The 72089-nt window shown below is 45.2% G+C and overlaps 1 protein-coding gene across 1 annotated transcript; it reads left to right on the top strand.

The window, feature by feature from the left end:
• Positions 1–46322: 46322 nt before the first annotated feature.
• Positions 46323–46988, top strand: LOC123439660 (nodulin-related protein 1-like). Its single transcript, XM_045116351.1, has one exon. It carries the CDS (start codon positions 46402–46404, stop codon positions 46873–46875), a length of 474 nt encoding a protein of 157 aa, XP_044972286.1. The 5' UTR covers positions 46323–46401; the 3' UTR covers positions 46876–46988.
• The last annotated feature ends 25101 nt before the right edge of the window (positions 46989–72089 follow it).

The raw sequence follows: 72089 nt of genomic DNA, 5'->3' as shown, positions 1-72089 counted from the left end.
ACCAACCACCCAACTCGAGCACAACGCAAAAGAGTATGGTTCTTAAGCCCCACGTGAAGCCACGCAACGGGCGGGGGAATCAGTACACCACTTTTGGGCTAGATTCCTCCTCAACAACAGGAAGAAGTCTGCGATGAGCAGGAGCTTATTCGTGCTTTCCAGCATGATGGCCGTGATGAGGGTATCCTGAATGCCCTGTGCCATCGTTGGATTCAAACCCTCACCGACTTGTCAAGCCTAGTACTCAAATACTGTGCCATGGAAAGCAGTTGGCAAATACAACAAATGTGCAATGGCCCTACAATTGTCGGACAAACCATACAACCCCGAACAAGACGTACACCCTTACTCACGGGGCTGGTCACCACCGGACACTCAACAAAGAGAACACGAACGAGGGCTAAGTCAGTCTTGGATGTACTAATAGACAAGCCATGCCCCATACATTCTGCCCCGCCTGAATCAAGCTCCACCCATAGCCTTAGAGCATGTTGGGTCGTCAGGCACGTACCGGCGGAGCACCGGTCAGTAATTCCACCAGATACATCCACAGAAATCTTAACGATCTACAAGACGTTCACCTCAAAAAATCAATGAAAGAGAGCCTTTCAGGAGCTCCATCAAATCCACCATGTAGCAGTGGAAAACCCATGGACGAACACACCTATCACCTTTTACCACGGCGACAAGCCGATGACTAGCACAGGTCGGGTACCTGCCTCCCTACTCCTGAACCCCATAGTCGACGACTTTAGACTCAACAAAGTACTGATGGACGGGGACAGCGGCCTCAACCTCATCTACAAGGAAACACTTGAAAAAATGTAGTTCAACCAATCTCGAATAGAGACAAGCACAACCAGCTTCCGGGGTATTGTCCCCGGCAAAGAGGACCGCTGCACCAGACGAGTAGCGCTCGACGTGGTATTCGGTACACCTGATTACTACAGATCTCAAGAGCTCCTCTTTCATGGCATCCCGTTCCATAGCGGTTACACCGCAACGTTCGGACGCGAAGCCTTCACATGATTCCAGGCCATACCATACTACAAGTACATGAAACTCAAAATTTGAGGGCCAAATAGAGTGATTACAGTAAACAGCGACCCCAAAAGAGCCCTTTGACCTGAAAACAAAATGGCTTCCCTAGCATGGAGGTTCTAGCGGAGACCCTACCACAGAAGAACTCATAGCACTACGCGCCCTGGTGGACAAAGACGACGTGATCCTCAGCAAGTGGCCCAAATCCACATCCTTCAAACCTGTCGATGAAATCGACAAGCTCCACGTACACCCAACGGACCCAGTAAAACAACATCTATCGGGGCACAACTGGAGTACGAAATCTACAAAGCACTACGGACCTTTTTGCGCAAAAATTGGGATATATTTGCCTCGCACCTCTCAGACATGCGAGGAATTCCTCTGGGGCTGGCAGAGCACAGCCTGAACATAATCACCGGTTTCAAACTTGTCAAACAGGCCTTGCGCCGATTTTCTGAACTTAAGCATCAAGCCAAGAGTGAGGAGCTTGCCAAGCTATTGGAAGTCGGGTTTATTAGGGACATTAAACACCCCGACTGGTTAGCAAACCTGGTCATGGTACCAAAGAAGGATAAATCTTGGCGGGTATGTGTCGATTTCAAAGACCTAAACAAAGCCTGCCCCAAGGATCCTTTTCCGCTGCCCCGAATAGACCAAATTATCGATGCTACACCCAAACAAGATTCCTTGTGTTTAATCGACGCCTACTCCGGTTACCATCACATGAAGATGAAGGAATCTGATCATGCGGCAACCTCTTTTATAACACCCTACGGGCCATTTTGCTGTAACACAATGCCATTCGGGTTAAAAAATGCGGGCGCCACTTACCAATGCATGATCCAGACATGCTTGGGGAAACAAATCGGCAAAATGGTAGAGGCATACATGGATGATGTAGTCGTTAAGGCTAGATACGTCAACCAGCTGGTGGACGGCCTCAAAGAAACCTTTGCCGACTTACGGGCATACGATATTCGGATTAATCCGGCTAAATGCGTCTTCGGAGTCCCACTCGGTAAGATCCTCGCATTTATCATGTCGAAAAGAGGAATTGAAGCCAATCCGACCAAAATATGAGCATTGTCATAGCTTGCGATGCCAACAGAGTTACAACACGTCGAAAAGTTCGCAGGGTGTGTGGCGGCCTTAAGACGATTTATATCTCGTCTCGGCGAGAAGGCCCTCCCGCTCTATAGGTAGCTGAAGAAAACCAAAGATTTCAAGTTGACTAACGAGGCCAGAACGGCTCTAGAGGACATCAAGGCGATATTAGCCAGCAACCCCATACTAGCAGTGCCCTTCACAGGGGAGCTGATGCTACTATACATCTCAGCCACCAATAAAGTTGTTAGCACGGTACTCGTCGTAGAACGAGAAGCTGAGGGCCAACAACTACGGATTCAAAGGTCGGCCTATTATGTATCCAAAGTGCTCACACCATGTAAAACGAGTACCCGCACTACCAAAAGATCGCCTACATAGTCTTTATGGCATCACGGAAGCTTCCACACTATTTCCAAGAATGTGCGGTCACTGAAACTTCAGAAGTTCCATTGAACGATATCATCAACAATAAGGATGCCACCAACCTAATAGCCAAATGGGCCATCGAGCTCTTGCCATTCGAGATCACTTACAAACTGATACGTCCCAAACGTATCTATAATTTCTGCTTGTTCCATGATCTTTTGGGTGACATTGTTATATGTTTTGCTACACTTTTATATCATTTTACACATATTTGGACTAACCTACTAACTCAGTGCACCCAGTGCCAGTTTCTGTCTACTGATGTCTATTTTGCAGGGGCTTTTACCCAATTTTCCGAAGCCCGAAAAAATCCAGAAATATATATATAAAATCAGAGAAATGGAAGTTTCCGGATCACCAAAGATGGGCCACAGGGGGCCAGGGGGTCTCTTGGGTGGGTCCCACCTCCTCCGGTGCCCTCCTTTGGCCTATATTTAGAGTCCCGAGAGGAAACCGTCGCAGACTTTCTGGAATCAAGAATTTGTCCATCGTTCCGCCGCCGCAGCGCTTCTGAGATCGGGAGCGTCAAGAGACCTCATCCCGGCACCCTGCCAGAGGGAGGATTGACCTCCGGGAGCTTCGCCACCGCCACGGACGCTTTCTGGACGTGTCGTGAGTAGTCCTCCTTGGACCATGAGTCCATGACCAATAGCTATGTGATGTCTTCTCTCCAATTTTGTGCTTCAATGGTTAGTCCTTGTGAGCTGCCCTACATGATCAAGGCATCTATGTAACTCTCTTGGAATTTCTATGCTCGGTTTGTTGGGATGTGATGGATTACGAGATTATGTTCAGATTGTTATGAGTTATATATTTGATTATCCTTTTATATTATGTTCCTTAGTGATTCATGCATGTTCTTCATTGCTATTTATCGCTTCGGCCAAGTAGTAGATTATAAGTCCAAGAGGGAGCGTTATGCATGATTGTGGGTTCATAACCCTCGATGTCTAGCTTGAGTGACAAAAACATGAGACTAGGGGACATGCTTGTTGCCACCAGGGAGAAAACAATGGTGCTTGTGACCGCAGTTGCAAGGATTGTTTACCTTACGCATAGTTCGTTAATGCAGTTGTCCGTTGCTTTGAGTTTACACTTCGGGTGGGGCTCGCAACTTAATACCGGAGAGATGTTCTGGATAGATATCTCAAGGTGGATGATTAGTAAGTAGATGTTGATGAATAAATGGTCTACTTGTCTTGGCGTACTACCCATTACTATTGAACTCTAACTATCAAGGAGCATAATTAGCATTGCGGTGCGGTCATAATTCTGCCAATTGCCCAACTGTGATTTGTTTACCCTAGCATAGTTGTTTATCGCCTTTTGGGAGAGACATCACCAGTGAACATCATGTGACTCCGGTCCATATCACCATCATTGTTTACACTTCCATCATTTACTGCTTTCATTTAATTTTCCGCTGCAATCACTATTACTTTCCCGCTTGTGTTTTGATCCTTTGCAAACTACAAGGCCGGAGAGATTGACAACCTCTCTGTACTAGTTGGGGGCAAAGTTATTTGTTGTGTGTGTAGGTACACGTCTTCTGCTAGCGCCATGGTGGAAGACACCTACTTGTTGAGCCTAGGAGTCCTCTTGGTTCGATAAACCTTACAGTCTCCGTGTAAGGGAAATCTTCTACTCACTACATGTCCACCTTCCACTTGGGGTAACCAACGAGGGGCGAGAAGTATATCCATCAACTCATCATCAAGCAAATTTCTGGCGCCGTTGCCGGGGACTCTAGTCTTCAAGATTGGGGAGTTGCACGCTATCTTTTACCTTTGCTTTTTAGTCTTATTAGTTTGCTTTCCAGTTTTTGCTTTCTAGGTTTTGCTTTAGTGTCTAATACCAAAAAACCACAAAAAATTAGTTGCTTTGTTCTTGCTTGTTGTTGCTACTATGGGTTCCACTGAGAACACTAAGTTGTGTGACTTCACTAGTTAGGCTTATGGAAAACTGCACTCTTAGTTCACTGCTTGGGGAAGGCCGCTTAACCACACCCGTGGTAGAGAAGTCTCCTCCACCTACTGAATGTATCCCATTCAAAATACCACTTGGGATAATTGAAATAATTAGGAATGATTGTTATGCATGAGATGGAACAGTCAATCCTAGTATTCATTTGTTGAAACTTACAGAACTTTGTGAGTTGTTTAAGATTTCAGGTTTGACAAGAGATGGAGTCATGAGGAAATTATTTGCCTTGTCGCTGAAAGGAAAAGCATTGGAATGGTATAGGCTACTAGATGATTCTCACCTACGGGATTGGGAAGAGATTCAATCTCTCTTTTACTCTTCATGAAGTCCATGTGGATCATGGTAACAATGCTTTATGTGATACTTATATTGTTGAGTTTATTCATGATCTCACTGAAAATTATTATGAGAAGGGAACATATGCTTATAGATATTTCAATAATATAAAATTCCCTCTCTTTATGTTGAAGGTTTTGAAGCTACACTTGTTTTGCCTTCCTATGCTTATTGCTTTGTGCTTCAATGAATTATTCTATTACAATGTTCCTATGCATAGGAAGCATGTTAGACTTAAATGTGTTTCATATTTGCTTCTTGATGCTCTCTTTTGTTCTACAACTCTTATTCCTACGAGAGCATTATTAAAATCTTTAGCCTGTCTTTATGGCTATAAAGAAAGAGCTCTAGGTAGACAACCCTTGTTATCTTTACTTTGAGTTTTTAATTTTAGTTTTATTGGTCTTGATGTGTATTACTACCGTAGAAACATCATTGTATCTTTATTTATAAGCTTTGTGCCAAGTTATAGCCTCCGATTGCAAGAAATTTCAAAAGTTGTGACGTACTTTCCAAAAATAGATTCTGTCTGCTTGACGGAAAAATTCGCCAAAACTCACCAGATCATCTTTCTGATCTGAATGTTTTTGACAGTATGCTATATATAATTGCCTCTCTTGCATATATTCTGAGTTTTTTTATTTGAGTTGCAGAAGCGCCCCGAAAAATTTATTTACTACCCGTTGTTCTGTTTTTCACAGATTCTGCCATGTTTTGCGTTTTCAATGTTTTGCAAATCCTAAGCTTAGTTTTTCTTGCAAAAACCTTTTGGTAATCATGATAAGCGGTAGATTTTCACGAAAATATTTATTTACAACAGGAATTGAATTATTTTATTGAGGGAACTAACCACTCTAATCAGCTTATGATGAGTTTCGTATGAAGGGAGTTTTCAAGTATGCGATGGGACAGATGATGAAAGAAGATACAGGGGTGTCAAGCGCTCAAGCTTGGGGATGACCCATGCACCCTAAGAAATATTCAAAGGATACTCAAGCGTCTAATCTTGGGGATGCCCCCATGCATCCCCTTCTCTATCAACAATCATCAGGTCGTCCATCTCCATGCTATATTTTTATCACTTCATATGTTATGTGCTATGCTTGGAGCGTCCCGTTATTTACTTTTTAGTTTATTTTAGTTTTGCTTGATGTTCATAACAAGTCGGAACCTAGGCTACCTTTTTTGGGAGAGAGACACGCTCAATTCCACTCTAGAACAGAACATAGGTTTTCATGCTTATCTTTTTTGTGTTTTCTTCATCTTTTAATAGCTACTGTCATGCTTAGCTCTTAGTTTTCATGCTTATATTTTTAAGAACTATTATTTAGGTTGCTTCTGGAACTCTCTTGCATTATCATGCTTATCTTGTTTAGAGCGTTGGCTCGTTGCACTAAGTTGTGTGTCTTGCATGAGTAGATAATTGAGATTGCTATTTAAGTATAGTAGTAACCTGCAATAGTTTTGAGGTATTGATTTGAGTAATGTTTGGAGTATTGGTGCCAAGAGCTTGAGCCTATTAGTGATAGGTGTCGTATTTTGGGAAATCTGTGTGTTCTTCAAAAACTAAAAATTAGTTGAGAACTCTAGATACTAAATTGATCGCTAACCTCTCGAGGGGTTGGAATATATAGAGTACCCTCACATTACCAGAGTCGAGGATGTGCAAGGATAACCAAACCCCCAAACACTCCTCCTCGGGGTACTTGTCTCATTGTGAATTTCTTAACTAGATAGAGAGTTATCGATAATAAGTGTATGAGTTCTTCGGACTAATGTGAGTATTCGATTGTTGGCACTTCCACCATCCATATTTTGCTAGCCTCTTCGGTACCGTGCATTGCCCTTTCTCACATTTAGAGTTGGTGCAAACTCCGCCAGTGCATCCAAACACATGACATGATACGCTCTGTAATACATAAGCCTCATTATATCTTTCCTCAAAACAGCCACCATACCTACCTATTAAGGCATTTTCGTAGCCTTTCCGAGATACATTGCCATGCAACATCCACCATATCATGACTTGATCTTCACGTCATAATGCTTTTGCTTGACCGTAGAGCCACATCCTAGTTGGGCCTTGCCCCTATTACTGCTACATGACGCATTGGTATCATTGCATATCCTGCTACACTGGCAGAGGCATACATTTGCATACATCATGATAGTTTTCACTTGTTTTTATGTTGAGTACTTCTTATAAAGTATGATGATTTTTATTTTATTCATGTAAAACATAGAGTGTTTCCCTTAAGAGAGGAAAAGATCCCAAAGTGGACAGAACAAAAGATCCCAAAGAGGACAAATGAGAGATAAAAGAAAGAGCCAATGAGGGCACACAAAAAAAGAGAAAAATAAAAATAAAAATAAATAAAAGAGAGAAGGGGGCAACCCTACTATTCCTTTTGAAAGATCCACACTCGTACTCCATTACTATATTGGTACAACATAGAGATTATCATTCATGCATAACTATGTGGGGACCCTTACACTATAGAACTTGGTTTGCATATTCCAATGATGAGCCTCCTAAAATGAGCTCTAGGTATTCATGAGCAAACAAGTTGGATGCACCCCCACTAGTTCCATTGCAGAGCTTACCTTAGCTCATATGTGCATCCGTTACATGGCAATCCCTACTCCTCACATCATATCTATCATTTGGCTTTCTCTCGCCTATGGTTGTCCTCATTGATGTGAGCCTTTCACACCTTTTTGTCTTCCTTTCCCATCATTATTCTATTTGCCATCCTAAGTGCCAACATATCTTGCTTACGCTCATCCATTGCATGAGTACTCAAAGTCGAAAGGGAGAGGATCATTTTGACTTGTGCCTGACTAGTGGTCTGGGGATGAGTCAAAATAAGATTCTGAAGGAGACTAAGTGTGAGGTTTAGTAGGTTGAGTTCTCAATTAAAAATATATATTTTATGATCTCAACCCATCTCCCACTTCTTGCACGCAAACACCATTTGGAGACATTCGAGTCACGGACAGCGAGAGCTCTTGCACCTTAATGTTCTTACTTTGTTAAATTCAATACTAGATATAGACTCTTTCATGTTATTGTCTTGATTTGAATTGCATATTTTACTTGCTTTACTTTCAAGTTCTTATATGTGTGTTAGCATGTCACCACAGAAATTATTGTGTTATCATTTATCTACTCGAGGACGAGCAGAAATTAAGCTTGGGGATATTGATATGTCCCAAATGTATCTATAATTTCTGCATGTTCCATGATCTTTTGGGTGACATTGTTATATGTTTTGCTACACTTTTGTATCATTTTACACATATTTGGACTAACCCACTAACTCAGTGCACCCAGTGCCAGTTTATGTCTGCTGATGTCTATTTTGCAGGGGGATTTTACCCAATTTTCCGAAGCCCGAAAAAATCTAGAAAAAATATAAAACAAATCAGCGAAACGGAAGCTTCCGGATCACCGAAGATGGACCAGAGGGGGGCCAGGGGCTTCCCATGCGGCCTGCTGGCACGGCCAGGCCCTAGGCCACACCAGAAAGTCGCCTCGGTGGGTCCCACCTCCTCTGGTGCCCTACTTTGTCCTATATTTAGATTCCCGAGAGGAAACCCTCGCAGACTTTCTGGAACCGCGAATTTCTCTATTGTTCCGCCGCCGTAGCGCTTCCGAGATCGGGAGCGTCATGAGAACTCTTCTCGGCACCCTGCCGGAGGGAGGATTGACCTCCGGGAGCTTCTCCACCGCCATGGACGCTTCCCGGACATGCCGTGAGTAGTCCTCCTTGGACCATGAGTCCATGAGCAGTAGCTATGTGATGTCTTCTCTCCAATCTTGTGCTTAAATTGTTAGTCCTTGTGAGCTGCCCTACATGATCAAGGAATCTATGTAATTCTCTTGCTATTGCTATACTCGGTTTGTTGGGATCCGATGGATTATTAGATTATGTTCAGATTGTTATGAGTTACATATTTGATTACCCTTTTATATTATGTTCCTTAGTTATTCATGTATGTTCTCTGTTCTATTTATTGCGTTGGCCCAGTAGTAGATTGTAACTCCAAGAGGGAGCGTTATGCATGATTGTGGGTTCATGCTCCTCGATGTCTAGCTGGAGTGAAAAAAACATGAGACTAGGGAACGTGCTTGTTGCCACCAGGGAGAAAACAACGGTGCTTGTGACCACAGTTGCAAGGATTGTTTACCTTACGCATAGTTCATTAATGCAATTGTCCGTTGCTTTGAGTTTACACTTGGGTGGGGCTCGCAGCTTAATACCGGAGATATGTTCTGGATAGATATCCCAAGGTGGATGATTAGTAAGTAGATGCTGATGAATAAACGATCTACTTGTCTTGGCGTACTACCCATTACTATTGAACCTCTAACTATCAAGGAGCATAATTAGCATTGCGGTGCGATCATAAATCTGTCAATTGCCCAACTGTGATTTGTTTACCCTAGCATAGTTGTTTATCGTCTTTTGGGAGAGATACATCACTAGTGAACATCATGTGACTCCGGTCCATATCACCATCATTGTTTACACTTCCATCATTTACCGGTTTCATTTACTTTTCCGCTGCAATCACTATTACTTTCCAGCTTGTGTTTTGATCCTTTGCAAACTACAAGGCCGGAGAGATTGAAGACCTGTGTGTACTTGTTGGGAGCAAAGTTATTTGTTGTGTGCAGGTCCACGTCTTCTGCTAGCGCCAGGGTGGAAGGCACCTACTTGTTGAGCCTAGGAGTCCTCTTGGTTCGATAAACCTTACAGTCTCCATGTAATAGAAATCTGCTGCCAACTACATCTGCACCTTCCACTTGGGGTAACCAACGAGGGGCGAGAAGTATATCCATCAACTCGTCATCACAAACCACGATGAGCCACCAAATCTTAGGTCTTGTACGACTTCGTGGATGAATGAGCCGAGGCCGAACTTCCCAGAGAGTATAGCACTTATGCTCATTGGACCATGTATTTTGTTGGGTCCAAAACTCTCGCCGGTCTGGGGGCTGCAGTGATTCTCACATCCCCTACCGGGGATAATGTTCGGTACATGCCAGAAATCATGTATGCCGACTCAAACAATGCAGGAGAAGACGAAGCGCTAATACACGGTCTTCGGATGGCGGCCTCAATGGGCATACAACCGCTCGAGGTACGAGGAGGATCTAATCTCGCCATCTCACAAATCAACGGTGAATTTGATGCAAGAAATCCAAAGATGGCGGCTTATAGAAACACCGTCCTCAAAATACTAGCACGATTTGACGGGCTAGAGTTCGACCACGTCAACAATAACCAAGCAACGGACGTTCTCTCCCACTTAGGCGCAAAGCGCGACCCCGTCCCGAGCAATATATTTTTAGAATGGTTTTTCAAGCCATCCGTAGTATGGCAGGACGAGATGGGCCGCACAGGAGCCGATGGCTAAGAACAGGTGGTACCCCCAACAACCGAGCAAGACGGTCAAGTGATTGGCAGAACTTCAATTGAAGAAACATCATCGGCCCATGAGGTCATGGCCATAATCGCACCATGGACCAAACCCTTCCTTGCTTATCAATTACACAAGGAACTCCCAGATGACCAGGCCTAGGCGCGACATATCATCCGCCGATCAAAGGCTTACAAGGTCCACAAGGGCAATCTATATAAAAAGAGCACCACAGGAGTACTCCAGCGGTGCATATCCGGGGAAGAGGGAAGGCAACTTTTGGCCGAGGTACAGGTCGGTAAGGGCGGTCACCAGGAAGCAGCCCAGACCCTTGTCAGCAAGGCTTTTCGAGCTTGTTTCTTTTGGCCGACAGCCTGAGTGGATGCCCAAGCGCTCGTTTAGTGTTGTACGGGGTGTCAACTCTTCGCAAATCAAAGCCACATGCCCCCAACAGCTCTTCGGACAATTATGATCACATGGCCCTTTGCGGTCTGGGGTCTGGATATGGTCGGCCCACTTAAAGGGGGTACTAAGAAAAAGAAATACCTCCTGGTTGTGGTGGACAAATTCACCAAATGGATTGAAGCAAAGTTGGCTAGCTCCGCCAAAGCTAAGCCAGTAATCAAATTCATCTCCTGTGTCGTACATCGTTATGGTGTTCCGCATAGCATAATAACACACAACGGATCCAATTTCACCGCCCAGGAGGTAAAAGATTGGTGTGCAACCTTGGGCATCAAGCTCGATTATGCCTCCGTATACCACCCGCAGACTAACGGACAAGTCGAAAGATACAATGAGCTCATTACGAGAGTTATTAAACCTCGGTTGGTCCGCTCCCTTCAAGAATCTGATTTCCAATGGGTTGAGGAGCTCGACTCCGTACTATCAGGCTTGCACACCACCCGAAATTGTTCTGCAGGGTACACCCCTTTTTTATGGTGTATGGGGCTGAAGCAGTCCTCCCCTGTGACATTATACACGATGCACCGCGGGTGCATATGTACAAGAAAAAAAAGCCGAGCTAGATCGGCAAGATGACTTAGATGCACTATAAGGTGACCGTGACATAGCCCTGGCCCGATCCGCTTTCTACAATAGCAAGCTAGGCTCTATCAGAGTAGGGAAGTTCGGGCAAATACACACAACATTGGAGAACTCGTCCTACACCTCCCCGAGAATCAGAAGCACAAACTTCACCCAAAGTGGGAGGGCCCTTTTATAATTGATGAAATTTTAACAAGAGGAGCTTATCACCTGTGCAATTCCGAGGACAGCCGCCTTGAGCCAAACTCGTGGAATGCAGGTCGTCTTTGGTGTTTTTACGGCTAGACCAACATCATCACCCTTTTTCCGCCTTTTCCTTTTTTTCAGTTTTCGCCCAAATTTTTTTTATCTTTCCTCTGTAGGGCTTGTTAGTTGTTGTTGGGGCATGTTCGGCTTAACCGAACATCCTCAAGCATTTAGCACCTGGGGGCTTCCTTAAAAAGTCACTCAATGTATTTTCCATACCTACTTGTTTATATATACACCTCGACTTAAAACATCGATTTCAGCCATTTTATGCATCAATTGGACCTAAGAGTTTAGCAATGCTGGGTTGCCTCGCTCTTGTGCTTACTCTCTATGTTCCCTATATGTTCAGCTAGAGGGTAAAGGAAGCACTGCTGCGATTGTAATGACCGGTTCGCCCATCCACTCGGCAATTTTACGTCATAAAAAGGATGTCCCCGTTGCACGGAGAAACGGCCACACCGACTACAAACTATGTAGTAACCCAGAAAAAGAAACCCATCAAGGAACTATTTTTTCCAGAAGATGTTTCTTACGTCTCGTCGTAATATAACATAATCCCCCCGTATAATCTTTTTCTGTTAGTACCACATGGCCGGATTGCCTCGTTATCAGAAATTAATTCCAAATTTCATAGATACCAAGTACGAACCACTGCCCAGTTATAATAGGGGGGTAGAAGCCGATGCCCGCTTAAGAACAGAATTTTCAAAACATGGAGGGAAGTGCCTTAACACACAAATATTACATTACATATGATCACATTCTTGGTGACTCGTCCAGTTGATCTATCATAACATCTAATGTGCATTCCTCCTGTGACATGCGTGCGGCGGGCATCACTTGATCATACACCAGGTGTAGAGACATTTCCTTCCCATATAGCCTCGTTGGTCCAACCCTGTCCATTTCCTCAGGATCTAGATGGGTAAAGAGGGTCTTCACCATAGCCCAGGTCTCCTGAGATCCTTCTCGGTAGGCCGAAGTTTTCCACAAATCAAAGTGCCTTCGGGATCCTTTAAAATGATCGGCAAGCTCGGCCATGCCTTGCGGAGGGTTTTGGTTCGGCCATAGAGCTCGTACCATACTCCACATAGCTTTTTGGGCCCACTCATGCACAATGGATAGTTCCTTCAACAGGTCCCCCAAAGGAATTGGCCTCGTGTAGATGACCCCCAGTTAAGATACCTAATCAAAAGAAGTGCACATTTTCATGGTCAACACAATAAAACCTTGATCAATTACACGTGAGAGCTTTACTTATAGAATAGACCGCCTTTTAATTTCTGATCCTCTTCTCGGGTTTGTGCCAACTGAGTTCAAAAACTCTCAACTTCCTCAGCTTGTTTTTTATTCTCTTCTTTGAGATCGTTGTTTTTCTCGCGGCATCACTTCAGTACACGATGACCGACTTCAAGTTGAGATTCGGCGTACCGCTCAGCCTCGCGAGATGCATCTAGATCCTTTTACATTTGGCCTATCGATTCGCCTGCTCTAGCAAATTCCTTGGCTATTACTTTAAAAAATACATTTTATGGAAATTTAGCATTTCACAAATAAATTCCGTTACCATGGGTTTCTCTGGTGAATTTCTTCACATCTTCCAGCTCAGCCTTACTAGGGTGTAAATCGATCTGGCTCGGTTGAAAATCTTTGGATAATCTTTTGTTCTCCTGCTTTAAGTCCTGCAGATTTAAAGGTTATTAAGTTCACCCATAATTCAGCCGTCCCGCCCAAATTAAGGCTCGTGGGCTACTGGGCTCGAACTTTTGTTCGGATATAATGATGTTGATGACCCACCTGCAGATGGAGAGACACTTGCCCGACCACTTCTTTAAGGCCAGCTCACGCGGCTCGAAGGTATGCATCGGCCGAGTTGAGAGCATTAAACTCTTGCTCAGAAAATACTATTGGAAATATGCCCGAGAGGAAATGCTAAAGAGTTATTATTATATTTCATGTTTAAAGATAATCGTTTATTATCCATGCTATAATTGCATTGAATGAAAACATAGATACATGTGTGGATACATAGACAAAACAATGTCCCTAGCGAGCCTCTAGTTGGCTAGCCAGTTGATCAATGATAGTCAAGGTTTTCTGACTATATGCAAGTGTTGTCACCTGATAACTAGATCACGTCATTAGGAGAATCATGTGATGGACTAGACCCCAACTATGAACGTAGCATATTGATCGTGTCATTTTATTGCTATTGTTTTATGTGTGTCAAGTATTTGTTCCTATGACCATGAGATCATATAACTCACTGGCACCGGAGGAATACCTTGTGTTCATCAAACGTCGCAACGTAACTAGGTGACTATAAAGGTGCTCTACAGGTATCTCCGAAGGTGTCCGTTGAGTTAGTATGGATCAAGACTGGGATTTGTCACTCCGTGTGACAGAGAGGTATCTCGGGGCCCACTCGGTAATACAACATTACACACAAGCCTTGCAAGCAATGTGACTAAGTGTAAGTCACGGGATCTTGTATGACGGAACAAGTAAAGAGACTTGCCGGTATCAAGATTGAAATAGGTATGCGGATATCGACGATCGAATCTCGGGCAAGTAACATACCGGAGGACAAAGGGAATGACATACGGGATTATATGAATCCTTGGCACTGAGGTACAACCGATAGGATCTTCGGAGAATATGTAGGATCCAATATGGGCATCCAGGTTCCGCTATTGGATATAGACCGAGGAGTGCCTCGGGTCATGTCTACATAGTTCTCGAACCCGCAGGGTCTACACACTTAAGGTTCGATGATGTTTAATTATAGTTGAGTTATATGTGTGGTTACCGAATCTTGTTCAGAGTCCCGGATGAGATCACGGACGTCACGAGGGTTTCCGGAATGGTCCGGAAACGGGTATTGATATATAGGATGGTTTCATTTGGTCACCGGAAAGTTTTGGGCAATTCCGGCAGTGTACCGGGAGTGACGAATGGGTTCCGGTTGTTTACCGGGAGGGGCCCACCCACCCGGGAGTGAGCCCAAGGCCCTAGGGTGGCGCCACAAGTCCTTAGAGGGCTGGTGGAGTCATCCCAAGAGGGCTATGGCGCCACATAAAGAAAATACCAAAAGAAAAGAAAAAGAAAAAGGAAAGAGGGAGGTGGGAAGGAAGAGGAAGCCTCCTCCTTCCCAAACCGAATTGGAGGAGGAATCCTCCTCCTCCTAGCGGCCGGTGCACCTTGAGGGACTTGTCCCTCAAGGCTAGCCCCTCCCCCTCCCTCCTATATATAGTGGTGGTTTAGGGCTTTTTGAGACACAACTTTGCCACGTGCAACTCTAGCCTATACCGCATAGTTTTACCTCTAGATAGGATTTCTGCGGAGCTCGGGCGGAGCCCTGCAGGAGTACATCATCACCACCACCGGAGCGCCGTCATGCTGCCGGGGAACTCATCTACTTCTCCGTCTTGCTTGCTGGATCAAGAAGGCCAAGATTATTGTCGAGCTGTACGTGTGCTGAATGCGGAGTTGTCGTCCATTCGGCGCTAGATCGGAACGGATCGTGGGACGGATCGCGGGATGGTTCGTGGGATGGTTCGAGGGATGTGAAGACGTTCCACTACATCAACCGCGTTTCTTAACGCTTCCCAGTGTGCGATCTACAAGGGTACATAGATCTAATCTCCACTCGTAGATGGACATCACCATGATAGGTCTTCGTGTGCGTAGGAAATTTTTTGTTTCCCATGCAACGCTCCCCAACAAATACAGGATGCCACAGTGACTCCTTCCGCTGCCAATGATTCATTGCACTCTCATATTTGGAGTAGCTTATCAATAGTCCGTCTGAACCCTTTGGGAGTGGACCCATGTTCGGGACTCCGTTGTCAGCCAACACTCTTGGGTTCGGTTGACTGCCCAATGCCATGTGGTCGTCCTCGGGCAAGGAAGGCTGTGCGCATCTCCTGATTCGATCGGCCAAGGTCCTTAAAACGTGCAGGACGAAAGTTGCTACGGTAAGGTTTAAAAATCGGTTTGTATACCTTTTTGCCGAAGGGGCAACTGGTGTGGTTTCTTTCGCTACCTATTGCTCAGGAATTCCGCCCTTGCTTGACAAACCCCTACCGGTTTAGTATGAATAGTGGTCCGGCATGCGCTCCGGCGACCCCTAGGCACGGCCCCTCGTCGGGCAACAGTTTTTCTCTTACTCCCTGAAGAGGGAAAGGACCTGGGTTTGTTGGCTATAAGGGCCACCTTCTTCTCTTCAACACTCTCTTGATAAAACACCTCGTCTTGAAAGATAATCGAAAGCTCTGGGTCTTCATGAAACCGGGAGTCATCTTTATGGGCAAAGTCCTCGAGTTGGGGTGTGGGATAGTTTACCATCTCGATCCAGTGGTTCCAGAGCTACGAAGGAGGTATAGGAGTTATAAATCAAACAATAATGGGCATGAATGCCCAAAACTTTGAACATGAACACAATTACCCATTCGACGGGGTTATATGCCGAATAGCCATCCTTCGGGGTGAGGCGGGTAAAATCTTCTTTTTCCCCCTTGAAGATATCGGTCAGAATGGCCCCTAAGGCCTTCTCGTCATCCGGTCCTTGCCTTCTGGATCGGGTTGAATCGCTCGTCCCACTGTAATGCCACAAAGGATGTGTGCGATGTTGGAGTGGTTGGACGCACTGGGTAATCACTGCGGCCATCACATCAATGATAGTTAGCCAGCTATGAGTAAGCACCCTGGCCTTGGAGGATAGGCGCTTCACTTCAGAGCTGTCCTCGTGGGAAGAGCTCTTTGGCCCCCAGCTGAATCGCTTCTTTAAAGGAATCACAAAGTATTCGGGAAGGCCTCTCCGAACTGGGTCAGATAGTGGAACATCCACAATATAAAACCATTCCGAGGGCCACTCGTCAAGCTCCTTCTTCGACATCCCAATCGGGTATCCTATGGCGGCTATGTGCCATACTTCGGCTCCACCTACTTCCCGAATTGTCATTCCTCTAGTTCGGAGAATGATGGAGAAGTACTTTCTCCATAGATCAAAGTGGGGCTCGCAACCCAAGAACATCTCGCATAAGGCCACGAAGCCTTAGATATGAAGGATGGAACTATGGGTGAGATTGTGGAGCTACAACCCGTAAAACTCCAATAACCCCCTTAGGAAAGGGTGAATATGGAATACCACCCCTCACAACAGGAAGGAAACGAAGCAAACCCGTTCTCCCCTTTGCGGGGAAGGGAAGTTTTCCGCGAAGGCTTTTCCATCAATGGAGGTCAGACCGGTGTGAGTGGGTGCGAGGTCTGATTGGGGAAGATACCCCTGAGTTTTGAGCTCGTGCGGGCGGATGAGAGAAACGGTGCAACTAGCCTAGTCCCCCGAAAGGGGGCCGAGGGGGCTTGAAGAGGAACATTCCATGACTCCGGAGATGTTAAGAGCTCTAGGGTTTCTTCGCGAGGCTGGGAGGCGATGGAGCCTCAAAACAGATCTCGATCTGTTTACAAAGGGTGTTAACCCCTCTTGTTATAGGGATTCATCATTTCTTGCTCGGAGGATACAGAGGAACATGCCTTGCATACTGAACACTTTGGGCGTGATCATCCGAAGACCCTACACATTAGCATGGAAGGCTACTTCAGGGGCTACTAAGAGAGTCCGGGATTAAGGGGTCCTCAGGTAGTTGGCTTACTATGAAGAGGTTAGCCTGATGGACCGTACAAGTTGGAGGTTGGGTGTCTCGTGCTTAAGGAGGAAAGCACCGAAGACCGGCATGACATCCAAGTAATGTAGATTAGGTCGATTGTATGTAACCCTAGGTCCCGGATACGTCTCCGTCATATCTACTTTTCTGAACTCTTTTGCCCTTGTTTTGGACTCTAATTTGCATGATTTGAATGGAACTAACCCGGACTAACGCTGTTTTCAGGAGAATTACCATGGTGTTGTTTTTTTGCAGAAATAAAAGTTCTCGGAGTGTTGTGAAAATTTACGGAGAATTTTTCTGGAATTAATGAAAAATACCTGCGCAAAGATCCACCGGAGGAGGTGAGCCAGTGGGCCACAAGCCCAGGGGGCGCGGCCACCCCCCCAGGCCGCACCAACCAGGCTTGTGGGGTCCACGAGGCTCCACCACCTCCAAACTCAGCTCTATTTATTCCGTTTCACCCGGAAAAAATCAGAGAGAAGGATTCATCGCATTTTACGATACGAAGGTGCCGCCACCTCCTGTTCTTCATCTGGAGGGCAGATCTGGGTTCCGTTCTGGGCTCCAGAGAGGGGAAATCGTCGCCATCGTCATCATCAACCTTCCTGCATCACCAATTCCATGATGCTCTTCACCGTTCGTGAGTAATCTCATTGTAGGCTTGCTGGACGGTGATGAGTTGGATGAGATCTATCATGTAATCGAGTTAGTTTTGACGGGGATTGATCCCTAGTATCCACTATGTTCTGAGATTGATGTTGCTACTACTTTGCCATGCTTAATGCTTGTCACTAGGGACCGAGTGCCATGATTTCAGATCTGAACCTATTACGTTGTCGCCAATATATGTGTGTTTTAGATCCTATCTTGCAAGTTGTAGTCACCTACTATGTGTTATGACCCGGCAACCCCGGAGTGACAATAGCCGGAACCACTCCCGGAGATGACCATAGTATGAGGAGTTCATGTATTCACCAAGTGTTAATGCGTTGGTCCGGTTCTTTATTAAAAGGAGAACCTTAATATCCTGTAGTTTTCATTAGGACCCCGCTGCCACGGGACGGATGGACAATAGATGTCATGCACGTTCTTTTCCCTAAGCATGTATGACTACATATGGAATACATACCTACATTAGATTGACAAATGGGAGCTAGTTACATATCTCTCCGGGTTATAGTTGTTACATGATGAATCACATCCGGCATAATCATCCATCACCGATCCAGTGCCTACGAGTCTTTTACTACTAGTCCTTTCTACGTTACATTGTCGCTACTACTGTTGCTGCTGCTGTTGTTACTCTGTTGCTACTGCTGTTACTCTACTGCTATTGGTTACTGGTGTTACTTGCTACTGTTGTCACTACTGTTGTTACTTGTTACTTTGCTGCTACCTGCTGCAAGACTTTTCTGGCGCCATTGATACAACAAGTCAGGAATAGCCTGCCGTCAACACACCTTTTTCTGGCACCGTTGCTAACGTACCACTTTGCTACTGATACTTTGCTTGCAGACACTAATCTTTCAGGTGTGGTTCAATTGACAACTCAACTGCTAATACTTGAGAATATTCTTTGGCTTCCCCTTGTGTCGAATCAATAAATTTGGGTTGAATACTCTACCCTCGAAAACTATTGCGATCCCCTACACTTGTGGGTTATCAAGACTATTTTCTGGCGCCGTTGCCGGGGAAGCACAACTATATTCTCTGACTCACTTGGAATTTACGTCTGCTGATCACTATGAGGAATCCGATAGATCCAAGAACTAAAGTCTTGCCCTCAACTACGAGGACAGGTAAGGAACTGCCATCTAGCTCTGCACTTGATTCATCTTCAGTTATGAGTAAGTTTGCAACATCACCTCCTGCTAGAAATCTTGATATGTCGCCTGTGCTTGATGATGCTACTTCTGCTTCCCATGATGCTTATGATGATGCTATGCTTGATACTATGCCTGATGATGCTATGCTTGATACTATGCCTGATGATGCTATGCTTGATACTATGCCTGATGATGCTATGCTTACTACTTTGCCTGATGATGCTATGCCTGATACTGCTTTGCCACTAGGTGCATTCCTTGATGCACAAATTGCTAGAGTTGCTTCTAGATGTGATGATATTTCTGAAACTGCTGATACTATTGAAGTAGAACCTGCTATTTTGCCTGCTAGAACTAGCTCTCCTAGACCTGATATGCCTGTTATGCCTGAGCGTTATGTTATGGAGGGAGAGATAGCTGAGGATTTTCTTGCGTGTAAGGATAGCTATGATGTTGAGAAATTACTGCGCAAGTGGAAATAAAAATGTCTAAACACGAGGATGAAATACGACCCGAAGTTTGCCACTTCACCTATCTTTGTGACCGATAAGGATTATGAATTCTCTGTTGATCCTAAGTTAAGCACCCATGCCCTTTCCTCCCAAACCATCCAAGAAAAAGGATGATGAGGATTTTGAGCGCTTTGTTGAAATGATTAGACCTGTCTTTCTACAAATGTGTTTGACGAATATGCTCACGATGTCTCTGTATGCGAAGTACATGAAATATATTGTGACTAATAAGAGGAGGATACCCGAGGTTGAGATTTCCACCATGCTCGCTAATTATACCTTCAAGGGTGGAACTCCCAAGAAACTAGGTGATCCCGGTGTGCCCACTATACCTTGCTCCATTAAAGGCAACTACGTTAGAACTGCGTTATGCGACCTTGGAGCCGCTGTTAGTGTTATGCCTCTCTCTCTTTATCGTAGACTTGAACTGGATAAGTTGACACCCACTGAAAATCTCTGTGCAAATGACCGACAAATCAACTGCTTTCCCTATCGCCATTTGCGAGGACGTGCCTGTTGTGGTTGCTAACGTCACTATCTTATCAGACTTTGTTATCTTGGATATTCCCGAGGACAATGCCATGGAAGTCATCCTTGGAAGACCCTTTTTAAACACCGCACGGGCTGTTATAGATTGCAACAAAGGCAATGTCATTTTCCATGTCAACGGTAATGAGCATACGGTGCACTTTCCGAAGAAACAATATCGAGTACATTGCATCAATGCTATCGAAAAAACTTCATCGATTCTTATTGGGAGCTTTGAATGCCCTATTCCTTGTGTCAAGATGAAGTATGATTCGCTTGTTGGGGAAATACACATCGCCATTGAGGTGACATAGTGACTATTCGAAAATTCTCCGTCTTCTTTTGCGATTCGAGAAGTTTTGTCGAGGGGATTTGATCAACCCCATTGACGGATTTCTTTCGATGACCATGAGATGGATGAATCAAGGAGTCACAAACCTCTGTTTTAAGCTTTCATCTTTGGTTGCTTAGAAGAAAGATGATAGATTTAGTTTAGTTTTCCCTGTTTTCTGTTTTAGCGTCCGGTAGAAAAGTACCGCGAAAATAAAAGTTCTCCGAACGTCGTGAAAATCAAGTATGATTTTTGCTGGATTTTTTGAAAAATACTGAGACGAAGAGCTTGTCTGGGGGCTGCACCAGTGGGCCACAAGCCCAGGGGGCGTGGGCACCCCCTTTCCGCGCCACCCAGGCTTGTGGGGTCCACAGGCACCCCCTCCACTCATTCTTGCTCTCATCTGGTTCTCCTACCTCCAGAAAAAATCGTTTCGCAACTCAAACCTGTGTTCTTGCTCCTCTTGCTGGGATTTCTGATTTCTTTGCTGAAAGCACCATTCTCCGAACTGTTTTGGGGAAATTACTCCTTGTTAAGTGACTCCTCCATTGGTCCAATTAGTCTTTGCTCTAGTGCCTCATACTTCGCGTATTTTTGCTGCCTTGATGACCATGTTCTTGAGCTTTGCATGCTAATTTTAGATGGTCCCAAGTAGTTTTGATGCGTAATATGGCCTCTAGGCACTTGTGGGGGTAGTTGCTACGAGTTTTGTTGAGCCTTGTTCACTTTTCCTTAGAGTCACTAAAAATTTCAGAAATTTTCAGAGATAGAAAAGGGAAAATATGAGGAGGTTCTGAAGAGGCTCTTCAAGCCGTGACCCCAAGGATGATGGGAGTGAGAAGAAGCCCAATTATCTGGTCCGTCGAGTCCTGGAAGTTCGAGCGTGCGAGTGGCCAAGCGACGTGTTCTTACGCGCCGCCGGAATTTATGAGGACTTTTATCACTCGGTGGAGAACGCAGGCCTTACCGCCTTCGTTGAAGATAAGTGTCTGCAATACCTCCTCCTCACTAATATCTTCGTACAAAGCTTTAACTTCTATCCAAGGAAGAATCCTCCTATGGTTGTGTTCAAACTTTATGATATCCCCCAGGGCATGTCACTCCAGGATTTTTGCAATGTTTGCAAATTACCTTACGTTGGGGATATTCGTGAATCTCGTGCACGGGACTTAGAATCTTTCATCGATACAATTGCCGTAGGAGAGGAGAGAGGAGTGTCTTGTGCTAGAGCTGCTAGCATTCATTTTCCCGTGCTTCGGTACTTCTCATTATTTGTGGGAAAATGTTTGATTGGCCGTGGGAAAGCTGGGTCACTTAGTTCCCCAGATCTTAAGGTCTTGCGCGAAGCACTTTATAATGATAAAACTTATAGCTTGGGCGCTATAGTAGCTCAATGGTTGAACACGAACCGTTATAAAGGCATTGTCTATGGAGGTATCTATGCTACTCGTCTTGCCGGACACTTTGAGATACCTATTAGACTGGACGAGGAAGAAGAGATTCTTCTTCCCAAAAAATATCTAGATTAAGATAGCATGGTTCGCCATGACTTTCTTTATAGAGATATAAATAGAAGGATGATTTATAACCTGGTATTTAGCCAGGGTACTCGTGAGACTATTACTTTGCCTGCTCCTTCTTTGTTCAATCTTCATGCAGGGAGGTACATTATTATGCCCTCGGACATCACCGCATATTGGGGCTTGGCCCAACCATAGGTGCCCATGCCCGAGCCACCAGTCGAGTACCAGATGCCAGTTTATCAGTGGGAGCCACAGGAGCTCACACAGCAGTGGCATCGTCAGTCCACTCTGGAGTACCCCGGAGCTGGTTATTTCCCTCCTTGGGAGTATACCAACTTAGGCCAAAAGTGTAAGCTTGGGGGAGTACGTGTTTCTCACCGACTTTACATTCTTGCTTATGCTTTCACTTTGTTCGTTGGTGTTCACACTTTGCCACTGTATCATCCATGCTAGTTTATTTTCTTTTTCTCATTTTCTTTTCGTGTGTTTGCCTAGTTTGAGAAAACCCAAAAAGATTTTCTTTTTCTTCTTTTGCTTGTTGGGAGCTTTCTCGTGTAAATAGTTTTCTTTTTCTTTGGGTCAAGGTAGAAGACCATGGTTACAATGTTTAGTGGCTCTTGCATGCATACCTGTTTTGCTTTCAAAGAGCCATATTACTTTGTCTTCTCCTTTGTGTTTTCCTACAGGTTCCAGCTTTAGTCCAATGCACGAGCACTCTTATTATTGTTTTTATCGTTCGATCGTACAAGTGAAAGGCAATAATGACGATATATGATGAAGTGACTGAGCCTGGAAAAGCTGGTATGAACTCGATCTATTTTGTTCTTGTAAATATGACTAGCTCATTGTTCCTAGTTCAACTTTGTTGTGAGAGAAACATGTTTGCAATGACAACTTAGAGATCATAGTTGCTGATGCCATGCTTACTTAGCTAGGAGCTTATAATGGTCTGTCTTGGTTGGCAACATGAATGTTGAGATGACTATGATGTAGTATGATAGGATGGTATCCTCCTTTGAATGATTCAAGCGGCTTGACTTGGCGCATGTTCACACATGTAGTTGAAACAAAATCAACATAGCCTCTATGATATTCATGTTCATGGTGATTTATGTCCTACTCATGCTTGCACTCAATGTTAGTTTATCTCAATGCATTTTGAGGACCGTTGTCGCTCTCTAGTTGGTCGCTTCCCAATCTTTTGCTTGCCTTCACTTGTACTAAGCGAGAATACTGCTTGTGCATCCATTTCCATAACCCCAAACTTGTTCCAGATGAGTCCACCATACCTACCTATGTGCGGTATCTACCTATCGTTCCAACTAAATTTGCATGTGCCACTCTCTAAATCTTCAAGAAATAATCTATTTTGCATGCCCTAACCGCTCATGTAGTGACAGGGGGCTATTAGTATCTTCCATGCTAGGCGTGTTATCCTCGATATGTGTTTATTCACTATCATTCATGAGAAAGGGGCCGGTAATTGGAATTCCCAGTTCCATGCTCAAATCGAAAAGATAATTGCAAACAAAACTCCCCCAGGATTGATGTTGGTATGGATGGTACCCGAGGATTCGGCTAGCCATGGAGTGTGATTGATTGGTGGTGGGGGAGTCAAAACTTTACTTTTTTGTTTGGGAACCGCCTATAGCATGTGTAGCGTGGAAGATGTTGAGAACTCTTAGTCATTGCGTCGACAATGAAAGCATGCCACCGAAAATTATTATCTCTGTTTTCAAAGCTTGAGCTCTGGCACCTTTGCAAATCAATGCTTCCCTCTGTGAAGGGCCTGTCTATTTATGTTCCTGTTGAGTCATCCTCCTCTTATAAAAGCTCCAATTAGAGAGCACCTCTGTCATTTTTATGCTTTTGTTTTAACTATGTTGGGTATGACTGTGACTGGATCTTCTTTGCCATGAATTACAATGTTTAGTCAGCCCTTGGTCTTTGAAGGTGCTCTGCATTTATGTTTTGCGGTCTCAGAAAGAGCTAGCGAGATACCATCTGTTTGCACTGATTCATGTTGTTTTGATTGAAGTGTTGACATTTGAGGCTTATTATTATTTTCTCGCTAGTTGATTATGCCATTGATATGAGTCTACCGTGAGACCTAGATGTCATTTTCTTATGTGGTTTGCTTGTGATCTTGCTGAAACTATGGATATGAGTTAGACATAGTTGCAGCAACAAGATCAAACAGAGTTCGTCGAAGTTTTTCTTTTGTCTCTTTCAGTTTGTCAACTGAATTGCTTGAGGACAAGCAAGGCTTTAAGCTTGGGGGAGTTGATACGTCTCCGTCGTATCTACTTTTCCGAACTGTTTTGCCCTTGTTTTGGACTCTAATTTGCATGATTTGAATGGAACTAACCCGGACTAACGTTGTTTTCAGGAGAATTGCCATGGTGTTGTTTTTGTGCAGAAATAAAAGTTCTCGGAATGTCCTGAAAATTTATGGAGATTTTTTCTGGAATTAATGAAAAATACCTGCGCAAAGATCCACCGGAGGAGGTGAGCCAGTGGGTCACAAGCCCAGGTGGCGCGGCCACCCCCCAGGCCGCACCAACTAGGCTTGTGGGGCCGACGAGGCTCCACCGCCTCCAAACTCAGCTCTATTTATTCCGTTTCAGCCGGAAAAAATTAGAGAGAAGGATTAATCGCGTTTTACGATACGGAGGCGCCGCCACCTACTATTCTTCATCTGGAGGGCAGATGTGGAGTTCGTTTTGGGCTCCGGAGAGGGGAAATCGTCTCCATTGTCATCATCAACCTCCCTCCATCGCCAATTCCAAGATGCTCTTCACCGTTCGTGAGTAATCTCATCGTAGGCTTGCTGGACGGTGATGAGTTGGATGCGATCTATGATGTAATCGAGTTAGTTTTGACGGGGATTGATCCCTAGTATCCACTATGTTCTAAGATTGATGTTGCTACTACTTTGCCATGCTTAATGCGTGTCACTAGGGCCCGAGTGCCATGATTTCAGATCTGAACCTATTATGTTGTCGCCAATATATGTGTGTTTTAGATCCTATCTTCCAAGTTGTAGTCACCTACTATGTGTTATGACCCGGCAACCCCGGAGTGACAATAGCCGGAACCACTCCCGGAGATCACCATAGTATGAGGAGTTCATGTATTCACCAAGTGTTAATGCATTAGTCCGGTTCTTTATTAAAAGGAGAACCTTAATATCCCGTAGTTTCCATTAGGACCCCGCTGCCACGGGAGAGATGGGCAATAGATGTCATGCAAGTTCTTTTCCCTAAGCACGTATGACTAAATACGGAATACATGCCTACATTAGATTCACGAACGGGAGCTAGTTACATATCTCTCCGTGTTATGGCTGTTACATGATGAATCACATCCGGCATAATCATCCATCAGCGATCCAATGCCTACAAGTCTTTTACTACTGGTCCTTGCTACGTTAGTTTGTCGCTACTACTGTTGCTGCTGCTGCTATTACTGTGTTGCTACTGCTGTTACTCTGGTACTACTCGTTACTGCTGTTACTTGCTACTGTTGTTACTTGTTACTTTGCTGCTACCTTCAGCAAGACTTTTCTGGCGCCATTGATACAACAAGTCAGGAATAGCCTGCCGTCAACAGACCTTTTTCTGGCACCGTTGCTATCATACCACTTTGCTACTGATACTTTGCTTGCAGACACTAATCTTTCAGGTGTGGTTGAATTGACAACTCAGCTGCTAATACTTGATAATATTCTTTCGCTTCCCCTTGTGTTGAATCAATAAATTTGGGTTGAATACCCTACCCTCGAAAACTGTTGTGATCCCTACACTTGTGGGTTATCAGTCCCCTAGTGATTATATAAACCGAGGGTCCTCATCCATGTAGACAGGTTGATTCACCTAGGGTTTAGTATACATGATCTCGAGGTAGACTCTGTAATCATCATCCACATCGATATAATCAAAAAGGACGTATGGTTTTACCTCCTCAAGAGGGCCCGTACCTGAGTAAACATTGTCTCCCCATCTGTCCTGCAACCCATCTATCTAAGATCCACAGTTCTGGAACCCCTACCCGAGATCTGCCAGTTTCGATGCCGACAGCTTGCCCCCTTCAAAAAGTCATCCACGACCTTGATGACCATGGGCAGGAATGGAACCAAGATGAGGTCGTTAGACCGTCATGCCATTGTGCCTAGACAACGCGTGGATTCATCACATGTTCATGTACATGGGGCTCAAAATGATGCTATAGTCGCTAAAAAGCAAGAAAATTTGTACATATGGTATAAAATGTCGCTAATCGACTTTTTTCCCATCTATAAAACTTTGTAATACAATGTTAACCTCAAATTAGTATTTTTAATCTGTTGAATTGAGTGTGAGACTATTAAATTGATGAAAAAGAAAACAAAATATCTAGAGCTAACAAATATGATGACTATGTTTTTACATATGGTCTCCGTAGGCTCCAAATGCATATGGAATATGATCCATATATATTGTGAAGGTTGCCCATATTACGATTGGTCTAGACTTGATCTTAGAGCATCTCCAACCGGATTGGGCAAATATGCCTTCACATGTCCACGGACAACATCTGCTTTCCCTCATTTGTCCTTGGCCTCAACCGCCCCCTCATTTCCCCTTCCCAAATCAATACAAATCCATGCAACGTCGATCACGCAGGAATGAAAATAGTACACACTAGTAGAAAATGCCCATTTGTCCCGGTTCCAGAGGCCCATTAGCCCCGGTTCTTGAACTAGGACTAAATGGTCAGGACTAAAGCCCAAAACCTTTAGTCCCGGTTCGCTTACGAACGGGGACCGAATGGTCTCCACGTGGCCGCTACGGCGAGCCCGAGCAGGAGGTTCTCTAGTCCCGGTTGTCCACACCAACCGGGACAACATGGTATCCACGCGTCAGCATCTGCCCGGGCTGCGGTTTTTGTTTTTTTATCGCGGGGGGGGGGGGAGGGGGGTTGGAGGGTTAATTTAGTGGTTTCATATTGTGTTAGCTAGCTAATAGAGAGAAGTGTCCTCTCTTTCTCCATGCTTGGTCGACGCTAACTACTATACATATAGAGAGAACATGACGCTAGCTAATAAGAAAATGAAGGAAATGATTTACAATACTTAACATCTTTTACAATGCCTAACATCATCTACCAAAGATACAATCACAAATATCCCACATGATATTCTCCGTCGCTAGGTATGACGTGGTCAAGAAGGAAACCCGCCAATTCCTCTTTAATTGCTCGTATGCCATCATCTGATAGGCGTTCATCCCGCTTCTTCCAGATCTAATTTAAAGAATGGATCAATACATGCATATATATGAATAAAACTCAACACAATTGAAGGTAATATATAAGATAAAATTGTGAATATTACTTACGTACTTCAAATTGTTCGTCAGAGATACCCCGCCCAGAGGTCGAGAGACGAATGAACTCGCATACGTAGTATGCACATTTTTCAGTCCCAACTACCTGGTACAAGCACTTTACGAGAATATATAGAGTTCAATCAAACTAATAAGCAAGCATGGTAATGATATATTGATGAAAATTTCAATCAATTAGAGATGCGCGGAACTAGCTAGCTAGTACTACTTACTGGGGTGCGTAAACTGCAACTCTTTACCGCGAACCTTATTCGTGAACTTCTTCCAAATCCTGCCAGGAAAATAAAATGAATACTTGATATCAGGAAATTAAGGAAATTTGCATGCCGGTATGGTCCCGGTATTGAGTGAACTTACTTCTTAAGCATTGCAGTCATGTCCGCATAATCCTCGGACAATTACTTTTGCCGCGTCAAGCTTAATGGATAACAGAATCCAGTGGTAACTGTGCACACATATATAACTCATCAATTACATTTACTAATTAACCTCGAGTAAGCGAAACCGAGTATACAGAGAAGACAACAACACTCACCTGAAGTTGTAAGGAAAGAGTATTTCCCTTTTGTTTCGATTTACAAGCAACGAATTTAACAACTTAACATCGGTCTCTTTGGTTTCATTTCGTACCGACAATACATTTACCGATTCTGGGCTAATGAACCCAACGTCGAAGATTCCTACTTTTCTTCATTCGGCGATCTTCAATCTGCATAATATATATAGTGAGGACAATTATAGATACATGCAATGAACGAGCTGATCTAGAGACTTAACTATAAAAGTAATACTTACAAACAGTAGCAAGTCAGGAGTTGTTTGTTGAGGGATAGGTCATTGTATAACTGAAATAACTCCTCAAATTCAACAAGCACCACTGTAGCTCCAATAAATTTTCTCCTTGAAGATGTTCATGTACCACTCATGCAATTCGTGCATCCTCGGTGTTAGAGGAGGATGACCAGGTTTGACAAGAGGCTTCCCGAGCACGAATTTATATAATTTTTCTTTTATTACCTCGTCCATCTTAAAAATTACTGAATCGCTCACGTAATCACCAGGATTGGTACCGGGCAGCAACCCCGAATCATTAGCGACGACGATATCGCTAGACACCTTGAGTGGGGGGCACGATTGCTTCTTCTGTTGGTCAAGCTGGGGAATTGTTTTCCCACTTCTTCATTTTGCTAACATTGCATCACTGCTAGCCGCCAGAGCGACGGTGGAGTCTGTCTTCCGCTTGAGAGAAGGAGGAGGAGGCGGCATCTTTCTTACTTGTATAACTTTCGGCGGAGCGGCGACGACGTCTGTCTTCTGCTGTTGCAGAGGAGGCGGACTGCTCCGACGCGCCTGAGGAGGAGCCGAAGGAGGAGGACTTCTCCGACGCGCTGGAGGAGGAGCCGAAGAAGGAGGTGGACTGCTCCGACGCGCTGGAGGAGGAGCCGAAGAAGGAGGCGGAGTGCTCCGACGCACCGGAGGAGGAGCCGAAGGAGGATGACTGCTCCGACGCGCTGGAGGAGGAGCCGAAGAAGGAGGCGGAGTGCTCCGACGCGCCATAGGAGGAGACAAAGAAGGAGGCGTACTGCTCCGACGTACCGGAGGAGGAGTCGAAGAAGGAGGCGGAGTGCCCTCACGCGCCGGAGGAGGAGCTGAAAAAGAAGGCGGAGTGCCCTCATGCGTCGGAGGAGCCGGAGTGCCCTGATCATTCGCTGGAGGAGGATGAGGAGTGCCCTGATCAGTCACCGGAGGAGTATGAGGAGTGCCCTGATCACTCGCTGGAGGAGGAGGAGGCGTCCAGTTTGGAAGATTGATGCACTCCTTCGGCCATAAACATGTACTCCTCAAAGCATGAACCAGCTTATTCTCATCTTCACATGTAGGGTGGTCAAGCTCGAGCTGCTCAAAATCCTTCTTTACTTCATCCACCATCACAAGAGCATAACCACGTGGAATCGGACGGCAGTGAAAAGTTCCGTTGGATTGAGGACGTGCAACAATGCCGATAGCAGCCTTGAAAGTGAGGTTCCGGCATTTTGTCAAAAGCTCGCAAGGTTGAGACTCCTTGATAGTATACACGGGGTAGCTAGGAGCCGTGAAGTCAGACGACCACGCTGCTTCTCCGCTGAGATGGCGGGATAAATTCTGGGGTAGTTTCGTGCCGCTGAGATGGTTGGTCGACAGCTCGCTGGCTTTGAAGTTCCTCTAGAATTTGTAGTCTTGCATTGATCTTCTGCATGTCTCTCAGCTCCGCTTTCCTCTTTCTCGCTCGGATTCTGTAACCGGCTGCGTCGGGAAACCCAACCTTCCACGGAATAGAGCCTGGTGTGCCTCGTGTTCGTCCAGGGTGCTCAACATTCTCTAGGGCCTCGGTCAGTTCGTCCTTCTCTCTTTTGAGAAAGAACGCCCCTTCCTACGCTGCGGTGATACACTGCTGAATCTTGTTGATGGGTGTTGCAAGTTGCTCGTCCGTCCAACGACACTCCCCTGTTTCAGGGTCCAAATTTCCCCCAACTCCGAAGAACCAATTCCTTGATCGGTCGGGCCAGTTCCATGTCTGTGGTTGGACCCCTTTAGCAATGAGGTCATTCTCAGCTTTGTCCCACAACGGACGACCTTTGAGGTAGCCACCCAACCCCGTGTGATGGTGATACTGCTTCTTTGCAGCATTGTTCTTGTTTCTCTCTGACATTTCCTTACTCTAATCCGATGACTTGTAGGCCACAAATGCGGGCCAGTGATCTCTAATCTTCTCAAATCGGCCGACGAATTCTGGAGTCTTCCCTTGGTCGACATACTTTGATTTCAACTCTTTCTTCCACCTCCTGAATAGTTCTTCCATCTTCTTAAGAGCACACGCCTTGACCAGTGGCTCTATAACTGGGTTATTCGGATCCTCCTCTGGTGGTAGGGTGAAATTTTTCCTTCAACGCGGTCCAAAGATAATCTTTCAGCCTATCAGTGACATAATGACCTTCAGGGAGGTTGTCGCCCTTAGGCTTATTCCATTGCTTGATGCTTATCGGGATGTTTTCCCTGACAATAGCTCCGCACTGAGTAGAAAATGCGTCCCTGGTCTGCTTGGGTTCAATCGGTTGGCCATCGTTCGACAGTTCTGTGATCGTGAACTTTTGATCCTTGCCCAACCTTCTCGTCGGGCCTCGTCTCGTTACCGAAGTTTGGCCCGATCCGGACTTTTCAATAGCTCCCTCCTCCGTTCGGTCACCGGAGCCGTCATCATGGTCTCCTTCCTCCAGGATTCGGTAGTAACCGAAGCCATCATGATAATGTCCTTCCTCCTCCATTGTTCGATCACCGAAGCCATCATGATAATGTCCTTCCTCCAGGATTCGGTAGTCACCGATGTCGCTGACCAAAAGTTCGACATTACTACCGTCGCCGTGGATTATATCCCCCAAAATTTCTTCTTTTTCCATGTCTCTTTGGAATATCCATTGTTTCTGGAAATATTACTAAGTGGGGGGGGAAGCCCTTTATACATAATCCCAAATATTAACATGAAAACTTAATTTGTAACTTAATCTAATCTAAATATTTTTATAATTTTTATAACTTTATTTGCTATTGAAACTGAATATAATCTAAATATTTTTATAACTTTTATAACTTGTGTCACATTGGGGAGTTAAAAAATGTACCCAACATATTCTAATATGACTGTAATACACACACAGGGATTCACAATTAGACTACGTCCTCTCACACACATAGATTCGCAAATAGGGAGATGGAGAGATCAATGGACGTGCTACCGGTGCGTCGACGGGCAACGATGGTGGGCTTCGGAACGACGACGGGCGACGACAACGACGGCGATGGGCACGGGGGCTACGGCAACGACGACGACGACGACGATGGGTGGAGACGGGTGACTACAATGACTGCAATGGGCTCGGGGGTGACGGCGACGGTGATGGGCTCGGGGACAACAGCGACGACGATGGGCTCGGGGGCGACGGCGACAACGACGGGCTCGGGAGCGACAGTGACAGTGATGGGCTCGGGGCGACGACGGGCTCGTGAGCGACGGCGACGGCGACGACGGGCTCGTGGAGGAGACGCGGGCCGGCGGCGACGGGCTCGGGTGCGACGGTGAGGAAGAGAGAACGGGGGGGATGGAAGTTGGTGGAAATTTCGACAACTCCCACAATATACGAACACCTTTGTTCCGGCTGGTGGCCCCAACCGGGACCAAAGCACACCTTTAGTCCCGGGTTGTTACACCAACCGGGACTAAAGGTCAATTTCGACAACTCCCGCACTATATGCAAAACCTTTGGTTTCGGTTTGTGGCACCAACCGGGACCAAAGCCACACTTCCGATGGCCCAAAAGGGCGGGAAGAAGAGTACTTTCGTACCGGTTGTTGGCTAGAACCGGGACAAAAGGTCCGTCGGCCCATTTGATATTTTTCATACATTTACTGATTTTTGTTTTGAGCTAAATGACTCTTAAATTTGAAAAGCACTACAAATGAACTCTGAAAATGTTGAAAGTTGGCATGGTATAATCATTTCACGCACATGGCATGTGCTAAAAAGTTGAGAGGGTTGCGGCAAAAACTAGATGCACATCGTGTTCAAAAGAGACAGTCTCCTTCGAAGTATTAGGGTTTAATACGAAAACTCATCTGTTACAAAGGGATTTCATTTTTTTGAACTTATTTGAACTCCAGACTTTTTGTGTGTTCAAATTCACCATTCAAAGACACAATATCCATTTTTAACTATTTCTAACTTCATTTGGTATTTTTCATGCATTTAGTGATTTGTTTTGAGCTAAATGACCATTAAATTGAAAAGCATTACAAATGAACTCTGAAAAGGTTGAAAGTTGGCATGGTATCATCATTTCACCCACATAGCATGTGCTGAAAAGTTGAGAGGGTTGCGGCAAAAACTGGATGCACTTTGTGTACAAAACGGACAATCTCTTTCAAAGTATCAGGGTTTCATACGAAAACTCATCTGTTACAAAGGGATTTCATTTTTTGAACTTATTTGAACTCCAGACTATTTGTGTGTTCAAAATTCACCATTCAAAGACACAATATCAATTTTTAACCATTTCTCACTTCATTTGGTATTTTTCATGCATTTAGTGATTTGTTTTGAGCTAAATGACCATTAAATTGAAAAGCACTACAAATGAACTCAGAAAAGGTTGAAAGTTGGCATGGTATCACCATTTCACCCACATAGCATGTGCTAAAAAGTTGAGTGGGTTGCGGCAAAAACTGGATGCACTTCTTGTACAAAACGAACAATCTCTTTTGAAGTATCAGGGTTTCATACGAAAACTCATGTGTTACAAAGGGATTTCATTTTTTTGAACTTATTTGAACTCCAGACTTTTTGTGTGTTCAAAATGCACCATTCAAAGACACATCATCAATTTTTAACTATTTCTCACTTCATTTGGTATTTTTCATGCATTTAGTGATTTTTAAGCTAAATGACCCTTAAATTGAAAAGCACTACAAATGAACTCTGAAAAGGTTGAAAGTTGGCATGGTATCATCATTTCACCCACATAACATGTGCTAAAAAGTTGAGAGGGTTGCGGCAAAAACTGGATGCACTTCGTGTACAAAACAGACAATCTCTTTCGAAGTATGAGGATTTCATAGGAAAACTCATCTGTTACAAAGGGCATTTCATTTCTTCACTTTTTCTTCTCTTGTGTTCCTTTCTTATTTCACCGTAAGCGTGGATAATCTTCATCGTTTAATAGGGTGCTTGGGTCAGCCTTGACTTTGAAGGGATGAATTTCATGAAACTTTTCATAATCTTCAGACATGTCTGTCTTGCCCTACAATCCCACGATGTCTCTTTTTCCTAAAAGAACTATGTGGTGCTTTGGCTCATCGTATGATGTATTCGCTTCCTTATATTTTCATATTCTCGGTTTGGTAGACATGTCCTTCCTATAGAAAACTGCGCCACATCATTGGCTAGGACGAATGGTTCCTCTCCGTGTGCAAGATTGTTCAGATCCACTGTTGTCATTCCATACTGTGGGTCTATCTGTACCTCGCCTCCTGACAGATTGACCCATTTGCAATGAAACAAAGGGACCTTCAAATCATGTCCATAGTCAAGTTCCCATATGTCCACTATGTAACCATAATATGTGTCCTTTCCCCTCTCGGTTGCTGCATCAAAGCGGACACCGCTGTTTTGGTTGGTGCTCTTTTGATCTTGGGTGATCGTGTAAAATGTATTCCCATTTATCTCGTACCCTTGGTAACTCAATACAGTCGAAGATGGTCCCCTGGCCAAGGAGTACAACTCATCAGAAACGGTGTTGTCACACATAAGACGTTTTTGCAACCAACTATTGAAAGTCCTGATGTGTTCAAATGTAATCCAGTTGTCACACTACTCCGGGTGTATGGAGCTCAGAATATTCTTGTGTTCATCGACATACGGGGTCACCAAGGTAGAATTCTGTAGAACTGTGTAGTGTGCTTGAGACCAAGAATGCCCGTCCGTACACATTATTGACTCCGCTCCTAGTGTGCCTTTTCCAGTCTGTCTCCCCTCATACCGCGATTGAGGGAGACCATTCTTCTTAAGGTCAGGAATGAAGTCAACACAAAGTCCAATGACATCCTCTGTTTGATGGCCCATGGAGATTCTTCCTTCTGGCTTAACGCGGCTACGAACATATTTCTTTAAGACTCCCATGAACCTCTCAAAGAGGAACATATTGTGTAAAAATACACGGCCCAGAACGACAATATCGTCGACTAGATGAACTAGGATGTGCGTCATGATATTGAAGAAGGATGGTGGGAACACCAGCTCGAAACTAACAAGACATTGCACCAAATCACTCCTTAACCTTGGCAGGATTCCTGGATCGATCACCTTCTAAGAGATTGCATTGAGGAATGCACATAGCTTCACAATGGCTAATCGAGCGTTTTCCGGTAGAAGTCCCCTCAATGCAACCCGAAGCAGTTGTGTCATAATCACGTGGCAGTCATGAGACTTTAGGTTCTGAAACTTTTTCTCTGCCATGTTTATTATTCCCTTTATATTCGACGAGAAGCCAGACGGGACCTTCATACTGAGCAGGCATTCAAAGAAGATTTCCTTCTCTTCTTTGGTAAGAGCGTAGCTGGCAGGACCTTCATACTGCTCTGGTTGCATGTCGTCTTTTTCATGCACACGTTGATGTTCCTCCCGTGCCTCCGATGTATCTTTTGTCTTACCATACACTCCCAAGAAGCCTAGCAGGTTCACGCAAAGATTCTTCGTCATGTGCATCACGTCGATTGCAGAGCGTACCTCTAGGTATTTCCAATAGGGTAGGTCCCAAAATATAGATTTCTTATTCCACATGGGTGCGTGTCCCGCATCGTCATTCGGAACAGATAGTCCGCCAAGACCCTTTCCAAAGGTTACTTGTAAATCATTGACCATATCAAGTATGTGATCACCAGTACGGAGGGCGGGCTTCTTCTGGTGATCTGCCTCACCTTTGAAATGCTTTCCTTTCTTTCGACATTGATGGTTGGTCGGAAGAAATCGATGATGCCCCATGTACACATTCTTCCTGCATTTGTCGAAATATATACTGTTGGTGTCATCTAAATAGTGTGTGCATGCGTTGTATCCCTTGTTTGTCTGTCCTGAAAGGTTACTGAGAGCAGGCCAAACGTTGATGGTTACAAACAGCAACGCATGTAGATCAAATTCCTCCTGTTCGTTCTCATCCCACACACGTACACCATTTCCATTCCATAGTTGTAAAAGTTCATCAACTAATGGCCTTAGGTACACATCAATGTATTTGTCGGGTTGCCTAGCGCCTTGGATGAGCACTGGCGTCATAATAAACTTCCGCTTCATGCACAACCAAGGAGGAAGGTTATACATACATAGAGTCACAGGCCATGTGCTATGCTTGCTGCTCTACTCCCCAAAAGGATTAACGCCATCTGCACTTAAACCAAACCATGCATTCCTTGGGTCACGTGTAAAGTTGCTTCACTTCCTCTCGATCTTTCTCCATTGCGACCCGTCAGCGGGTGCTCTCAACTTTCCGTCTTTCTTACGGTCTTTTATATGCCATTGCATCAACTCGGCCTGCTTTTTGTTTCTAAACATATGTTTCAACCGTGGTATTATAGGAGCATACCACATCACCTTGGCAGGAACCATCTTCCTGGTGCGCTGGCCCTCAACATCACCAGGGTCATCTCATCTGATCTTATACCGCAATGTGCCGCATACTGGGCATGCGTTCAAATCCTCGTATGCACCACGGTAGAGGATGTAGTCATTACGGCATGCATGTATCTTCTGCACCTCCAATCCTAGAGGGCATAGAACCTTCTTCGATTCATATGTACTGTCGGGCAATTTGTTATCCTTTGGAAGCTTCTTCTTCATTAACTTCATTAGCGAACTAAATGCCTTATGAGATACACCATTGTGTGCCTTCCATTGCAGCAATTCCAGTGTGGTACCGAGCTTTGTGTTGTCATCTTCGCAATTTGGATACAACCCTTGTTTGTGATCCTCTAACATGTGATCGAACTTCAACTTTTCCCTTTCACTTCCGCATTGTCTATGTGCATCAACAATGAACCGACGAAGATCATCATTGGGCACATCGTCTGGTTCATCTTGATCTTCAGCTTCCCCCATTGCAGCATCACCATATTCAGGGGGCCGGGTAGTTGTCATCATCCTCTTCTTCTACGTTGTCTTCCATCATAACCCCTCTTTCTCTGTGCTTTGTCCAAACATTATAGTGTGGCATAAAACCCTTCTAAAGCAGGTGAAGGATTTTATAGTCGGAGAATTCCTTTGTATTCCCACAGACAGTACATGGACAATGCATAAAACCATTCTGCTTGTTTGCCTTAGCCGCTTCGAGAAAATTATGCAGGCCATTAATATACTCGGAGGTGCGTCGGTCACCGTACATCCATTGAAGGTTCATCTGCGTGCGTTATATAACAAAGTGTATTAAAAACTACACAAATCTTGATGAAAATGGAGTTTGGACAAGGAGCTTCTAAAGGAGAAAGCTTAAGTATGGCTCGGGCATTTCATTGAACACCTCATGTGCATAGGAGGTGAGCTAGAGCACCACAAAGCTCTCCCATGGCCGGCCGAAAAAACAGAGCAGTGCACTTCTCTGCTCGCGAGGGTATATGTAGGCCAATCGTTGGTCCCAGTTATTGGCTGGAACAGAGACCAAAGGACAACCTAAGGTCTCGGTTCCAGCCACAAACTGGGACTACTAGTTGTGGGCCAGGAGCGAGGCACATTGGTCCCGGTTCGTGTCTGGAACCGGGACCGAAGGTGACAAACGAACCAAGACAAATGGCCCACAAGGCCCGGCCGGTGCCCTGGCCTCACGAACCGGGACCTATCACCACATAGGTCCCGGTCCATGAGTGAACCGGGATTAATGGGATTTCATCAAGTGGACCAAAGCCCTATTTTCTACTAGTGACATGAAACATTAGATGAGTATGCCATACATGGCATCGAACAACCAAATGGGATGGGAAGTTCATTACATTGCATCGGACAACCAAAAGACAGAGCTAGTTCAACACCGGATTCTACTACTACTTCATATATAGTCCTTCTTGTCCTTTTTAGTCTTCATCCAAAGTCAAAGTATCTCTACTTTGACCAAATTTATAGAAAAAGTATCAACCTTCATAATGCCAAATAAATATTCTTAGATCCAATGTGAAATGTAGTTTCATAGTATATATATTTGGTATTGTAGATATAGATAGTTTTGAATATAAATTTGTTCAAAGTTTGCAAACTTTGACTTAACAGAAATCTAATACGCGGAGTAAAAAGGACCAGAGAGAGTACATATACTATGAAATTATACTAGGAAAAGAGAATACCACCGCTTTGACTTGCCATGCCCCTTGTCATATCTAGGGCGGTGGTAGTACATGGTGAAGACCGCGCGAGGGTCATCGCCCGATGAGCGTTAGAGTAGGAGGAGCTGGTGATGCAGGAGGATGGGGAGGGGTAGGGGGCGGTGAGGAGTCAGGCGATGCAAGCCCGCTCTACGACGGGCTTTTGTTATCGTCTTCACTTTCCGAGCCACTTCCCACTCGATGCATCGATGCCCTCTCGCAATGCCTTCACATTTTTGCGGCAACGAGTGTTCGTCATTGTGGAGATCAATGACCAGCGCATTACTTCATGTAATACATGGTCATCGAAGTTGGGCAGGAGACCAACAATTGTAGCGGACTAGCTAGATCGAACCTTGTCACAAGCCTTCTGCCGAGCACGCCACACTGCCCGCGTCAAAGGCTCGGAGGACGCCACCGAGCATCAATTTGTTGGAGATATGCCATAGAGGCAATAATATTGTATTTTGCATTTCCATATTCATAGTTAAGACTTTATATTCTATGCCATAACTGCTAGGATCCTAGAATATGTGATTCAGTGGAAAACTCATATGCATGTGTGGAATAGTAAATGGTTAAATAGAGATTCACAGTGTTGCCTCTAATACTGGCTCAAGTGTAGTGGGTGATCTCATTTTTTGGATCTTAGGATATCATCATGTGCAATGATGATCTTAAAACAACATTGAGACTACGACATTAGAACAATGATCATATTGAATCGACCAAATACTTGTTTGTTATACTTTGAGATAATATCTTCTCAAATCAATTGGTATAACACAAAGTGTTAACATGTGTTTTATGTTCCTTATACCATGACAGTGTCGTAGTCACTTCTTATCATATGCCGAGCTTTGGGGTTGCTCAAACATCATTTGTACCTAGGTGATCATAACGACAACTTACACGTTCATCAGAAATTTTGACAGGGGACTAGATAGTTCGAGAGTGGGATTTTCTCCTCCAATGATGGAGAGTTATTATTAGGGCCCTCTCCGTGTGACAAAATCAATCATCATATGGCCAGACACAGGTGACTTAGTCACGTGGACGCCTAAACATGAAAACGAGAAAGAAGAACAAAAACAGCAACGAGGATAACAGTATAGTGAGTGTGTGATGACTCATGAGGATATGGATGCATCTCGGGTTTAAAAGTATCGCAAAGAAAATTTAATGTCACATGGTAATCAAAGGTTCACTCTAATATCATTCATGTGCTCATAGGGATCGATATGGACGTCCACGGTCCCGCTACCGGTCATTGAACAAAGGGGTTTCGTTCATGAGTTATCGAACCTACGGGGTCACAAGACTAAGGCTATCACAATCTTCTGAGTGTTAGTAGTACGGGGGAGATGAGAACATGTTTTTGAAATTGTTTCATTATTGTATGAAATAGTTTCGAGAGGACCCGGAAGCGTTTCGGGGTCACCATAAGGGCCCCGGAGAGTATCGGGTAATACCGGCGATTGCTGATAAATAATATATAGGTGGAAATGTTTTGTAGCATGTTAAATTATATATAAAATGGACTGAAAGTGTTAAGAATAATTTTATATTTTATTTAATAATAATGGGCCTTAAAAGACCAAGAGGTGGAAGGCAACTTGGGCCACAAGAGCCCAATGGGAAGGTGCCTCCCTTCCCTAAGGAAGGGGGCCGAATTGATGAGGGGGAGGAGTTGGACTCCTCTTCCCTTGTCCGGCCAAAAGGGAGGGACTCATTCCCCTTGTGGCGCCCTCCTTCTCTCCTCCAACCTATATATACTCGAGGTATTTGCACCTATTGTATACACAAGTTTTGGAGCCGCTTCTAGTTCATCTAGTTCTAGTTCTAGTTGGTCCTAGTTGACTAATCAGAGCTCGGTCTAGTTCCTCAAATCCTCATAATTAGAAGGCTAGTGTGATTCTAATCTTCTCCCTCTAATTCTCAAGTGACGATTAGCTTTGGATGACAAAGCGATGTCGGATCATGAAGATCGTACACTTGCAACCAAGTAGAGAGGTTGTGTTTTTGTCTTCGGTTCGAGGGATTGTTCATCTATGATTCAAGGAACTCCAAGCTTGGTCTTCATCATCACGTTCTTGTTTTGCTCCTACTCGGTGATGGTAACGGTCGTGATCCCAACCATTATTATATCTTCATAGTGTTCCTCGTTGCTTGCGTGGCGTTTTTTGTTTTCTACTATGTTTCCCAACACCAACAATGCCCAAGAATGCATGCTGGCGACAACACACCATATACACATGAGCAGCGTCGGGACACCAAGGACGGTGTGGAGTGCCTTAACTAACAACTCCATTCACCCTATCCGCAACTTGGGACGGTGCGAAGCTCAAAGAGTCTCCATAGTCAACCCACGAGCGGTGGAGGGCCAGCTACTCGTCGGACAATTAGAGCTAGAATCCTCCGCCACCACCATATCCCAATCAATGGGGCTTAATCGGATCTTGATCCACTACCGGAGCTGTATATGGTGGCTTGGGATGGTGAGGACTAGATGACAAGGAGGGAGTAGAGCAATCGAGAGTGAGGGCTAGGGTTTGGTCCGGGTAGGATAGAGTGGGGTTTATGTGGTGTCAGAGTGGGACCAATAGGGGTTGTTTTACGTGGTGTGTTACACAATCTCGGGTCCGCTAACACCAGCCTTTCCGACCCACATGCATCAACAGGACAAACAGGAGAGCAACACCGACTTATGACAGGCCTGGGGCCCTCTCCCCCCAAAAGACTAGCCTTTTAGGAGGGGACACCCTCACCCTTATAAGTCGTGTTATGTCTCCTCCCACAACCAATGTGGGACTAAACCCAACAATCTCCCCCTCACACATCGCTCACCCATGGGCCCGCTAATACCAGCGTCTCCAGCCCACCTACCATGACCGACCACCCGTGAGTCCACCGAGATTTATTCTGGGCACCTGGGCTCTGATACCACTTGTTACACAATCCCGGGTCCGCTAACACCAGCGTTTGCGACCCACATGCGTCAACGGGCCCAACTGGAGACGTTCTCTTCGTACAAGTCTGGTGATTTTGGTTTAGCCTATATGAGCGATGACACTGGTTATCGTGTTGTACATCGGTTGTGGGAGGAGAAGTTACACGACTTATAAGGGTGAGGGTGTCCCCTCCTAACAGGCTAGTCTTTTGGGGAGAGAGGGCCCAAGGCCTGTCATAAGTCGGTGTTGCTCTCCGGTTGGGCCTGTTGACGCATGTGGGTCGGAAACGCTGGTGTTAGCGGACCCGAGATTGCGTAACAAGTGGTATCATGAGCAAGGTTACGACGAGGTCGTTGTGCATTGATCTAGAGGATGAAGAACAATTGGAAGCAGTTGGATCGAAAGCTTTACGGCGGAAGAATTGCGAGGCTACGAAGTAGATCGGTCAAAATATCAGTCGATGATGTGGCAGCGACGTGTGGTCGTTCGTCGTACAAGCGACATCTCGATTGGCTGGGCTTTTGGCGTACATGCAAGTCGCGCGTGGTGTTGGGAGAGGCCCAGGTGCAGCGATATATCTCCTGTCAAATCGCGCGTGGCGTTGGCAGAGGCCCAGGTGCAGCGATATATCTCATGTCAAAAAGCTATCATACATAGCAGCATAATTAGATTTGTTTGGAAACAAAAATTAACAAGACCGAGTCCTGGAAGAACTCGTGTTGGACAGGAACCTGGAGGTGCGCTATTATATATAGCCGCAAGGGCCGGGCACCTGATGTGACGAAAATAACAGCAGATCAACCGGCAAAGAAAGTCCATTGATACGCATTAGTACATCGGAAAGCATCAGGCTTTGGCAAAGCAATTAACATCAAGCGTCCAGATTTGTGCTTTCGAGTAGATCACGTGGAAGGCCAATTTATTTTGGTGGATTGCTACTAGTGCACAGAGGCGAGACCATGTGGGTTTTGCTCGTGCACTTCAGCATCACGGGGATAACTCGGGTATTTTTTCACACAATCAGCCGTACAAAGAACCATGGCGCCAGTGGGTACCAGGTTTGAGGTGGAGAAGTTCGACGGGACTGGAAGCTTTGGGTTATGGCAGACAAGGGTGAAAGATTTGTTGGGAGAACAGGGATGCTTGAAGGCGTTGTTGCAGGAAGCCAAGCCAGCTAAGATGGAGGCTGAGGACTGGGAGGAGTTACAGTTGAGGACATCTGGAACTATACGGTTGTGTCTGTCGGACCAGGTTATTTATCATGTGATGGATGAGAATTTGCCGAAGAAGATCTGGGAGAAGCTGGAGAGTCAATTTATGTCCAAGACTGCTACGACCAAGGTGTATCTGAAGCAAAAGTTGTATGGGATGAATATGCGGGAGGGGTCAGATCTTGTGGAGTATATGAACGCCTTTAATCAAGTCGTGATAGATCTAGCACGCTTGGGTGCAACGATTGACGACGAGGATAGGGCAATTCTGCTTCTTTGTTCATTGTCATCATCCTATGACCATTTGATCACTACTTTGACGCATGGCAAGGAGACTGTCAAGAATGAGGATATTACTGCAGCCTTGCTATCTTATCATATGAGAAAGAAGAATGCAGTGGAAGTCTCTCATAGTGAAGGTTTGCTAGTCAAGGGTGAAGCGTAGCGAAAGGGATATGAGGCAGGGAAGAAAAAGAAAAAGAAAAATAAAATACAGTGTCACAAGTGTAAGCAGAGGGGACATATTAAAAAGGACTGTCTAGAGCTTAATGGTGGGTCAAGTGCTAATATGACAATTCATGGTGATGACTCAGACATCAGTAGTGATGCCCTTGTAGTATCAGACAAGCGGTCAACCAAAAGTGAAGCGTGGATGTTGGATTCAGCTTGCTCTTTTCATGCGACACCCAACAAGGAGTGGTTCTCTTCGTACAAGTCTGGTGATTTTGGTTTAGCCTATATGGGCGATGACACTGGTTATCGTGTTGCTGGAGTAGGTGACATTAAAATAAAGATGTTTGACGGAGTTGAGCGGATGCTTCGGGGAGTCAGGCATGTGCCGGGGTTAAGGAGGAATCTAATTTCGCTTGGAGTTCTTCATGATGGTGGTATGGTATTCCGTTGTGATCGGGATAATAAGACCATGGAAATCATGGAAGATAAGGTGACTGTGATGATTGGAGCGAGGAAAGCTTCACATCTTTACAAGTTGCAAGGAAGCACTATTGCAGGTGGAGTCACGGAGACTGGAATTGCAGGAGTAGCAACAGGATCCCACGGAGGCGGCGGGTCTGGGGAAGAATCATCGGGTAGCTCTCGGTAAGCTACAAAGAAGACAACACAAGTCCGGAGTACACGGAAGTTTGACGCATGGACACATTCAAAGGGGTGAAGAATATTCGCCAAGGTGGAGTTTGTTAGAGTTGTGTCGAATATTGTGTACGAGTTGGGTTACATATGGACTTGGTGTTGTAGTTTGGGTAGGATACATGTAGTGTTGTAGTCGGACATGTTGTACCCTTGGCCTCTTATATATGAGGAGGCACCCCACGTTGTAACCTATGACTACTAGATAGCGACAGGCTCGCAAGGGGGAGCCGGGGCTTGTGCCGACGCCCGGGTGGCCGGTGTTGCGGTATCTCGGGGAGGAGCGCCCGTAGTCATTGCCCCGGGGAGTAGGCGAGTTCGCCGAACCTCGTTAACAAATCTCGGTCTCGTTATTGTGCTGTGATTGTTTGTCCCTCGGTGGATCGACTACGTACCTCGGATTTATTCGTAACATGGTGGACGTGTCTGCGCATGTGTGAGCCGCCCAAATCAGCTACAGATATGAGCTGAATTTGAGGGGCGTTGAACGATCGTGAACATTTAGGCTCGATTTGAAGGGTTAACTTGGACGAGGTCGAGAAGTCTCAACTTGAGTAAAGGATTTATAAATGTTGGGTTATCCAGAGTGTCCACGTGGATAAATAAAGGGAATATATAGGGTCTAACGGAGATCATCTTTGAGACACGAAAGCATTTCAAAACATAGAACCAGACAACCAACATTCAAGCCAACTCCAACGCGCTGATGCATTTGATCTGCACATGTCCGTATATGCCGAAATGGACAGAAGCGACGTCTCAACATGTTGACGCATCCACAAATGTGGTCCGCTCAATGACCGTCTCGACAAATATCAGGATCAAATTTGCGGCCGATTTGCATCCACAAAGAGAACACATGTCATCTTTGTGTCCGTTCTAACTCGCATGTTGGACTACCAACCAATGCCCAATCATTGTGAATGCAAACCAACCATCTTAGGCCCGCTTGTCACCGACACGAAGAATCCAGTCCACGTTCTTTTAAATGGCCATGCGTGCTCCCTTTCTGGCCGACACAAACCCTAGCCTCTGTCGTCGCCATGGGCTTCGTCATCCACAAGCATGACCATGAGGCTCGATCTTCACGTAGCCCGGCCAATTTAACGCTGGCGTCGGGATGGGGGCGATGACCATGCTACCGACTCTACATTTCGGTGCATTGTGCTTAGTACCAATGGGAGTACTGTGTCCAATTGTCATGGCTGAACATCAACCTTCTACACAGTTGGCATCTCGACAGCCATTAGATTCCGGTGACGGTCGTGCTGCAGTCTGGGCATGTACGTGCAGTAGAGATCTGCAACCTCCATGCTCTTATCGTGCCGGAGCAACACCGCGACCCTGCATACATGCTCGACTCCCTGAATTGGGACATCTAATTCACGGTTGAGCACGCCATGAGCCGTCGTGGCGTCGTCTAGATCGACGATCGCCCCCATCGCCATCGTCGATGGAGAAGGAGGACGACAAAGAGGTGGCCTACCAAGCGGCACTGGAGGAGGCGATCCAGCGCGCCATCGAGGAGTCCAAGTGTGTGAAGGATGCTCGGTGACCTAGCCTCAAGGAGGCGTTGCAGCATTCGGTGGCCGGTGAGAACGTCTATCCACTACGACCTTCATCACCACCGCCATCGTCCGCACCCGCGCCCATGCTCGAGACGTATCAATGGGTGGGCGTTGTGCCCAGGTATATCTCTAGGTCGCCAGTTTGGCTATGCGTGATGGAGGATGGGGAGCGATAGTACCTTGCGCAGTGGGAGGGCCGCGCGGTGGTATCAAATTGGGCAGACTTGGAGCATCCGATGCAATCATTGTGCAAGGAGGAGGCCGAGCGGCGCGCGCAGGAGGAAAAGATGCAGTGTCACGCAACGCCGCCACCGCCACCGCGTCAGCAAACGACACTGGCAGCCTACCAGCATGCTTTCCCATGGGCGGCGTTGCTGAGTACGTCGACCTAACCATGGAGGGCAAGCATGACGACGATGATGCCTAGGGCTGCGGGCTGGGGCACCGAGCGCATGAGAGTGGTATTTTTAGTTTAAATATTTTTTGTTTTAATTAATTATTAAGTGGGCTTCGACCAGCATTCCAATATGCATGTTTTATTTTAAAAAATTTATGCCTATTGAGTTGTTTGTAAGTTGTGGCGTCGGCCAAATGCTTTGGCCACATTTGGGCGCCCCGATGGCCCAAGGCCACAATCGAACACATTTGTCCGCTCGAACGACTCAAACAAGCAAAAAACAAAAAATATGTGTCTATTTGCGCGTGGGTGGGGATGCACACGTCTCGCAATGCCTGGGCGACAGCCGGAGAAGTACAAAGACGATGCCGGAGGAGGAGGAGGATGAGGATGCACTGCAAGAGGGAGTTGGGGTCGAGTGAAAGAAAAGTGACCCGAGATGAGAATTCGAGTGGATCGGGGGTGTCGGAGTCCCACGTCATTGCGGTTCAGAATACCACAAAGCTCCCCAATTTTGTGATCGGTTTACAAAAAATTAGACAAACGAACGCATCCACGCACAAATGCATGTGTGTTGAATGGCAAACTACACGGTTCAAACGTATGTGGGCGTTTTGAGGGTCTACTTGAAGATGCCTCGAGTGTTCTTCCTTTATTTGTTCGGACCTACCGTTATAATTTTTCTGAATAGATGTTTCAAAAATCTGAAAATAAATTATTTGTGTTCACTAGACATTTGTCCACAACCCTATGCTTTGAGTTTGGATCTGTATTTCTGAAGAGCTGCGTACACATGTGTGGTGAACATTCGCGATTATTTTCTGAATATTTTAATTTGAATTTTTATAATTTGGAAGTAAGAGTGACACCTGATACACTTATACGACATTTTCCGTGGCGGGGGTACCCAGAATACGTGTCACCCGTTTCAGCCGTTAGCAAGCGTCGGTGCTGCCATTGCCGACAGTCGACATCTGGGGTTCCCTGTTCAGCAGGTAATTATCACATTCAGAGGAAGGACACGTATCTCCACGTTATTGGCTAGTGCTTTCTTTCATTTTTCTTTTTTGCATAAATCCACTTGCGATTGTGACCACAAGAGCTTTAGCTGATTCCATATCTGCCACTTTATCTTAAAGAGGTAACCCGCTGAGATTTGTGCGAACAAAGTTCATTTCGTGACTGCGGTTCTTCACGGTCAAGCACTAAAAAAAAGGGACAGATAGACATTAACACTGTCAGCCTGCTCTTAGTTCAAGTACCTTTACGAAGGATTGTTATAGAAATTTGGAGGATCAAAATCATAAGAAATTTTTCTGTGTTATTCGTCTGATTAGTAGAAGTAAGTTTCATAGGAATTCTCAGGCAGCACTTTACACTAAACGATTTTAAAATAATTTGTATCCACTCAAAGCTCTTAGTAATAACCATGGATTAGAAAGACTACGTTCATTCTTATCCTACACAAAAATGATTGTTATCCTACACAAAAAAACTGAACAAGGTTAGTCTGTCTAATACAAAAACTTCTATTTTTCTACAACACTCAAATAGAGATTGAAGTGTGCTACTATTTTACATTACAATTTTCTCTTCCCCTGTCTGTCTTATTATATCCGAAGATATTTTCTTCTCCACTACCAAACTCAACCACACAAGTAGCTTTCCCTCTTGTCGCCGATCCCATCCACACCTTCCTCCACCTATAAAATCGAACCCCTACCATCTATCCTCTTCACTCCCTCTGCTACTAGCCTCACCACTCTTAAGCGACAAAAGATTGTTGCTACCAGCACCTAAGCTTGAATGGAGGGTGAGAAGAACTCGTCCGGGGACCTGATGTCCAGCAGCAAGCTGGTCGCGGAGGCCGCCAGGACAGCCTACGAGAAGAAGAGCGTCGAGGGCATCGACAAGGAAAAGGTAGCCGCCGCCTCCGCCGATATCCTGGACTCCGCCGCCAAGTACGGCAAGCTAGAGGACAAGCCGGTGGGCCAGTACCTCGAGAAGGCCGAGGAGTACCTGAAACAGTACAGCTCCGGCGGTGCAGAGAAGACTGATGCACCTGCTGCCGCTGACGCACCGAAGCCGGATGCACCCAAGGAGCCAGCGCCTGCGCCTGCACCTGCACCCGCCGTGGAGGAAGAGAAATCGTCCGACGGGTTCGGTCTCGACGACGTCATGAAGGGGGCTGCATCGCTATCAGGGAAGAAGGGTGACGGGGAGGAGAAGGAGAGCGGCGGCGGCGGCTTCATGAAGATGGCTCAGGGGTTCATGAAGTAGAAGTCGGGTTTCTGCTTCTACTACATGCATGTAGCTCTTGCTAAGTTCGTGCGCTGCGTTCCTTTTTTGTATTTTATTACTGTATAAAATAATAACGTCGTGGTTGCGCTTAATTATATTATTAGCTGCTGATATTTGGTTCTGTAAAGTTTCTTAAGTTATGGATGTCTGTATGATGATCAATAATCCGGTTGTGCTAGCTAGAGGCATCCTGCTTGCAGGATCTCGGTTGTAATCTACTCCCTCCCTTTTTAAATATAAGTTTTTTTAGACGTTTCACTAAAAGACTATATACGGATGTATATAAACATATTTTAAAATATAAATTCATTCATTTTGCTTCGTATTTGGTTTTTTAATGGAATTTAAAAAAATATATATATTTAGAAATGGAGGGAGTATAAGTTGCGACATAAAGACCGGTGTTTCCATTATCAATTATTGCATCTGGCCCTATATCATGTTATTTTAGGGGTATGACCCTATATTATTTGGGCCATGCCTATGACTACCAAGGAACATGGAGGGTTTTTGCACTGTTTTGACCTTTTCAACAGTCTTTATCATAAACTGAAAGTATTTTACGATTTGACCCTTTTAAAAAACGTCACAGCCCGTGATGTTGCTGCTGCACGTAGAAACGTCGGTCTAGCTTGATGTTTCTATTCCACATTTAAACGTCGATCTAGCTCGGATGTCATTCACGCAAAAACGCCACGCTCACTGATGTTGTCCTTGCAGCAAACGCCATACATCGTTCCTTCTCCCGGACAGGTGGGCGTCGTGTGCTCGTGCATGCATGGTCACGGGTAGGGAGGGACTGGGCGCCGCAGTCGCACAGGGGAATGCGGCTCCCCGCCAAGCGGTGCCCGGTTGAGAAACTGCCTGCCGCCTCGGTAAGCATGCATGCCAGAGATGGTGACTCTGACAGCCGGGCCTGGCTAGCTAGCTAGTGTATTATGACAGTGGCAACATCTCGCTCGTTGGCAGCGATGGTTGACGGTCAAAAGCTAGCTAAGTAGCGAGCCATGCAGCGCTAGTCCAGTCCCGTCAGTCACCACAAAACAAAAAAACAAACACAAACACACAATCAGGCTGTAGTAAGTGTCAATCCATGGCGTCACCAAGGGCTGTTTGGCTTTCGGTCACACTTTGTCAAGTCAAAATTTAGCAGCCACAGTTTAATTAACATATGTTTGGTTTTTGCCACACTTTGGTTTGCCATACTTTATTAATGCTATGACCCATTGTCATGAGCAAGCAAGCGGAGTAGAGCACAGTTGTACAGCTATATGAAAAATAAAACGGGAGCAGGAGCGTGGAGAAAAAGTGGGCATGGCAACGCCGCTAGAACAGTAACAGGCCACGGAAACGACATGGTCCATGGCGTTTGCCGTCTGGGTAGCAACGTGAGAGCCTGGCGTTTTTATGTGAGCTGCAATGCGAGCTAGTTAGTCGTGTGAACGTGGAGCAGAAACGTCATAGTAGATTGGCGTTTCTACGTGTAGTAGCAACACCACGGGTTATAGCGTCTTTAAAATGTCAGATCGTGAAATAGTTTCGTACAGAGTTCATTTTGTGTTATAATTTCAGATTAACGTCAGAATAGTGAAAAAAATCCTAACATGGAGTACTAAAATTGATTAGGACTTTTTTTTGCAAACACCCAAAAGACTTGCGTGCCGATGTATTACAAGAAAGAAAATAGTACAGGGTATTCGGCGGGTGGCCGTGATTACAAGGGACGCCGATGCGACTCCATCGGCGGGCAATCAGAATAAAGCAACGATCAATACAATCTGTACATAAGTTCATGCACACATAAAAACCGGGGCGACGACACTATCTAACTCAAAGAAAAAAAGAAATGAGAAAAAAGCCAGCTAATGACGGTACAACCTTGGTCCTACATGAAAGCCAGACGCCGGCCGTAGCCAAAATAGCGTCCAACATACCATTCACACATGCGCAGTCGTGCTGCCTAGAAAGTGGGTGCCAATACTGCATAAAAGACAGGAATTTGAAGGAGTGAGACGTGTACCTCGAAAAAATCCGTTCTATCACCATCTTATTGCGAGTCGTCTAGAGGGTCCAAGCCATGGCGGCAAAGATCAACCAGAATAAACGGCGGTGGCGCCCAGTGTGATTGGCCCTGAATTGGAGGAACTCTGCAAGGTCTTCAGCCTCCGAGTCGGGTCCAAGAGCCTCGCGAATGAATTCCCATATGGCTCTTGCCGTCGTGCACGTGAAGATTTTGTGGGTTGCGTCTCTCGCACGCCAATAAGGGGCACGTGTCGTCACCTGGTCCGTGCCGCTTCCGCAACTCTGTCCCCGAGGGGATGCGGTTACGGAGTAGCTGCCACACAAAGATTTTGATCTTTAAGGGTAGAGGGGCCTTCCATAGCGGCTAGCCATGGAATAATGAGGAGCGACAGATGACCTGATAGGACGAACTAACCGAAAATTCCCGCGACAGGGAAAGACGCCAGACCACCGTATCTGGGCGATCCGGGAGTACATGTGCCAAGACGTCGAGCAGGCGGTGCCACTCGTCCGTTTCTATCGATCCGAATGAGGGCCTGGACATAATAGCCAAGTGCCCTTGGCGGAGGGCGCTAGATGCTAGAAGGGATGGGTTTACGCAGATGGGGAAAAGGATAGGAAACCACACCCTGAGTAGTTCATCCCTAACCCAGGGGACCAGCCGAAACTAGGTCCCTTCTCCGTTACCTTTATTAAAGGAGATTCCTAGATGAATCTCCTCTTTGATATTGTGGATAGCGCGCCCGAATTCAGATCCGCCGGTACGAGAGCACACAAGGAGCGGCTCACCCCTTAGGTACTTTGCGTGAAGGAGTTGGAGTCAGAGACCACCCTCGTTACGGAGGATCCTCGAAATCCACAGTAACACGAGGGAGGTATTCATACTGCGGGATGCCGGGATCCCCAACCCACCATGGTCCTTAGGAAGGAAAATATCTGCCCACTTGACCATGTGGTGCTTCTGATGACCGTCATTGGCCTGCCAGAAGAACCTGGCGAGCTCCTTATCGAACGAGCTATGGACGCTCTCCGGTAGGATATACATCCCCATCATAAACATGGGTAGGCTCGCCAAGTTGTTAGAAATGAGGAAAGCTTTACTCCCTTTGGAGGTAAAACGGCCTCGCCATGGCTCAGCCCGTGAAGCAAGCCGACCCACTAGGGGGGTCAACCCCTGACGCCAGGATCTTTGACTTCGCCAAAGGCATTCCTAAATAAGTTGTGGGGAACACCGATAGCTTGCAATTTAGGTTATTTGAAATACAGAGCTGATCCTCTAGGGAGTAGCCTAGGACGAAGATCTCGCTTTTATCAAAGTTGATCTTCAGACCCGACATCGCTTCGAAGCATAGGAGGAGAAATTTTAGATTCATAATATCGAGGTTGGACCCTTCAACCATGATCATGGTATCATCTCTGTACTAGAGGTGGGTGACCCCTCCACAAGGGATCAGGTGCCCCACCACCCTAGAAAGATCTCGAACATACGAGCTTTGTCTAGAATGCCCGCCAGGGCATCAACGATGAGGTTGAAGACGAGGGTGAGAGAGGCCCCCCCTGCTTCACTCGAGCCGAGGATGAGAAAAAAGGTCTCACCTTGCCATTAATGTTAATGGTCGTCTTGCTAGACCGGACCATCTGCATAATCCAGGAGCACCATTTGTCATCGAAGCATCGGCGGTTAAGCACCAACCTCAGGAAGGACCAATAGAGACGGTCATATGCCTTCTAGAAGTCCAACTTGAGGAACACACCCTTCTGGCCGCGTGAGTGCACCTCATGCACAATATCTTGGAGGACCAAGATCTCATCATGGATTCATCAGGCCTTCAAGCATGAAGTCTGAAGGGGATGATCAAGCCTCTCCGCCAAGGAGCCACGTGTGTCGCACATAGTTTAGAGAATATGCGCTCTAACAGTTTGATCACCGTGATAGGCCTAAACTGATGATATCCGCCGCCCCAACTATTTTGGGGATCAGGGTAATCACGCCATAATTGATCCGGGCCTTTTCAAAGGTCCCAATATAGAACTCATGGAAGATTGCATAATCACCGGCTTAATGTCGTCCCAGAATTTTAGAAGAAGACCACTCACAGCCCATCTGGACCAGGGGCCGAGCCTTCCTTCATAGAGGCGATAGCCCTGCCCACCTCCTCCTTCAAGAAAGGGAGGGTTAACTCCGTATTCTCGGCATCCGAAACTCAAACGGTAGGAGACCAGAAGTTGTCGGTGATCGAAACCCCACTACGGGGTCCCGCCAAAAATAACTCCTTGTAGAAAGAGTATATGTGGGACCGGATCTCGTCCTCATGCTCAAGAAGGTTTCAACCATCCCATAAACACGGGATAGCGTATCTCCGGCGTCGACCATTCACGATTGCCTGAAAGTATGCGGTATTGGCATCACCTTGTAGAAGCCATTTCTATCCTACATGGTATTGCCAGAAGAGCTTCTCTCCCTTGAATATCTCCATAAGCGAGGCCACAAGGGCATAACGCCGCATCCATTCATCGGCCAAGAGGCGAGAAGCATCGTCCAGCACATCAAGGGCTTTTATCTGGACTAGTAGTGCCTCCTTACGCGCTATAGTGTCCGCACCAAGGATAGGACCCCACCCCCTCATGAACTGGTGGGTACGATGCAAATAGTGGTGCCAAACGTCAGTAGCACATTACGCATGAGGAGGTGATGCCACGGCCTCTACCGAGCGGTTGCACACCAGCGCCAAGAATCGTGGTTGCATTAGCCAAGCGGGCTTAAAGTGGAACCACCTCGGCTTAGGGGGTGCGTCGTCCCCCGACGAGAGAAGAACAGCGACATGATCTGCCCCTATCCATGTGACTGCCCGAAGCGAGCAAAGCGGGAACATGACCTCCCACTGCATCGATACTAGGACCCTATCCACAACACTACGGATATGGTCCATCTGCTTATTAGTCCACGTGAACCTAGCCCCTATGTAGGCTAACTCCCATAGAGCCAGGTCGGCGATGCAGTCATTGAACATGCGCATCCGACCCCGATCCAATGTCATGGAACTTTTGTCGTCCGCCTGTTGAATAAGGTTGAAATCACGAGCCACCACGACCGGTGTAGTGTAGCGTTCAACCTCATTCTTGAGTTCGGCCAGGAAATCCACCGACCTACTATGGTCAGCCGGGACGTAGACAATGATCACCTCCCAACTGAGGTTCACTTGTCGGTCCACGATGGACATGCTAAGGAAGAACTCCTCTCGGTCCATGGCCTCAACCTAGAAGGTGTCCTCCTAGACCCTAATCAAGATGCCCCCCGAGAGGCGTGTAGAAGGAAGCTACTTCTAGGCAAACGAGCGGTGGGAGAGCCCATGCATTTCTGGATGGAGAAGTCTTGGAGAATGGTCTCTTGGAAGCCCACAATATCGATCCTTTCTTACCTAATGTATTCGATAAATTGTTGATTCTGGCCTAGGTGCCCGAAGCCCCGTATGTTCCAACATAGGAGCTTCATGATGGAACCATGGTCGGGGAACTAGAGTGCCACTTAGGCGGGGCCTAGATAGCCCGTCCAGCAACTGCAGAGCGGGGGAACTGTTTGGTCGGGTCCCCACGATGCCCCTTTCTAGCAGGTGCCTCTGCGTGTTGGAGTTACGGAAGGCCGACACTAGCAGCATGTGCGTGCACCCTTTGCTCGGTGGGGTGAAGGCGTGTGGGAGGCCGGCCCCGCGGTACCCTACCAACTCCAGGGCCTTCACGGACAGCCCGAGACAGGCCTAGGTCACACAGCCTGGCATCAACCTTGGGCTCTCTATGCCAAGAGTCTTCCGAGGGAGGGTTACCCAAAGGTCCACGAAGCTCAGGAGCAAAGGGAATGGTGTTGTCTTCAGCCCATGGCTCTACACGAGCACGGGCCTCAGCCAAGACACCATCCAACCTCTCCTTGACACAAATGGCCGAGATGTGTTCAAGCCGCGAACCCTTCTCACCATGGAACACAATGTCATAGTTGGAAGCCACATTGCCTAGATGACCAAGCGTAAGAGAGCCAAGGATCGCAAAGTGGGAGCAAGAACAAGATGAAGCAGGGTCCAGTGAGGGATTACTTGAGGGGAGGTCGTGAGCAGTCACCCACAAGGATGCATTTTCTGCGATGGTTGGGACCCAACCGTCCTTCAATGCCATGGAGCCGGAGATATGAGCACTTTGGCGTACGACGAATGCTGGCGTCGGCGGTCCACGGCCTGGCGCAAACCACGAGAGAGACGCGGTCGGTCGAAGTTGCGCTGACCCCCGACGGCGGTGGAGTGCTGGGGAACAAAGACGTGAACCCCGATGCTGAAGCAGGGGGGTCCGAGGCAAGCGGGTGTAGCATACTGCCCGAGGGGATCGCGGCGAAGATGGATGGCAGATGTCCATCCCCGGTCTCGTGGAACCCAGAGCGACCGGCGCGTCCGACAACCCCACACCCTCGGACGGGTCGGGTGGAACATGTGCTGGCACAACAAGGGGGGGTCATCGTCTCCTGAGTCAGCGGTGTTGTCCTTTGACTGACCCTCCTCTCCCCCCGGCCCCTCCTCCACCAACGACGGAGACGGGGGAGGCGGTCCGACGGCCATCCTAGCCTCTAGATCGTTCTGGTCCAGCTTGTAGGTGAGACAGACCCCTTTGGATCTCCCGAAGTAGAAGAGCATATAAAGGCCCTGGACCTCCTCCAAGGACAGGCACGGGATCTCAGCATGCGCACGGCCATGATACGTCTCGAACGTATCTATAATTTTTGATGGTTTCACGCTATTATCTTGTCTTCTTTGGTTGTTTTATGTACCTTTTATATCTTTTTTGGTACTAACTTATTAATTCAGTACCACGTGCCAGTTCCTGTTTTTTCTGTGTTTTTGACTCTTTTCAGATCTGATTTTGGAACGAAGTCCAAACGGAAGAAAAACTCCGAAATGATTTTTTCCCGAACGCAAGAAGATCAGGGGGCCTTTGGGCCAAGCCAGGTGGGCTCCAGGGAGTCCACAAGCCCTCACTCCGCCAACAAGGGGGGAGGCGGCGGTGGGCAGGCTTGTGGCCTCCCTGACCGCCCCCTGACCTAGATCCTTGGCCTATATATTCCCAAATATTCCGCAAAAAATCAGGGGAGCCTCGAAAATACTTTTCCACCGCCGCAAGCTTCCGTTTCTGCGAGATCTCATCTGGAGATCCTTCCCGGCACCCTGCCGGAGGGAACTTCCGAGTTGGAGGGCTTCTTCTTCATGATCATCGCCCCTCCAATGACTCGTGAGTAGTTCACTTCAGACCTACGGGTCCGTAGTTAGTAGCTAGATGGCTTCTTCTCTCTCTTGGATCTTCAATACAAAGTTCTCCATGATCTTCATGGAGATCTATCCGATGTAATCTTCTTTGGCGGTGTGTTTGTCGAGATCTGATGAATTGTGGATTTGTGATCAGATTATCTATGATATATATTTGAGTCTTTGCTGACTTATTATATGCATGATTTGATATCCTTGTAAGTCTCTCTGAGTCTTGGGTTTTGTTTGGCCAACTAGATCTATGATTCTTGCAATGGGAGAAGTGCTTGGTTTTGGGTTCTACCATGTGGTGACCTTTCCCAGTGACAGTAGGGGCAGCAAGGCACACATCAAGTAGTTGCCATCAAGGGTAAAAAGATGGGGTTTTTATCATTGGTTTGAGATTATCCCTCTACATCATGTGATCTTGCTTAAGGCGTTACTCTGTTCTTATGGACTTAATACATTAGATGCATGCTGGATAGCGGTCGACGTGTGGAGTAATAGTAGTAGATGCAGAAAGTATCGGTCTACTTGTTTTGGACGTGATGCCTATAGATATAATCATTGCATAGATATCGTCACGACTTTGCGCGGTTCTATCAATTGCTCGAAAGTAATTTGTTCACCCACCGTCTACCTGCTTTCATGAGAGAAGCCACTAGTAAACACTACGGCCCCCGGGTCTATTCACATCCATCGTTTACACCTCCGCTTTTACTTTGCTTTGTTACTTTGTTGCTTTCAGTTCTCACTTGGCAAACAATCTATAAGGGATTGACAACCCCTTCATAGCGTTGGGAGCAAGCTTTTGTGTTTGTGCAGGATCTTGTGATACTCCTCCACCGGATTGATACCTTGGTTCTCAAACTAAGGGAAATACTTACCGTCGCTGTGCTACATCACCCTTTCCGCTTCAAGGGAACACCAACGCAAGGCTCCAAGGCCACGGGGGAAATCCTTTGCATACTTGCGTAGGAAGTCCCTTAAGGCGTAGCCGCAGCTGAAGGATTCCTGGTGCCGTCGACACACCTGTTTCTGGTGCCATTGGAAGGACTTTTGTGCATTAGCATAGCTGACATCAGAAGCTTTTCTGGCGCCGTTGCCGGGGATCTTTTTGAAGCAGAACAAGCATTTCTGGCGCCGTTGCCGGGGAGGAGAAATCAAGATCTATCCAAGTAGGTCTCACAAACTCTTCACTTGCATTTACTTTTGTTGCCAGTTGCCTCTCGTTTTCCTCTCCCCCACTTCACATTTGCCGTTTTCATTTGCCTTTCTCCTTCGCCGTTTTCTTTTGCCTTTGCCGTTTTCCTTTGCCGGTTCTCTTGCTTGCTTGTGTGCTTGTTTGTTTGTTGAAGTCATCATGGCTGAAAACACCAAACTTTGCGACTTCTCGAGCACTAATAATAATGATTTTATTAGTACTCCAATTGCTCCCACCACTAGTGCGGAATCGTATGAAATCAACGCAACTTTGCTGAATCTTGTTATGAAAGAGCAATTCTCTGGCCTTCCTAGTGAAGATGTCGCATCCCATCTCAATACCTTCATTGAGCTTTGTGATATGCAAAAGAAAAGATATGTGGATAATGACGTGATTAAGTTGAAAATTTTTCCTTTCTCGTTGCGAGATCGCGCAAAAACTTGATTTTCTTCTTTGCCTAAAAATAGTATCGATTCTTGGGATAAGTGCAAAGATGCTTACATATCCAAGTATTTTCTGCCGGCAAAGATCATCTCCTGACGTAACGATATGATGAATTTCAAGCAACTTGATCATGAACATGTTGCACAATCTTGGGAGAGGATGAAGCTTATGATTAGAAATTGTCCCGCTCATGGCTTGAGTTTGTGGATGATTATACAAATCTTTTACGCTGGCTTGAATTTCGCTTCTCGCAATATCTTGGACTCCGCCTCAGGTGGAACGTTCATGGAAATCACGTTAGGAGACGCTGCAAAAGTCCTAGACAATATCATGACCAACTACTCTTAGTGGCACACTGAAAGGTCGCGTGCTAGCAAATGGTGCATGCTATAGAAGAAATTAACTCGCTTAGCGCTAAGATGGACGAGTTGATGAATTTGGTTGCTAGTAGAAACGCTACCATAGATCCTAATGACATGCCACTATCTTCTTTGATTGAGAGTAGCAACGCTAGTTTGGATGTGAATTTTGTTGGTAGGAACAATTTTGGCAACAACAATGCTTTTAGAGGAAACTATGTTCCTAGGCCTTTTCCTAGTAACTCCTCTAACAATTATGGAAATTCCTACGGCAACACTTATGGAAATCACAACAAATTACTCTCTGATTTAGAGAGTAATATCAAAGAATTCATTAACTCTCAAAAGATTTTCAATGCGTTCATAGAGGAAAAACTACTCAAAATAGAAGATTTGGCTAAGAGCGTTGATAAGATGTCTTGTGATATTGATGATTTGAAAGTTAGATGCGCTCCTCCCAAGGTCAACTTGGATGAAACTTTGAAAGCTATGCGTATCTCCATGAATGAGAGCAAAGAAAGAACCGCCCAAATTCGCGCTAGGCATGAATGGTTTAAAAGGGTGCGTTCTAGTGATGCAAATCACGAATATCTTAAATTGCTTGGTCTCCTCTTGCATATTTGTTTTCGCGTGTCAAATCTACTTATGGAGGGGCTGGATATGAGTCTACTTTGGTTCAAAAACGCCCCAATGATTCTGACTCCACCTATCTTGATGATAAACGTGCGGAGAGTGGAGTAGAAGAAGTCAAAATTTCGGGTAGTAATGAAACTCCCACTTTGGATTTCAAGGAATTCAATTATGATAATTGCTCCTTGGTTGAATGCATTTCTTTGATGCAATCCATTGCAAACTCTCCACATGCTTATAGCCAAAGTAAAGCCTTTACCGCGCATATCGTAGATGCTATGATGAAATCTCTTCAAGAGAAGCTCAAACTAGAAGTCTCTATACCTAGAAAATTTCATGATGAGTGGGAACCTACTATAAAAATCAAGATCAAAAACTATGAGTGCAATGCTTTGTGTGATTTGGGTGCTAGTGTTTCCGCGATTCCAAAGTCTTTATGTGATATTCTTGGTTTTCATGGGATTGAAGGGTGTTCTCTTAATTTGCATCTTGCGGATTCTACTCTCAAGAAACCCATGGGGAGGATCGGTGATGTTCTTATTGTTGCAAATAAGAACTATGCACCCGTGGATTTCATTGTACTTGACATAGATTGCAATCCTTCATGGCCCATTATTCTTGGTAGACCTTTCCTAAGGACTATTGGTGCTATCATCGATATGAAGGAAGAGAATATTAGATTTCAATTTACTTTAAATAAGGGCATGGAGAACTTTCCTAGAAAGAAAATAAGATTGCCTTATGAGTCTATGATGAGGGCTACCTATGGTTTGAGCACCAAAGATGACTATACGTGATTTCATCACCTTTCGCCTAGCTAAGGGCGTTAAACAAAAGAGCTAGTTGGGAGGCAACCCAACGAATCTATCCTTTTTCTTTCTGTTTTGTGTTTTTCACACTTTCATAATTCTGTTATGATTGTGTTTTTTGTGTTTCTTTTTGCGTTTGTGCCAAGCAAAACCGTTACTATTAGTCTTGGGGATGATCGTTTGGTCATGCTGGAAAAGACAGAAACTTTCTTCTCACGAAAAGAATTTTCATTTTGTTTCTGTAAGAGATTTTGAGTTGATTCTTTTTGCTGCTGATTTCTACGCAAATTCTTCAGACTGTCGTAATTGTTCAGAATTTTTGAAGTACCAGAGGTATACGAAATATACATATTGCTACAGACTGGTCTGCTGTTAACAGATTCTGTTTTTGTTGTGTTGGTTGGTTATTTTGATGAAACTATGGATAGTATCGGGGGGTATTAGCCATGGAATATTGAAAATACAGTAACCCAACATCATCACAAGTATAATTTAAGTTGCTACAATACCTAAGGAAGTGGTGGTTTTCTTTCTTGTACTAATGTTATCACGAGTTTCTGTTTAAGTTTCGTGTTGTGAAGTTTTCAAGTTTTGGGTGAAGTTCTTATGGACAAAGAGATAAAGAGTGGCAAGAGCTCAAGCTTGGGGATGCCCAAGGCACCCCAAGAGATTCAAGGATGCCGTAAAAGCCTAAGCTTGGGGATGCCCCGGGAAGGCATCCCCTCTCTCGTCTTCAATCCATCGGTAACGTTACTTGGGGCTATATTTTTATTCACCACATGTTATGTGTTTTTGCTTGGAGCGTCTTTTATCGTAGGAGTCTTTTATTTTTGTTGTGTCACAATAATCCTTTCTGCACACCTAGAGAGAGAGACATGCACTCACCGTGATTTTGTCGAGCTTCACTTATATCTTTTGGTAGACAATTCAGCTCACATGTGCTTCACTTATATCTTTTGAGCTAGATACTTTTGCTCTATGTGCTTCACTTATATCTTTTCGAGCATAGCAGTGCGTGGCATGGTAGTTGATCTATGCTTTGAAAGTAGTATCAAAAGGGGTAGTTATCCAAAGGGATACGGAAACTTCCACCTTCATGTGCATTGAATAGTTAGAGAAGTTTGATTCATCTCAATTAGTTTTGAGTTGTGGTTATGGTAATATTGAAGTCATGCTAGTAAGGTGTTGTGGATCTAGAAATACTTGTGTTGAATTTAGTGATTCCCGTAGCATGCACTTATGGTGAACCGCTATGTGATGAAATCTTAGCACGATTAGTATATTGATTGTCATCCTTTGCGTGGCGGTCGGGATCGCGCGATGGTTTATACCTACCAACCCTTCCCCTAGGAGTATGCGTTGAATGCTTTGTTTCAATTACTAATAAAACTTTTGCAACAAGTATATGAGTTCTTCATGACTAATGTTGAGTCCATGGTTTAGATGCACTTTCACCTTCCACCATCACTATCTTCTTAGTGCCGTGCAACTTTCGCCGGTGTACAAAACCCACCATTAGCCTCCCTCAAAACAGCCACCATACCAACCTATTATGGCTTTTTCAAAGTCATTCTGAGATATATTGCCATGCAACTACCGCCATGACATGTGCCACCATGTCTACATTGCCATTGCATGATCGTAAGATAGCTAGCATGATGTTTCCATTGATGTCTATGCCATGCTAGATCATTGCCACGGTACACTACCGAAGGCATTCCATATAGAGTCATAGTTGCTCTAAGTTTTGAGTTGAAAGTGTGATGATCATCATTACAGGAGCATTGTCCCATGTGAGGAAATAAAAGAGGCCAAAGAAGCCCACCAAAATAAAAAAAATAGGCCAAAGAGCCCACCAAAAAAATAAAAAGAAAATGAGAGAAAAGGAGAGAAGGGACAATGCTACCACTTTTTCCACACTTGTGCATATTAAGCACCATGATCTTCATGATTGAGAGTCTCTCGTTTTGTCACCACCATATAACTAGTGGGAAATTTTCATTATGTAACTTGGCTTGTATATTCCAATGATAGGCTTCCTCAAAATTGCCTTAGGTCTTCGTGAGCAAGCCAGTTGGATGCACACCCACTAGTTTCCTTTAAGAGCTTTCACATTTTCATAGCTCTAGTGCATCATTTGTATGGCAATCCCTACTCATTCACATTGATATCTATTGATGAGCATCTCCACAGCTCATTGATATGCCTAGTTAATGTGATTATCTTCTCCTTTTTTGTCTTGCAACCTCCACTACATTCCACACCATCTATAGTGCTATAACCATGGCTAACGCTCATGTATTGCGTGAGAGTTGAAAAGGTTTGAGAAAGTAAAGGTGTGAAACAATTACATTGCCAATACCGGGGTTGTGCATGATTTAAATTCGTTGTGCAATGATGATAGAGCATAGCCAGACTATATGCTTTTGTAGGGATAACTTTCTTTTGGCCTTGTTATTTTGAAAGTTCATGATTACCTTGCTAGTTTGCTTGAATTATTATTGTTTCCACGTCAATAGAAAAGTATTGTTTTGAATCTAATGGATCTGAACATTCGCGTCACATAAGAGGAATTACAAAGGACACCTCGCTAGGTAGCATGAAAGCATCAATAATTCATTCTTTATCACTTCCCTACTCGCGGACGAGCAGGAGTTAAGCTTGGGGATGCTTGATACGTCTCAAACGTATCTATAATTTTTGATGGTTTCACGCTGTTCTCTTGTCGTCTTTGGTTGTTTTATGTACCTTTTATATGTTTTTTGGGACTAACTTATTAATTCAGTGCCAAGTGCCAGTTCCTGTTTTTTCCGTGTTTTTGACTCTTTTCAGATCTGATTTTGGAACGGAGTCCAAACGGAAGAAAAACCCCGAAATGATTTTTTTCCCGAACGGAAGAAGATCACGGGGCCCTTGGGCCAAGCCAGGTGGGCTCCAGGGAGCCCACAAGCCCCCACTCCGCCACCAGGGGGAAGCGGCGGTGGGCAGGCTTGTGGCCTCCCTGACCGCCACCTGGCCTAGATCATGGGCCTATATATTCCCAAATATTCCGCAAAAAATGAGGGGAGCCTCGAAAATACTTTTCCGCTGCCGCAAGCTTCCGTTTCCGCGAGATCTCATCTGGAGACCCTTCCCGGCACCCTGTCGGAGGGGACTTTGGAGTTGGAGGGCTTCTTCATCATCATCATCGCCCCTCCAATGACTCATGAGTAGTTCACTTCTGACCTACGGGTCCGTAGTTAGTAGCTAGATTGCTTCTTCTCTCTCTTGTATCTTCAATACAAAGTTCTCCATGATCTTCATGGAGATCTATCTGATGTAATCTTCTTTGGCGGTGTGTTTGTCAAGATCCGATGAATTGTGGATTTGTGATCAGATTATCTATGATATATATATTTGAGTCTTTGCTGATTTCTTATATGCATGATTTAATATCCTTGTAAGTCTCTCCGAGTCTTGGGTTTTGTTTGGCCAACTAGATCTATGATTCTTGCAATGGGATAAGTGCTTGGTTTTGGGTTCTACCATGTGCTGACCTTTCCCAGTGATAGTAGGGGCAGCAAGGCACACATCAAGTAGTTGCCATCAAGGGTAAAAAGATGGGGGTTTTATCATTGGTTTGAGATTATCCCTCTACATCATGTCATCTTGCTTAAGGCGTTACTCTGTTCTTATGGACTTAATACACTAGATGCATGCTGGATAGCGGTTGACATGTGGAGTAATAGTAGTAGATGCAGAAAGTATCGGTCTACTTGTTTCGGACGTGATGCCTATAGATATAATCATTGCATAGATATCGTCACGACTTTGCGCGGTTCTATCAATTGCTCGACAGTAATTTGTTCACCCACCGTCTACCTGCTTTCATGAGAGAAGCCACTAGTAAACACTACGGCCCCCGGGTCTATTCACACCCATCGTTTACACCTCCCCTTTTACTTCTCTTTGTTACTTTGTTGCTTTTAGTTCTCACTTGGCAAACAATCTATAAGGGATTGACAACCCCTTCATAGCGTTGGGAGCAAGCTTTTGTGTTTGTGCAGGATCTTGTGATACTCCTCCACCGGATTGATACCTTGGTTCTCAAATTGAGGGAAATACTTACCGTCGCTGTGCTACATCACCCTTTCCGCTTCAAGGGAACACCAACGCAAGGCTCCAAGGCCACGAGGGATATCCTTTGCATACTTTCCTAGGAAGTCCCTTAAGGCGTAGCTGCAGGTGAAGGATTCCTGGTGCTGTTGACACACCTGTTTCTGGCGCCATTGGAAGGACTTTTGTGCATTAGCATAGCTGACATCAGGCCGTCACCCACCAGGGAGTCCACATCAACTGTCAGAAGCTTACCAACCGGTTCAAAGAGCGTATTGAGGATGTGATCACGCTTGCCCCCCTCAGGGAGTTCGAAGATGTAGATTCAGACCTGCTCGAGGGGAGAAACTGAGTTAGGGCTCGCCTCCAATTTCTTAATTGAAATCAGGAACATGTTGACACATCACTTGATGATGTTGCAGTTGCACACGTTGAGCATCTCAACAAAGGGGAAGGGTATGGAGAAGACCAAAGGGGTCGTCTCCACACCACCCACAAGAAAGAGCTCCTTCCATATTCACCAATGTATGCAGAAAGCTCCTCCTTAATGACCTCAACGATGAAGAGTACAATAGGAGGTGGTTCCTTCCCATGGAAAAAGGAAACCATGGCGAGGTGCGGCCTAAGCGGCGGGTCCTCGATGGTGGCGTCCACATAGTAGAACCCACCATCCCCGATAGCCAATAGCCGAGGTATGCCAGCGTGCACAGAAGTGCCCGGTGCATCCACATTTGAAGCATGTAGTCTCCTCACGGGACCGGTGGCGACCCACCCTGTGCCCAGGATCCACCAGTTCCGCGAGTGATGGATCCTTGCGAGCGACAGAGTCTACTAGTTCCCCGGAAGCAACAGAATCACCAAGCCCGTTCGTCTGCTTCTTCTTCTTATTCTCCTTCTTAGGAACCAATGGTGTCATGTGTCATGAAGCCTCTGCCACCCGATGTGTATAAGAGCCTTGTGGAGACCTCGATGGGCATTATCACCAATCATGGGAGTCCCCATGCTCATGACGCCACACACGATGATCCCCACCAAAGGAGCCACACCTGGGGTAACCGCGTGCCTGGTCCTGCTGGTGTGCAGCCATAGCCGGTGGTCGTCGCTGCAGCTCGCCCCGGAGCATGTCCTCCCAATGGAGGTCGGCATTGTAGCCCGATCCGCCTCCTCCCGATGGTGCGCGCCGATGGAGCCAAGCAGTGACAAGCGGGGGTCACACGGGGGGGGGGGGGAACTAGCCTCTCCACGTTCGTCCCGGTCGGCACGCGCTGTAGAAGAGGAGCCACGAGGGTGGGTGAAACGTCTCCAACGTATCTATAATTTTTGATGGTTTCATGCTATTATCTTGTCAAACTTTGGATGCTTTGTATGCCTTTTATATATTTTTTGGGACTAACTTATTAACTCAGTGCCAAGTGCCAGTTCCTGTTTTTTCCGTGTTTTTGGCCCTTTTCAGAGGAGGATTTTAAACGGACTCCAAACGGAACGAAACTTCCAGAAAGATGTTTTCCGAAACAGAAGACGATCGGGGGACTTGAGAACTAAGGCAGGGGGCCACCAGGGACCCCACAAGCCCCCTAGCCGCGGCTAGTGGGGACCCGCGCCTCCCAGGCTTGTGGGCTCCCTGGGCCACCTTGATACGTCCCAAACGTATCTATAATTTTTGATGGTTTCAAGCTGTTATCTTGTCAACTCTGGATGTTTTATGTACCTTTATATCTTTTTTAGGACTAACTTATTAATTCCGTGCCAAGTGCCAGTTCTAGTTTTTTCTGTGTTTTTGACTCTTTTCAGATCTGATTTTGGAACGGAGTCCAAACGGAATTAAATCCCCGAAATAAATTTTTCCAGAACGGAAGAAGATCAGGGTACTTAAGGGCCAAGGCAGGAGAGCCACAGGGGGCCCACAAGCCCTGTAGCCGCCACCAGGGGGCGGCAGCTACCATGCTTGTGGCCTCCCTGGAGCCCCCCTGACCTAGCTCCTTCGCCTATATATTCCCTAAAATCTAGAAAAAATAAGGGAATCCACGAAAACACTTTTCCGCCGCCGCAAGCTTCCGTTTTCGCGAGATCTCATCTGGAGACCCTTCCCGGTGCCCTGTCGGAGGGGACTTTGGAGTTGGAGGGCTTCTACATCAACATCATCGCCCCTCCAATGACTCGTGAGTAGTTCACTTCAGACCTACGGGTCAGTAGTTAGTAGCTAGATGACTTCTTTTCTCTCTTGGATCTTCAATACAAAGTTCTCCATGATCTTCATGGAGATCTATCCGATGTAATCCTCTTTGGCGGTGTGTTTGTCGAGATCCGATGAATTGTGGATTTGTGATCAGATTATCTAGGATATATATTTGAGTCTTTGCTGATTTCTTATATGCATGATTTGATATCCTTGTAAGTCTCTCCGAGTCTTGGGTTTTGTTTGGCTAACTAGATCTATGATTCTTGCAATGGGAGAAGTGCTTGGTTTTGGGTTCATACCGTGTGGTGACCTTTCCGAGTGACAGAAGGGGCAGCAAGGCATGCATCGTGTTGTTGCCATCAAGGGTAACAAGATGGGATTTTATCATAGATATGAGATTGTCCATCTACATCATGTCATCTTTCTTAAGGCGTTACTCTGTTCTCATGAACTTAATACACTAGCTAGATGCATGATGGATAGCGGTCGACGTGTGGCGTAATAGTAGTAGATGCAGAAAGTATCGGTCTACTTGTTTTGGACGTGATGCCTATAGATAATGTCACGACTTTGCGTGGTTCTATCAGTTGCTCGACAGTAATTAGTTCACCCACCGTCTACTTGCTTTCATGAGAGAAGCCACTAGTGAACACTACGGCCCCCGGGTCTATTCACACCTATCGTTTCCACTTTTGCTTTTACGTTGCTTTGTTTCTTTTTGCTTTCACTTCTCTCTTGCCAAACAATCTATAAGGGATTGACAACCCCTTCATAGCGCTGGGTGCAAGCTCTTTGTGTTTGTGCAGGTACTTGTGACAATCCTTCACTGGATCGATACCTTGGTTCTCAAAACTGACGGAAATACTTACCGCCGCTATGCTACATCACCCTTTCCGCTTCTAGGGAACACCAACGCAAGGCTCCAAGGCCACGGGGGAATCCTTTGCATATTTGCCAAGGAAGTCCCTAATGGCGTAGCCGTAGCAGAAGGATTCCTCGTGTCGTTGCTGAGGAGTATCAAGACCAGAACAGTCTCTCGTCAGCACGCTTGTTTCTGGCACCGTTGGAAGGTCTTTTGGTGCAGTAGCAGAAGTATTTCTGGCGCTGTTGACGGGGAGGAGGATCGCTTGCTGAGGAGAGATCAAGTCAAGATCTATCCAAGTAGGTGTCACAAACTCATCTCTTGCATTTACCTTTTTTTCCAGTTGCCTCTCGTTTTCCTCTCCCCCACTTCACATTTGCCGTTTTCATTTGCCTTTCTCCTTTGCCGTTTTATTTTGCCTTTTCCATTTGCCTTTTTTGTTCTCCCTTTTCTTTCGTTTGCCTTTCCTTTGCTTGGGTGCTATGTGCCCTCAATATGCTTGCATCTTCGCTTGCTGAAAATCTAGTGATATGGATCCTCATCCACTTGCTAATCTCTTTAAGAGGTCCAATTATGTTGATACAATTGCTAGTGAGTTGAGTGCACTTGACTATCTTTATGGAGTTTTGCTTGAGATGCGTGAATCTGAAAATCGTGATGAAGAAATTCATGAAGTGATTCACGAGGGCTCCTTGGATGAAAATCATGATTGCAATGGTTTCACTACAAATTCTATTAGTGACAATCATGCTAAAAATATGCAAAACCCTAAGCTTGGGGATGCTAGTTTTTCTATGACCTCTACTTATTGCAATAATCATGATTGGGGTGATGATCTTGAAAATTTGTTTAAACCTCATGATGAATATGATATTTGCAATAATATTGAAAGTGGGTTTGGAGAAGTCATGACTTTAGTTGATGATAATCCCACTATTTTTGAAGAGCGTCAACATGGCATAAATGTGGATCATGAAAGGAATATCCTATGGGATAGCTATATTGTTGAATTTGAATATGATCCCACGTGTAATTGCTATGAGAGAGGAAAATATTTTGGTAGAAACTTTCATGTTACCAAATTACCTCTCGTTATGTTGAGATTGGTATTGTCTCTTTCTTCTTCCTTGCATTTGGTAACTATTGGTTGTCTTGCCAATTTGTTTCCCTATAAAATGCCTATGCATAGGAAGTATGCTAGACTTAGATGTGATTTTCACATGCTTTAGGATGCTCTCGTTGTGCTTCAATTCTTGTCTTTTGTGAGAGAATCATTGAATGCCTAGCTAAGGGCGTTAAACAATAGCGCTTGTTGGGAGGCAACCCAACGAATCTATCCTTTTTCTTTCTGTTTTATGTTTTCCACACTTTCATAATTCTGTTATGATTGTGTTTTTTGTGTTTCCTTTTGCGTTTGTGCCAAGTAAAACCGTTATTTTTAGTCTTGGGGATGATCATTTGGTCATGCTGGAAAAGACAGAAACTTTCTGCTCACGAAAAGAATTTTCATTTTTTTTCTGTAAGAGATTTTCAGTTGATTATTTTTGCTGCTGATTTCTACGCAAATCCTTCAGACTATCGTAATTTTTCAGAATTTGTGAAGTACAGAAGTGTACCAAGTATACAGATTGCTACAGACTGGTCTGCTGTTAACAGATTCTATTTTTGTTGAGTTGGTTGCTTATTTTGATGAAACTATGGATAGTATCGGGGGGTATTAGCCATGTAAGATTGAAAATACAGTAACCCAACATCAACATAAGTAGAATTTAAGTTATCTACAGTACCTAAGGAAGTGGTGGTTTGCTTTCTTATACTAATGTACCACGAGTTTCTGTTTAAGTTTCGTGTTGTGAAGTTTCCAAGTTTTGGGTGAAGTTCTTATGGACAAAAAGATAAAGAGTGGAAAGAGCTCAAGCTTGGGGATGCCCAAGGCACCCCAAGATGATTCAAGGATGCCGTAAAAGCCTAAGCTTGGGGATGCCCCAGAAAGTCATCCCCTCTTTCGTCTTCAATCCATCGGTAATGTTACTTGGGGCTATATTTTTATTCACCACATGCTATGTGTTTTGCTTGGAGCGTCTTGTATCGTAGGAGTCTTTTATTTTTGTTGTGTCACAATCATCCTTGCTGCACACCTATAGAGAGATACATGCACTCACCGTGATTTTGTGGAGCTTCACTTATATCCTTTGGTAGACAATTCACCTCACATGTGCTTCACTTATATCTTTTGAGCTAGTTGATTTTGCTCTATGTGCTTCACTTATATATTTTAGAGAACGGCGGTGCGTGGCTTGGTAGTTGATCTATGCTTTGAAAGTAGTCTCAAAAGGGGTACTTATCGAAAGGGATATGAAAACTTCCACCTTCATGTGCATTGAATAGTTAGAGAAGTTTGATTCATCTCAATTAGTTTTGAGTTGTGGTTGTGGTAATATTGAAGTTATGCTAGTAAGGTGTTGTGGATCTAGAAATACTTGTGTTGAAGTTAGTGATTCCCGTAGCATGCACGTATGGTGAACCGCTATGTGATGAAGTCTGAGCAATGATTAGTCTATTGATTGTCATCCTTTGTGTGGCGGCCGGGATCGCGCGATGGTTTATACCTACCAACCCTTCCCCTAGGAGTATGAGTTGAATGCTTTGATTCGATTACTACTAAAAATTTTGCAACAAGTATATGAGTTCTTCATGACTAATGTTGAGTCCATGGTTTAGATGCACTTTCACATTCCACCATCACTATCTTCTTTGTGTCGTGCAACTTTCGCCGGTGCACAAAACCCACCATTAGCCTCCCTCAAAACAGCCACCATACCTACCTACTAGGGCTTTTTCAAAGTCATTCCGAGATATATTGCCATGCAACTACCACCATGACATGTTCCACCACGTCTACATTGCCATTGCATGATCGTAAGATAGCTAGCATGATGTTTCCATTAATGTCTATGACATGCTAGATCATTGTCACGGTACACTACCAAAGGCATTCCATATAGAGTCATCGTTGTTCTAAGTTTTGAGTTCTAAGTGTGATGATCATCACTGATGGAGCATTGTCCCATGTGAGGAAATAAAAGAGGCTAGCGAAGCCCATATACAAAAAGAGGCCAAAGATGCCCACAAAAAAAGAAGGCCAAAGACCCCACCAAAAAAAAATGAGAGAAAAAGAGAGAAGGGACAATGCTACTATGCTTCCACAGTTGTGCTTATTAAGCACCATGATCTTCATGATTGAGAGTCTCTCGTTTTGTCACCACCATATAGCTAGTGGGAAATTTTCATTATATAACTTGGCTTGTATATTCCAATGATAGGCTTCCTCAAATTTGCCTTAGGTATTCGTGAGCAAGAAAGTTGGATGCACACCCACTAGTTTTCTTTAAAAGCTTTCACCTACTCTTAGCTCTAGTGCATCATGTGTATGGCAATCCCTACTCATTCACATTGATATCTATTGATGAGCATCTCCACAGCTCATTGATATGCCTGGTTAATTGGACCATCTTCTCCTTGTTTGTCTTGCAACCTCCACCACACTCCACACCACTTATAGTGCTAAAACCATGACTCACGCTCATGTATTGCGTGAGAGTTGAAAAGGTTTGAGAAAGTAAAGGTGTGAAAACAATTACTTGGCCAATACCGGGGTTGTGCATGATTTAAATTCGTTGTGCAATGATGATAGAGCATAGCCAGACTATATGCTTTTGTAGGGATAACTTTTTCTTTTGGCCTTGTTATTTTGAAAATTCATGATTACCTTGCTAGTTTGCTTGAAGTATTATTGTTTCCACGTCAATAGAAAACTATTGTTTTGAATCTAATGGATCTGAACATTCATGTCACATAAGAGGAGTTACAAAGGAAATCTATGCTAGGTAGCATGAAAGCATCAAAAATTCATTCTTTATCACTTCCCTACTCGAGGACGAGCAGGAGTTAAGCTTGGGGATGCTTGATATGTCTCAAACGTATCTATAATTTTTGATGGTTTCATGTTGTTATCTTGTCAACTTTGGATGTTTTATGTACCTTTTATATCTTTTTTGGGACTAACTTATTAATTCATTGCCAAGTGCCAGTTCCTGTTTTTTCTATGTTTTTGACTCTTTTCAGATCTGATTTTGGAACGGAGTCCGAACGGAATAAAATCCCCAAAATAAAATTTTCCAGAATAGAAGAAGATCAGGAGACTTGAGGGCCAAGGCAGGAGAGCCACAGGGGGCCCACAAGCCCTGTAGCCGCCACCAGGGGGGGCAACTACCAGGCTTGTGGCCTCCGTGGCGCCCCCTCACCTAGCTCCTTTACCTATATATTCCCTAAGATACAGAAAAACAGGGGAATCCACGAAAACACTTTTCCGCCGCCGCAAGCTTCCGTTTCCGCGAGATCTCATCTGGAGACCCTTCCCGGTGACCTGTCGGAGGGGACTTTGGAGTTAGAGGGCTTCTACATCAACATCATCGCCCCTCCAATGACTCGTGAGTAGTTCACTTCAGACCTACGGGTCCGTAGTTAGTAGCTAGATGACTTCTTCTCTCTCTTGGATCTTCAATACAAAGTTCTCCATGATCTTCATGGATATCTATCCGATGTAATCCTCTTTGGCGGTGTGTTTGTCGAGATCCGATGAATTGTGGATTTGTGATCAGATTATCTATGATATATATTTGAGTCTTTGCTGATTTCTTATATGCATGATTTGATATCCTTGTAAGTCTCTCTGAGTCTTGGGTTTTGTTTGGCCAACTAGATCTATGATTCTTGCAATGGGAGAAGTGCTTGGTTTTGGGTTCATACCGTGTGGTGACCTTTCCCAGTGATAGAAGGGGCAGGAAGGCACGCATCATGTTGTTGCCATCAAGGGTAACAAGATGGGCTGTTATCGTAGATTTGAGATTGTCCATCTACATCATGTCATCTTGCTTAAGGCGTTACTCTGTTCTCATGAACTTAATACACTAGATGCATGCTGGATAGCGCTCGACGTGTGGAGTAATAGTAGTAGATGCAGTAAGTGTCGGTCTACTTGTTTTGGACGTGATGCCTATAGATATAATCATTGCCATAGATAACGTCACGACTTTGCGCGGTTCAATCAATTCCTCGACAGTAATTCGTTCACCCACCGTCGACTTGCTTTCATGAGAGAAGCCACTAGTGAACACTACGGCCCCCGGGTCTATTCATACCTATCGTTTCAACTTTTGCTTTTACTTTGCTTTGTTTCTTTTTGCTTTCAATTCTCACTTGGCAAACAATCTATAAGGGATTGACAACCCCTTCATAGCGTTGGGTGCAAGCTCTTTGTGTTTGTGCAGGTACTTGTGACAATCCTTCACTGGATCGATACCTTGGTTCTCAAAACTAAGGGAAATACTTACCGCCGTTGTGCTACATCACCCTTTCCGCTTTGAGGGAACACCAACGCAAGGCTCCAAGGCCACGGGGGAATCCTTTGCATATTTGCCAAGGAAGTCCCTAAAGGCGTAGCCGTAGCAGAAGGATTCCTGGTGCCGTTGCTTAGGAGTATCAAGACAAGAATAGTCAGCACGCTTGTTTCTGGCGCTGTTGGAAGGTCTTCTGTTGCAGTAGCACACGTCTGCCCTAGGTCTTTCGCCTATATATTCCTAAAAATTCCAGAAAAAATGAAGAGATCATCCAAAGTACTTTTCCGCCGCCGCAAGCTTCTATCTCCGCAAGATCCCATCTGGGGCACGTTCTGGTGCCCTGCCGGAGGGGGGATTCAAATACGGAGGGCTTTTTCATCAACACCATGACCTCTCCGATGATGCATGAGTATTTCACCATGGACCTACGGGTCCATAGCTAGTAGCTAGATGGCCTCTTCTCTCTCTTCGGTCTCCAATACAAAGTTCTCCATGATCTTCATGGAGATCTATCCGATGAAATCTTCTTTTACGGTGTGTTTGTCGAGATCCGATGAATTGTGGATTTATGATCAGATTATCTATGGATCTTATTCGAGTTTCTTCTGATCTCTTATATGCATGATTTCATATCCTTGTAATTCTCTTCGAGTTGTGGGTTTTGTTTGGCCGGCTTGATCTATGATTCTTGCAATGGGATAAGTGCTTGGTTTTGGGTTCATACCGTGTGGTGACCTGACCCAGTGACAGAAGGGGTAGCGAGGCACGCATGGTGTTATTGGCATCAAGGGGAAAAAGATGGGGTTTTAATCATTGTTTGAGTTTATCCCTCTACATCATGTCATCTTGCTTAAGGCGTTACTCTGTTCGTCATGAACTCAATACACTAGATGCATGCTGGATAGCGGTCGATGTGTGGAGTAATAGTAGTAGATGCAGAAAGTATCGGTCTACTTGTCTCGGACGTGATGCCTATATGTATGATCATTGCCTTAGATATCGTCATGACTTTGGGCGGTTCTATCAATTGCTCGACAGTATTTTGTTCACCCACCGTAATATTTGCTATTTTGAGAGAAGCCTCTAGTGAACACTATGGCCCCCGGGTCTACTTCACACCATATTTTCAGCCTTACTGTTTTACTTCGCTGCACTTTCCGCCTTCAGATCTCACTTTGCAATCAATCTTGAAGGGATTGACAACCCCTTTATAGCGTTGGGTGCAAGCTCATTTGTGTTTGCGCAGGTACTCTGGACTTGACGAGATTCTCCTACTGGATTGATACCTTGGTTCTCAAACTGAGGGAAATACTTACTGCTCCTGTGCTACATCACCCTTTCCTCTTCAAGGGAAAAACCAACGCAAGCAAGTCTCTGTCAACGTGTCAATTTCTGGCGTTGTTGTTTGAGAAGTACCAGAGGGATTTGTGGTGTCGTTGCCGGGGAGGATCAAGTCAAGAACTCATCCAAGTAAGTGTCGCAAACTCATCTCTTGCATTTACTTTTTTTTGCGTCTCGTTTTCCGCTCCCCCACTTCTGATAAAACAAAAATTTACAAAAATATTTGCCTTTTTGTTCGCCCTTTTCTCTCGTTCGATCTTTGTTCGCTTATGTGCTTGCTTGCTGAAGTAACCATGACTGAAAACACCAAAATTTGTGACTTCTCGAATACTAATAATGATGATTTTATTAGTACTCCGATTGCTCCCGCCACTAGTGCGGAGTCGTACGAAATCAATGCTGCTTTGCTGAATCTTGTTATGAAAGAGCAATTCTCCGGCCTTCCTAGTGAAGATGCCGCATCCCATCTTAATACCTTGATTGAGCTTTGCGATATGCAAAAGAAGAAAGATGTGGATAATGATGTGATTAATTGAAGCTTTTTCCTTTCTCGTTGCGAGATCGAGCAAA

The sequence above is a fragment of the Hordeum vulgare genome, chromosome 3H (assembly GCF_904849725.1).
Source record: "Hordeum vulgare subsp. vulgare chromosome 3H, MorexV3_pseudomolecules_assembly, whole genome shotgun sequence".
Taxonomy (NCBI): Eukaryota; Viridiplantae; Streptophyta; class Magnoliopsida; order Poales; family Poaceae; genus Hordeum; species Hordeum vulgare.
Note: the sequence above shows the minus strand (reverse complement) of the source record. Positions and strands in the feature narration are given on the sequence as shown.

Excerpts from the sequence above, each read along its gene's own strand:
- LOC123439660 (XM_045116351.1), top strand. The coding sequence starts at position 46,402 with ATGGAGGGTGAGAAGAACTCGTCCGGGGACCTGATGTCCAGCAGCAAG.